A 60,948-nucleotide genomic window follows, 5' to 3' on the forward strand; every position below is an offset into this window, starting at 1 on the left:
TCGGTGAATGCTAAATGAGGGGCTTTTCCGTAGGTGGCGCTCTTGAGCCATTTTGCCACGCCCTTTTCAAAATACTCCAGAATACGTAATTTTACGCCGCCTTCGAATTTACTGCAAACTCCTACAACTTTTTGAGCACATTAAAGCCCTCAAAAAGCCAATTCATTTAAGCTAAGAAAAATAATAATAATAATAATAATAATAATCATTTCAATTTCAATAGGGCCTCCCACCGATTTCGGTGCTCGGGCCCTAATAATCATTTCAATTTCAATAGGGCCTCCCACCGATTTCGGTGCTCGGGCCCTAATAACTAGGGCTACGTTGTAGCACTAACGGGCCCGAGCACAGGCAATTTCAAGTCTGTTGCGGTCGGGGAAGAGAGAACGTTCGATGACCAAGCGCTCGTCTCCACATTGCCTGCGTTTGCCCTGTGCGGCAAGGAAGATCGCTCCACTTCTTCTGGCCAGCCGCTGGTGCTGAACTAGAGGTAAGTAACCTTGAAACTATCCAACATAACCTATTGCTTTATCTATCATCATATGCTTACATGCCTCAAGTTTTTTGTAATATGTAATTGTTATAAAAGTTACCGTTTATTTATCACGTCTAATGAACAGATTGAAGCAAGATAACTCGACAGTCTTGTTTTGGTTTTGACATTATTTTTTTTAATGAGTTACTATCAATACGCTACACGTTTACGTTTCATGTGATAGTAACTGTTTCACCAATATTCTGATACAGGATGGTATATCCGCCATTACTATTTTCACATTGTTTATTTAGTCTGTCATGGAGTTGTAGAGTGAATTAGACAGTAGTGATAACATTATAATGTCCACACATCAGTGTTGTAAACACTTCTCCAATTAATTATATAATTATGTTTTCACACTGAGGGAAGTGGAGAGACTTGATGTGGACTGTTATCAACAGCTCTGTGGGAGATCATCACCTTGAATATTACAGATGAGGTAGAAAGACATTTTATCTATGTGTACAATGTTGTATTTCTTTGTCACGTTTTATCAAAAGCGATTTAAAGTATGTGCATTTAACCATTAGGATACAAACCCAGACCCTAGTACATCGGTTCTAGCTGAAATAAGTAGTGCTTCATAAACAACACAAAACATTCATAACAGTACGCTTCTGCTCCTCATTAATGCAGCTCCTGATGTCCCCAGCAGCAACATGGTGGAGATCTGCAGCTTCATGCTGGTCAACTGGAAGACAACTGATTAAGATTAAAAGATTAAGATTAAAATCCATTTATTCATCCCAAACACATGCACAGACATGCAAAGGCACACTCATGCAGGTAGGGAAATTTAATCGCTGCTTTTTACCCATCTGGTGCAGGACACACAGAGCAGTGAGCGACCATGTACGGCGCTCGGGGGAGCAGATGTTGGGGGAGTGAGGTGCCTTGCTCATGGGCACTAGAGAGGGTAGGGAGACTCTTGGATTTTTGGACAGATCAATCCAGGTTCGACTTTTGTTGTCTCTCCATGGAGTCGAACCAAAGACGAACCAGAGACCTTCTCTGCCCATAGTCCAAGTTTCTGCCACTCGACCACCGCCTCTCCTCATGCATCATCAAACTAGTAATCTACACATCATTCCATGCGTTGCTCCCTTAACTACAGATGGCCTGCGAATGTCATGGAGTTTTACAGTGAATTAGACAGTTTAGGTATGATTTTAATCTCCACACATCAGTGTTGTAAACACTTCTCAAATTAATTATAGAATTATGTTTTCACACTGAGAGAAGTGGAAAGACTTGATTTGGACTGTTATCAATAGGTCTGTGGGAGATTATCACCTTGAATAGTACTGATGAGGTAGAAAGACATTTTATGTATTTGTACAATGTTGTATTTCTTTCAGCACTTTTATCAGAAGGGACTTAAAATATGTACATTTCACCATGAGGATATAAACCAAGACCACAGTACAACAGTTCTATCAGAAATCTGTTGTGCTTTATACACAACACAAAACATTCTTTAACAGTGCGTTTTTTCTCTTCATAGATGAAGAACTGCAGCACCTGATGTCCTCAGCAGCAACATGGTGGAGATCTGATTTGATACACTTTAGATAAGAACCCAGTGTTTTATATTTCTGCTTTGCCATAAGAGACAGAACATGGTCATCACAGCTGTGTCCTTCAGGCTCGTCTGTCCCTAATAAAATGATAGGAAACATGAAAGTGATCGTCATTATTGTAGAGGAAGAGTTACATATGAACAAAGTGTGTAATCTTATTTTCTGTGGATATTCAACTGTGTATTTGAATATGCTTTTGGATTAAAACGTGCACTACCATGACAATGAATGTACAGTATGGAGTTATTTCACATTCAAAGTATTGCATATATTATTTAATACACAATGTATTATGTGCAGTACTTTGCCATGGTTGTTTGTAATTAATGAAAAGAGGTCTGTACCTGAAGTCGGTGTTCAATGTGGTTGAATTCCAGTTGTCTCATGCTGGACATGCTAGAGAAAATTTCAACATAAATATACAAATGTGTAAAGTCATACATGTGCCAGGTTAAGTCCTTAACACACTTTAAATGGTAAAAAAGGAAGTGTATTACTTCAAAGTTAAACAGATCATAATCATTTCAGCTTAGGAAATAGTTAGTGTACATCAGCATCAAATTCTCTATTACACTGTCTGTTCTAATAAAGATACAAGGCTATAATTTATTTATATTTAACAGAACAATTCAGTGAAATCTGCCTGAGATTACAATGTAAACAGTGCAGGCAGCAGAACGTTTAGCTTTCTCTGTAAGACATCATAACAATACTCTGAATAAAGAGCTTTGGAAGTTGAATTCCCCTTTAAACATCTGCTCTTAAAATACAGATGTGACTTTAAATACGCACGTTTCAATTGATCACTGTAAGTCTGTTTCAGTAGAATAACTAACTGTGTAACATTGTCAAGTCAAATGCCTTGGCGAGTGAAACCATTTTATAGCAATAGATATCCTGATGGAGCTAATTCACCGGACACACACAGTCTCCTGTCTCAGATTTAACCTCATAAACTAACGCATGCCACTGCTGGGCGGACCTACTCATGTCGGTTCATATCGGTGTGTGTCGGTAATAGTGCCGTTCGCATTAAACAGGAGTTAATGCCCCAGATCGGAGTTCGTATTTAGCCTCCATGCTAACGGACGTTAGCTCGAATGCATGGTACTAAAACACCCTGCGAATCACTTCTACACATCTAAATAAAATACTGAGCTTGACTTACCACAGAAACGGGAGCGCAGACGTCTTTAACGTGTCCGTCAGCAGAACAAGCAAAACATCAAACTGTGTTATTCATCCGATACTGAGTGGGAGGTTTCGAAAGTCTCGAGTTGTGTTCAATGACACAGGAAAAAGTAAGGAGAAGGGAGGGCGCAGCTCACTGTGACGTCACGTAAATTTCAAACCACTATATCGCTTATTATAGCGATATAGAGGTAGTTACGAAAAAGTTCACCCCCTCAGAGTTTTAATGAAGGAAGAACATAGCGATTGAGACTAAAACCAAAGTTTGAATAATGCTGTAAACAGGTTTAATTCTACTCTAAAATTGGGCATTTTAACATGGGATTCAATGGGACTCTCTCCGACGAGCTGATGAACTTTCAAGCCATGCCATTAATAAACCGCATGATAAAAAGTCACAATAATCTTATGGCTACATTATCAATGTCTTGAGACCCATTAAACAAAGTTTGACATGGTTTTGCATATTGGATGAGCAGGAATACATCAGAGTGTCAGCTATACATTTCCTGCTGCCACCAGGGGGCGCTGTCATTTTAAGTCACGATTTCTGTATAGATGTCTTCATATCGCAACTATTGTCTTATGTGTCTAGTTTGGACTTGATTAGACAAAATATGTCCAAGATACAGAAGCTCGTGTTTTAGTGCGTTTCACCGAAGTCTCATCAAACTTTAGCGCCACGCCACAATCACACGGTTTGACGAAAAGTCGATCTTTCAATAACTTTAGATCTTCATTTTGTTGTGATGACAGTCGTCTAAATATTAAGTTGATTTGATAAAAGCTGTACGACTAGTATATAAAAACATAAAACGTGACAAAAACAAGACTTTTCCTGCTGTCACCAGGGGGCGCTGTCACTTTAAGTCACGATTTCTGTATAGATGTCTTCATATCTCTACTCTTGTCTTATGTGTGTAGTTTGGACTCGATAGGACAAAATAAGTCTGAGATATAGAAGCCCGTGTTTTGATGGCGTTTAATCAAACTTTAACGCCACACCACGGTCAGACGGTTTTGCTAAAACGTAATCCTTCAATAACTTTAGATCTCCAATTTGTTGTGATGACGATCGTCTAAATTTGAAGTTGATCTGATGAAAGCTGTACGACAAGTACATCAAAGAAAAAATATGGAATATGACCAAAATGGCCACTAAAGTCAAACTGGCGGGCTTCCTGTTGCGTTATTCATAATGCACTGATGGACTTTTTTGTGCATCTAGTCATGATACACAATAATCTTTGTTTTTTTTGAGGATCGGTGAATGCTAAATGAGGGGCTTTTCCGTAGGTGGCGCTCTTGAGCCATTTTGCCACGCCCTTTTCAAAATACTCCAGAATACGTAAACTTGCACACATTTGTAATTTACTGTACACTTTAGAAACTTTTTGAGCACGTTAAAGCCCTCAAAAAGCCAATTCACTGAGCGAAGAAAAATAATAATAATAACTAGGGCTACGTTGTAGCACTAACGGGCCCGAGCACAGGCAATTTCAAGTCTGTTGCGGTCGGGGAAGAGAGAACGTTCGATGACCAAGCGCTCGTCTCCACATTGCCTGCGTTTGCCCTGTGCGGCAAGGAAGATCGCTCCACTTCTTCTGGCCAGCCGCTGGTGCTGAACTAGAGGTAAGTAACCTTGAAACTATCCAACATAACCTATTGCTTTATCTATCATCATATGCTTACATGCCTCAAGTTTTTTGTAATATGTAATTGTTATAAAAGTTACCGTTTATTTATCACGTCTAATGAACAGATTGAAGCAAGATAACTCGACAGTCTTGTTTTGGTTGTGACATTATTTTTTTTAATGAGTTACTATCAATACGCTACACGTGTACGTTTCATGTGATAGTAACTGTTTCACCAATATTCTGATACAGGATGGTATATCCGCCATTACTATTTTCACATCGTTTATTTAGTCTGTCATGGAGTTGTAGAGTGAATTAGACAGTAGTGATAACATTATAATGTCCACACATCAGTGTTGTAAACACTTCTCCAATTAATTATATAATTATGTTTTCACACTGAGGGAAGTGGAGAGACTTGATGTGGACTGTTATCAACAGCTCTGTGGGAGATCATCACCTTGAATATTACAGATGAGGTAGAAAGACATTTTATCTATGTGTACAATGTTGTATTTCTTTGTCACGTTTTATCAAAAGCGATTTAAAGTATGTGCATTTAACCATTAGGATACAAACCCAGACCCTAGTACATCGGTTCTAGCTGAAATAAGTAGTGCTTCATAAACAACACAAAACATTCATAACAGTACGCTTCTGCTCCTCATTAATGCAGCTCCTGATGTCCCCAGCAGCAACATGGTGGAGATCTGCAGCTTCATGCTGGTCAACTGGAAGACAACTGATTAAGATTAAAAGATTAAGATTAAAATCCATTTATTCATCCCAAACACATGCACAGACATGCAAAGGCACACTCATGCAGGTAGGGAAATTTCATCGCTGCTTTTTACCCATCTGGTGCAGGACACACAGAGCAGTGAGCGACCATGTACGGCGCTCGGGGGAGCAGATGTTGGGGGAGTGAGGTGCCTTGCTCATGGGCACTAGAGAGGGTAGGGAGACTCTTGGATTTTTGGACAGAGCAATCCAGGTTCGACTTTTGTTGTCTCTCCATGGAGGCGAACCAAAGACGAACCAGAGACCTTCTCTGCCCATAGTCCAAGTTTCTGCCACGCGACCACCGCCTCTCCTCATGCATCATCAAACTAGTAATCTACACATCACTCCATGCGTTGCTCCCTTAACTACAGATGGCCTGCGAATGTCATGGAGTTTTACAGTGAATTAGACAGTTTAGGTATGATTTTAATCTCCACACATCAGTGTTGTAAACAGTTCTCAAATTAATTATAGAATTATGTTTTCACACTGAGAGAAGTGGAAAGACTTGATTTGGACTGTTATCAATAGGTCTGTGGGAGATTATCACCTTGAATAGTACTGATGAGGTAGAAAGACAATTTATGTATTTGTACAATGTTGTATTTCTTTCAGCACTTTTATCAGAAGGGACTTAAAATATGTACATTTCACCATGAGGATATAAACCAAGACCACAGTACAACAGTTCTATCTGAAATCTGTTGTGCTTTATACACAACACAAAACATTCTTTAACAGTGCGTTTTTTCTCTTCATAGATGAAGAACTGCAGCACCTGATGTCCTCAGCAGCAACATGGTGGAGATCTGATTTGATACACTTTAGATAAGAACCCAGTGTTTTATATTTCTGCTTTGCCATAAGAGACAGAACATGGTCATCACAGCTGTGTCCTTCAGGCTCGTCTGTCCCTAATAAAATGATAGGAAACATGAAAGTGATCGTCATTATTGTAGAGGAAGAGTTACATATGAACAAAGTGTGTAATCTTATTTTCTGTGGATATTCAACTGTGTATTTGAATATGCTTTTGGATTAAAACGTGCACTACCATGACAATGAATGTTTTTAATGGAGCTATTTCACATTAAAAGTATTGCATTATAATTTAATACATTATGTATTATGTGCAATACTTTGATTGTTTTTAAGTAATGAAATCAGGTCTGTACCTGGAGTCAGTGTTCAGTCTGGTTGGATTCAAGTTGTGTGTCAAGTTGGACCTTCTAGAGGAACATGAAACCAATACACAGATATGTAAAGTCATACATGGGCCAGGTTAAGTAATTAACAGACTTTTAAATGGTAAAAATAAAATATTAGTTCAAAGTTAATCAGAGCATAATCATTTCAGATTAGGAAATAGGTAGTGCATATAAGCCCACAACTCTGTATGACACTGTCTGTTCTAGTAAAGTTACAAGGCTATGACTTACTCATATTTAACAAAAGAATTCAGTGAAGTCTGTCTGAGATTAACGATTTAAATACTGAAGGTGGGAGACACGGTTATTTTTCACTGTAACACGTGACAGGACATCAACACCGTGACTCTGAATAAAGAGCCTTAAAAGACGTAGTGCTCCTTTGAACAGCTGCTCTTACAATGTGTAGCAAGTGCTAAATCTCCATTAGTATAATAGTAACAAAAATCACCCTTTACATAATTGAACATATATTTTCCATGTGAACCCCTTTAACACAGTTCAATTCAGGAGCAAAATATAATTTATACAGTATTTATTAGAGCTAGTATTAGTAAACAGATCAAACAAATGCAGTACAACACATCACACATCCACAGTGTCTCTTTTGCTTATCATCACAGTCAGTCAGAAGTGTCCGTTTAACTTACGTAGCAGTTGAGAGATGCTTCGTTGGCGCTAGCAGGAGCTAGCTCATAGCCAGTGCTGCTGTTGAGAGCGGCAGAGTTCACACAGGAAAAGACACGACGGACGGGGGAAAAAAGCTTTGAGTGCGTCCCACACTCTAACCTGCTGAGCTAACAACGTCCACAGTGACTCCGCCGCCGTCCTCTCATCCAGACTCGCCAACCGTTCTCCGGTTCTTCGTGATACACAGCTCCGCAGCTTGTGACGACGTCACTTCTTTCAGAGTCTCATGAGGCGTTCACTTGCAGCTGTGTTAAATGCAGCTTCGTTTGTCATGGCGAGTTGAAGAAGTCTGCTGCAAAGCTATGAATAATCCGCATGATGAAAACTCACAGCAATGTTATGCCTACATTATCAATATATTGAGACCCATGTGACACAGTTTGACATGGTTTAGCAAAGTGAATGAGGAGAAATACATCCAAGTGTGAGACGTAACAAACCGAAAGCGGTCTCATGCTGCGTTCAGGGTAACTCTGTTAAAATGGGTTTCATTGGTCATGGTGAGCTGATGAACTTTGATGCCACGCCATTAACAATCTGCATGATGAAAAGTCACAATAATGTTATGCCTACATTATCAATATCTTGAGACCAATTTGACACAGTTTGACATGGTTTAGTAAAGTGGCTGGAGGGAAATACATCAAAGAGTAAGATGACCAAAACAAGACATTTCCTGATGCCACCAGGGGGCGCTTTCCTTTTAAGTCATGATTTCTAGGTAGATGTCTTCCGGTCGCGACTCTTGTCTTATATGTGTAGTTTGGAGTCGATTGGACAAAATATGTCTAAGTTACAGAAGCTCGCTTATATTGGCGTTTAGTCGAACTTTGAGACCTCACCACGGGCACACGGTATGATGAAAAGTTTAAATTCTGATAACTTTAGATCTTCATCTTGTTTTGTAGAGTCTCGTCTAATTTTTAAGTTGATCTGATGAAAGCTGTCTGAGTAGTACATAAAAACATAACACGTACCAAAACAAGACATTTCGTGTTACCACCAGGGGGCGCTGTGATTGTAAGTCACAATTTCTGCACCCATGTCTTCTGGTGGCGACTCTGGTCGAATGTGTCTAGTTTGGACTCAATTGGACAAAATATGTCTGAAATATGGAAGCTTGTGTTTTGATGGCGTTTCATCAAACTTTAACGCCACACCACGGTCAGACGGTTTTGCTAAAACGTAATCCTTCAATAACTTTAGATCTCCAATTTGTTGTGATGACGATCGTCTAAATTTGAAGTTGATCTGATGAAAGCTGTACGACAAGTACATCAAAGAAAAAATATGGAATATGACCAAAATGGCCACTAAAGTCAAACTGGCGGGCTTCCTGTTGCGTTATTCATAATGCACTGATGGACTTTTTTGTGCATCTAGTCATGATACACAATAATCTTTGTTTTTTTTGAGGATCGGTGAATGCTAAATGAGGGGCTTTTCCGTAGGTGGCGCTCTTGAGCCATTTTGCCACGCCCTTTTCAAAATACTCCAGAATACGTAATTTTACGCCGCCTTCGAATTTACTGCAAACTCCTACAACTTTTTGAGCACATTAAAGCCCTCAAAAAGCCAATTCATTTAAGCTAAGAAAAATAATAATAATAATAATAATAATCATTTCAATTTCAATAGGGCCTCCCACCGATTTCGGTGCTCGGGCCCTAATAATCTTTTCAATTTCAATAGGTCCTCTCACCGATTTCGGTGCTCGGGCCCTAATAATCATTTCAATTTCAATAGGGCCTCCCACCGATTTCGGTGCTCGGGCCCTAACTAGGGCTACGTTGTAGCACTAACGGGCCCGAGCACAGGCAATTTCAAGTCTGTTGCGGTCGGGGAAGAGAGAACGTTCGATGACCAAGCGCTCGTCTCCACATTGCCTGCGTTTGCCCTGTGCGGCAAGGAAGATCGCTCCACTTCTTCTGGCCAGCCGCTGGTGCTGAACTAGAGGTAAGTAACCTTGAAACTATCCAACATAACCTATTGCTTTATCTATCATCATATGCTTACATGCCTCAAGTTTTTTGTAATATGTAATTGTTATAAAAGTTACCGTTTATTTATCACGTCTAATGAACAGATTGAAGCAAGATAACTCGACAGTCTTGTTTTGGTTTTGACATTATTTTTTTTAATGAGTTACTATCAATACGCTACACGTTTACGTTTCATGTGATAGTAACTGTTTCACCAATATTCTGATACAGGATGGTATATCCGCCATTACTATTTTCACATTGTTTATTTAGTCTGTCATGGAGTCGTAGATTTAATTAGACAGTAGTGATAACATTATAATGTCCACACATCAGTGTTGTAAACACTTCTCCAATTAATTATATAATTATGTTTTCACACTGAGGGAAGTGGAGAGACTTGATGTGGACTGTTATCAACAGCTCTGTGGGAGATCATCACCTTGAATATTACAGATGAGGTAGAAAGACATTTTATCTATGTGTACAATGTTGTATTTCTTTGTCACGTTTTATCAAAAGCGATTTAAAGTATGTGCATTTAACCATTAGGATACAAACCCAGACCCTAGTACATCGGTTCTAGCTGAAATAAGTAGTGCTTCATAAACAACACAAAACATTCATAACAGTACGCTTCTGCTCCTCATTAATGCAGCTCCTGATGTCCCCAGCAGCAACATGGTGGAGATCTGCAGCTTCATGCTGGTCAACTGGAAGACAACTGATTAAGATTAAAAGATTAAGATTAAAATCCATTTATTCATCCCAAACACATGCACAGACATGCAAAGGCACACTCATGCAGGTAGGGAAATTTAATCGCTGCTTTTTACCCATCTGGTGCAGGACACACAGAGCAGTGAGCGACCATGTACGGCGCTCGGGGGAGCAGATGTTGGGGGAGTGAGGTGCCTTGCTCATGGGCACTAGAGAGGGTAGGGAGACTCTTGGATTTTTGGACAGATCAATCCAGGTTCGACTTTTGTTGTCTCTCCATGGAGTCGAACCAAAGACGAACCAGAGACCTTCTCTGCCCATAGTCCAAGTTTCTGCCACTCGACCACCGCCTCTCCTCATGCATCATCAAACTAGTAATCTACACATCATTCCATGCGTTGCTCCCTTAACTACAGATGGCCTGCGAATGTCATGGAGTTTTACAGTGAATTAGACAGTTTAGGTATGATTTTAATCTCCACACATCAGTGTTGTAAACAGTTCTCAAATTAATTATAGAATTATGTTTTCACACTGAGAGAAGTGGAAAGACTTGATTTGGACTGTTATCAATAGGTCTGTGGGAGATTATCACCTTGAATAGTACTGATGAGGTAGAAAGACATTTTATGTATTTGTACAATGTTGTATTTCTTTCAGCACTTTTATCAGAAGGGACTTAAAATATGTACATTTCACCATGAGGATATAAACCAAGACCACAGTACAACAGTTCTATCAGAAATCTGTTGTGCTTTATACACAACACAAAACATTCTTTAACAGTGCGTTTTTTCTCTTCATAGATGAAGAACTGCAGCACCTGATGTCCTCAGCAGCAACATGGTGGAGATCTGATTTGATACACTTTAGATAAGAACCCAGTGTTTTATATTTCTGCTTTGCCATAAGAGACAGAACATGGTCATCACAGCTGTGTCCTTCAGGCTCGTCTGTCCCTAATAAAATGATAGGAAACATGAAAGTGATCGTCATTATTGTAGAGGAAGAGTTACATATGAACAAAGTGTGTAATCTTATTTTCTGTGGATATTCAACTGTGTATTTGAATATGCTTTTGGATTAAAACGTGCACTACCATGACAATGAATGTACAGTATGGAGTTATTTCACATTCAAAGTATTGCATATATTATTTAATACACAATGTATTATGTGCAGTACTTTGCCATGGTTGTTTGTAATTAATGAAAAGAGGTCTGTACCTGAAGTCGGTGTTCAATGTGGTTGAATTCCAGTTGTCTCATGCTGGACATGCTAGAGAAAATTTCAACATAAATATACAAATGTGTAAAGTCATACATGTGCCAGGTTAAGTCCTTAACACACTTTAAATGGTAAAAAAGGAAGTGTATTACTTCAGAGTTAAACAGATCATAATCATTTCAGCTTAGGAAATAGTTAGTGTACATCAGCATCAAATTCTCTATTACACTGTCTGTTCTAATAAAGATACAAGGCTATAATTTATTTATATTTAACAGAACAATTCAGTGAAATCTGCCTGAGATTACAATGTAAACAGTGCAGGCAGCAGAACGTTTAGCTTTCTCTGTAAGACATCATAACAATACTCTGAATAAAGAGCTTTGGAAGTTGAATTCCCCTTTAAACATCTGCTCTTAAAATACAGATGTGACTTTAAATACGCACGTTTCAATTGATCACTGTAAGTCTGTTTCAGTAGAATAACTAACTGTGTAACATTGTCAAGTCAAATGCCTTGGCGAGTGAAACCATTTTATAGCAATAGATATCCTGATGGAGCTAATTCACCGGACACACACAGTCTCCTGTCTCAGATTTAACCTCATAAACTAACGCATGCCACTGCTGGGCGGACCTACTCATGTCGGTTCATATCGGTGTGTGTCGGTAATAGTGCCGTTCGCATTAAACAGGAGTTAATGCCCCAGATCGGAGTTCGTATTTAGCCTCCATGCTAACGGACGTTAGCTCGAATGCATGGTACTAAAACACCCTGCGAATCACTTCTACACATCTAAATAAAATACTGAGCTTGACTTACCACAGAAACGGGAGCGCAGACGTCTTTAACGTGTCCGTCAGCAGAACAAGCAAAACATCAAACTGTGTTATTCATCCGATACTGAGTGGGAGGTTTCGAAAGTCTCGAGTTGTGTTCAATGACACAGGAAAAAGTAAGGAGAAGGGAGGGCGCAGCTCACTGTGACGTCACGTAAATTTCAAACCACTATATCGCTTATTATAGCGATATAGAGGTAGTTACGAAAAAGTTCACCCCCTCAGAGTTTTAATGAAGGAAGAACATAGCGATTGAGACTAAAACCAAAGTTTGAATAATGCTGTAAACAGGTTTAATTCTACTCTAAAATTGGGCATTTTAACATGGGATTCAATGGGACTCTCTCCGACGAGCTGATGAACTTTCAAGCCATGCCATTAATAAACCGCATGATAAAAAGTCACAATAATCTTATGGCTACATTATCAATGTCTTGAGACCCATTAAACAAAGTTTGACATGGTTTTGCATATTGGATGAGCAGGAATACATCAGAGTGTCAGCTATACATTTCCTGCTGCCACCAGGGGGCGCTGTCATTTTAAGTCACGATTTCTGTATAGATGTCTTCATATCGCAACTATTGTCTTATGTGTCTAGTTTGGACTTGATTAGACAAAATATGTCCAAGATACAGAAGCTCGTGTTTTAGTGCGTTTCACCGAAGTCTCATCAAACTTTAGCGCCACGCCACAATCACACGGTTTGACGAAAAGTCGATCTTTCAATAACTTTAGATCTTCATTTTGTTGTGATGACAGTCGTCTAAATATTAAGTTGATTTGATAAAAGCTGTACGACTAGTATATAAAAACATAAAACGTGACAAAAACAAGACTTTTCCTGCTGTCACCAGGGGGCGCTGTCACTTTAAGTCACGATTTCTGTATAGATGTCTTCATATCTCTACTCTTGTCTTATGTGTGTAGTTTGGACTCGATAGGACAAAATAAGTCTGAGATATAGAAGCCCGTGTTTTGATGGCGTTTAATCAAACTTTAACGCCACACCACGGTCAGACGGTTTTGCTAAAACGTAATCCTTCAATAACTTTAGATCTCCAATTTGTTGTGATGACGATCGTCTAAATTTGAAGTTGATCTGATGAAAGCTGTACGACAAGTACATCAAAGAAAAAATATGGAATATGACCAAAATGGCCACTAAAGTCAAACTGGCGGGCTTCCTGTTGCGTTATTCATAATGCACTGATGGACTTTTTTGTGCATCTAGTCATGATACACAATAATCTTTGTTTTTTTTGAGGATCGGTGAATGCTAAATGAGGGGCTTTTCCGTAGGTGGCGCTCTTTAGCCATTTTGCCACGCCCTTTTCAAAATACTCCAGAATACGTAATTTTACGCCGCCTTCGAATTTACTGCAAACTCCTACAACTTTTTGAGCACATTAAAGCCCTCAAAAAGCCAATTCATTTAAGCTAAGAAAAATAATAATAATAACTAGGGCTACGTTGTAGCACTAACGGGCCCGAGCACAGGCAATTTCAAGTCTGTTGCGGTCGGGGAAGAGAGAACGTTCGATGACCAAGCGCTCGTCTCCACATTGCCTGCGTTTGCCCTGTGCGGCAAGGAAGATCGCTCCACTTCTTCTGGCCAGCCGCTGGTGCTGAACTAGAGGTAAGTAACCTTGAAAGTATCCAACATAACCTATTGCTTTATCTATCATCATATGCTTACATGCCTCAAGTTTTTTGTAATATGTAATTGTTATAAAAGTTACCGTTTATTTATCACGTCTAATGAACAGATTGAAGCAAGATAACTCGACAGTCTTGTTTTGGTTGTGACATTATTTTTTTTAATGAGTTACTATCAATACGCTACACGTGTACGTTTCATGTGATAGTAACTGTTTCACCAATATTCTGATACAGGATGGTATATCCGCCATTACTATTTTCACATCGTTTATTTAGTCTGTCATGGAGTTGTAGAGTGAATTAGACAGTAGTGATAACATTATAATGTCCACACATCAGTGTTGTAAACACTTCTCCAATTAATTATATAATTATGTTTTCACACTGAGGGAAGTGGAGAGACTTGATGTGGACTGTTATCAACAGCTCTGTGGGAGATCATCACCTTGAATATTACAGATGAGGTAGAAAGACATTTTATCTATGTGTACAATGTTGTATTTCTTTGTCACGTTTTATCAAAAGCGATTTAAAGTATGTGCATTTAACCATTAGGATACAAACCCAGACCCTAGTACATCGGTTCTAGCTGAAATAAGTAGTGCTTCATAAACAACACAAAACATTCATAACAGTACGCTTCTGCTCCTCATTAATGCAGCTCCTGATGTCCCCAGCAGCAACATGGTGGAGATCTGCAGCTTCATGCTGGTCAACTGGAAGACAACTGATTAAGATTAAAAGATTAAGATTAAAATCCATGTATTCATCCAAAACACATGCACAGACATGCAAAGGCACACTCATGCAGGTAGGGACATTTAATCGCTGCTTTTTACCCATCTGGTGCAGGACACACAGAGCAGTGAGCGACCAAGTACGGCGCTCGGGGAGCAGATGTTGGGGGAGTGAGGTGCCTTGCTCATGGGCACTAGAGAGGGTAGGGAGACTCTTGGATTTTTGGACAGATCAATCCAGGTTCGACTTTTGTTGTCTCTCCATGGAGTCGAACCAAAGACGAACCAGAGACCTTCTCTGCCCATAGTCCAAGTTTCTGCCACTCGACCACCGCCTCTCCTCATGCATCATCAAACTAGTAATCTACACATCACTCCATGCGTTGCTCCCTTAACTACAGATGGCCTGCGAATGTCATGGAGGTTTACAGTGAATTAGACAGTTTAGGTATGATTTTAATCTCCACACATCAGTGTTGTAAACAGTTCTCAAATTAATTATAGAATTATGTTTTCACACTGAGAGAAGTGGAAAGACTTGATTTGGACTGTTATCAATAGGTCTGTGGGAGATTATCACCTTGAATAGTACTGATGAGGTAGAAAGACATTTTATGTATTTGTACAATGTTGTATTTCTTTCAGCACTTTTATCAGAAGGGACTTAAAATATGTACATTTCACCATGAGGATATAAACCAAGACCACAGTACAACAGTTCTATCTGAAATCTGTTGTGCTTTATACACAACACAAAACATTCTTTAACAGTGCGTTTTTTCTCTTCATAGATGAAGAACTGCAGCACCTGATGTCCTCAGCAGCAACATGGTGGAGATCTGATTTGATACACTTTAGATAAGAACCCAGTGTTTTATATTTCTGCTTTGCCATAAGAGACAGAACATGGTCATCACAGCTGTGTACTTCAGGCTCGTCTGTCCCTAATAAAATGATAGGAAACATGAAAGTGATCGTCATTATTGTAGAGGAAGAGTTACATATGAACAAAGTGTGTAATCTTATTTTCTGTGGATATTCAACTGTGTATTTGAATATGCTTTTGGATTAAAACGTGCACTACCATGACAATGAATGTTTTTAATGGAGCTATTTCACATTAAAAGTATTGCATTATAATTTAATACATTATGTATTATGTGCAATACTTTGATTGTTTTTAAGTAATGAAATCAGGTCTGTACCTGGAGTCAGTGTTCAGTCTGGTTGGATTCAAGTTGTGTGTCAAGTTGGACCTTCTAGAGGAACATGAAACCAATACACAGATATGTAAAGTCATACATGGGCCAGGTTAAGTAATTAACAGACTTTTAAATGGTAAAAATAAAATATTAGTTCAAAGTTAATCAGAGCATAATCATTTCAGATTAGGAAATAGGTAGTGCATATAAGCCCAAAACTCTGTATGACATTGTCTGTTCTAGTAAAGTTACAAGGCTATGACTTACTAATATTTAACAAAAGAATTCAGTGAAGTCTGTCTGAGATTAACGATTTAAATACTGAAGGTGGGAGACACGGTTATTTTTCACTGTAACACGTGACAGGACATCAACACCGTGACTCTGAATAAAGAGCCTTAAAAGACGTAGTGCTCCTTTGAACAGCTGCTCTTACAATGTGTAGCAAGTGCTAAATCTCCATTAGTATAATAGTAACAAAAATCACCCTTTACATAATTGAACATATATTTTCCATGTGAACCCCTTTAACACAGTTCAATTCAGGAGCAAAATATAATTTATACAGTATTTATTAGAGCTAGTATTAGTAAACAGATCAAACAAATGCAGTACAACACATCACACATCCACAGTGTCTCTTTTGCTTATCATCACAGTCAGTCAGAAGTGTCCGTTTAACTTACGTAGCAGTTGAGAGATGCTTCGTTGGAGCTAGCAGGAGCTAGCTCAAAGCCAGTGCTGCTGTTGAGAGCAGCAGAGTTCACACAGGAAAAGACACGACGGACGGGGGAAAAAAGCTTTGAGTGCGTCCCACACTCTAACCTGCTGAGCGAACAACGTCCACAGTGACTCCGCCGCCGTCCTCTCATCCAGACTCGCCAACCGTTCTCCGGTTCTTCGTGATACACAGCTCCGCAGCTTGTGACGACGAAACTTTTTTCAGAGTCTCATGAGGCGTTCACTTGCAGCTGTGTTAAATGCAGCTTCGTTTGTCATGGCGAGTTGAAGAAGTCTGCTGCAAAGCTATGAATAATCCGCATGATGAAAACTCACAGCAATGTTATGCCTACATTATCAATATATTGAGACCCATGTGACACAGTTTGACATGGTTTAGCAAAGTGAATGAGGAGAAATACATCCAAGTGTGAGACGTAACAAACCGAAAGCGGTCTCATGCTGCGTTCAGGGTAACTCTGTTAAAATGGGTTTCATTGGTCATGGTGAGCTGATGAACTTTGATGCCACGCCATTAACAATCTGCATGATGAAAAGTCACAATAATGTTATGCCTACATTATCAATATCTTGAGACCAATTTGACACAGTTTGACATGGTTTAGTAAAGTGGCTGGAGGGAAATACATCAAAGAGTAAGATGACCAAAACAAGACATTTCCTGATGCCACCAGGGGGCGCTTTCCTTTTAAGTCATGATTTCTAGGTAGATGTCTTCCGGTCGCGACTCTTGTCTTATATGTGTAGTTTGGAGTCGATTGGACAAAATATGTCTAAGTTACAGAAGCTCGCTTATGTTGGCGTTTAGTCGAACTTTGAGACCTCACCACGGTCACACGGTATGATGAAAAGTTTAAATTCTGATAACTTTAGATCTTCATCTTGTTTTGTAGAGTCTCATCTAATTTTTAAGTTGATCTGATGAAAGCTGTCTGAGTAGTACATAAAAACATAACACGTACCAAAACAAGACATTTCGTGTTACCACCAGGGGGCGCTGTGATTGTAAGTCACAATTTCTGCACCGATGTCTTCTGGTGGCGACTCTTGTCGTATGTGTCTAGTTTGGACTCAATTGGACAAAATATGTCTGAAATATGGAAGCTTGTGTTTTGATGGCGTTTCATCAAACTTTAACGCCACACCACGGTCAGACGGTTTTGCTAAAACGTAATCCTTCAATAACTTTAGATCTCCAATTTGTTGTGATGACGATCGTCTAAATTTGAAGTTGATCTGATGAAAGCTGTACGACAAGTACATCAAAGAAAAAATATGGAATATGACCAAAATGGCCACTAAAGTCAAACTGGCGGGCTTCCTGTTGCGTTATTCATAATGCACTGATGGACTTTTTTGTGCATCTAGTCATGATACACAATAATCTTTGTTTTTTTTGAGGATCGGTGAATGCTAAATGAGGGGCTTTTCCGTAGGTGGCGCTCTTGAGCCATTTTGCCACGCCCTTTTCAAAATACTCCAGAATACGTAATTTTACGCCGCCTTCGAATTTACTGCAAACTCCTACAACTTTTTGAGCACATTAAAGCCCTCAAAAAGCCAATTCATTTAAGCTAAGAAAAATAATAATAATAATAATAATAATCATTTCAATTTCAATAGGGCCTCCCACCGATTTCGGTGCTCGGGCCCTAACTAGGGCTACGTTGTAGCACTAACGGGCCCGAGCACAGGCAATTTCAAGTCTGTTGCGGTCGGGGAAGAGAGAACGTTCGATGACCAAGCGCTCGTCTCCACATTGCCTGCGTTTGCCCTGTGCGGCAAGGAAGATCGCTCCACTTCTTCTGGCCAGCCGCTGGTGCTGAACTAGAGGTAAGTAACCTTGAAACTATCCAACATAACCTATTGCTTTATCTATCATCATATGCTTACATGCCTCAAGTTTTTTGTAATATGTAATTGTTATAAAAGTTACCGTTTATTTATCACGTCTAATGAACAGATTGAAGCAAGATAACTCGACAGTCTTGTTTTGGTTGTGACATTATTTTTTTTAATGAGTTACTATCAATACGCTACACGTGTACGTTTCATGTGATAGTAACTGTTTCACCAATATTCTGATACAGGATGGTATATCCGCCATTACTATTTTCACATTGTTTATTTAGTCTGTCATGGAGTTGTAGAGTGAATTAGACAGTAGTGATAACATTATAATGTCCACACATCAGTGTTGTAAACACTTCTCCAATTAATTATATAATTATGTTTTCACACTGAGGGAAGTGGAGAGACTTGATGTGGACTGTTATCAACAGCTCTGTGGGAGATCATCACCTTGAATATTACAGATGAGGTAGAAAGACATTTTATCTATGTGTACAATGTTGTATTTCTTTGTCACGTTTTATCAAAAGCGATTTAAAGTATGTGCATTTAACCATTAGGATACAAACCCAGACCCTAGTACATCGGTTCTAGCTGAAATAAGTAGTGCTTCATAAACAACACAAAACATTCATAACAGTACGCTTCTGCTCCTCATTAATGCAGCTCCTGATGTCCCCAGCAGCAACATGGTGGAGATCTGCAGCTTCATGCTGGTCAACTGGAAGACAACTGATTAAGATTAAAAGATTAAGATTAAAATCCATTTATTCATCCCAAACACATGCACAGACATGCAAAGGCACACTCATGCAGGTAGGGAAATTTAATCGCTGCTTTTTACCCATCTGGTGCAGGACACACAGAGCAGTGAGCGACCATGTACGGCGCTCGGGGGAGCAGATGTTGGGGGAGTGAGGTGCCTTGCTCATGGGCACTAGAGAGGGTAGGGAGACTCTTGGATTTTTGGACAGATCAATCCAGGTTCGACTTTTGTTGTCTCTCCATGGAGTCGAACCAAAGACGAACCAGAGACCTTCTCTGCCCATAGTCCAAGTTTCTGCCACTCGACCACCGCCTCTCCTCATGCATCATCAAACTAGTAATCTACACATCACTCCATGCGTTGCTCCCTTAACTACAGATGGCCTGCGAATGTCATGGAGTTTTACAGTGAATTAGACAGTTTAGGTATGATTTTAATCTCCACACATCAGTGTTGTAAACAGTTCTCAAATTAATTATAGAATTATGTTTTCACACTGAGAGAAGTGGAAAGACTTGATTTGGACTGTTATCAATAGGTCTGTGGGAGATTATCACCTTGAATAGTACTGATGAGGTAGAAAGACATTTTATGTATTTGTACAATGTTGTATTTCTTTCAGCACTTTTATCAGAAGGGACTTAAAATATGTACATTTCACCATGAGGATATAAACCAAGACCACAGTACAACAGTTCTATCTGAAATCTGTTGTGCTTTATACACAACACAAAACATTCTTTAACAGTGCGTTTTTTCTCTTCATAGATGAAGAACTGCAGCACCTGATGTCCTCAGCAGCAACATGGTGGAGATCTGATTTGATACACTTTAGATAAGAACCCAGTGTTTTATATTTCTGCTTTGCCATAAGAGACAGAACATGGTCATCACAGCTGTGTCCTTCAGGCTCGTCTGTCCCTAATAAAATGATAGGAAACATGAAAGTGATCGTCATTATTGTAGAGGAAGAGTTACATATGAACAAAGTGTGTAATCTTATTTTCTGTGGATATTCAACTGTGTATTTGAATATGCTTTTGGATTAAAACGTGCACTACCATGACAATGAATGTTTTTAATGGAGCTATTTCACATTAAAAGTATTGCATTATAATTTAATACATTATGTATTATGTGCAATACTTTGATTGTTTTTAAGTAATGAAATCAGGTCTGTACCTGGAGTCAGTGTTCAGTCTGGTTGGATTCAAGTTGTGTGTCAAGTTGGACCTTCTAGAGGAACATGAAACCAATACACAGATATGTAAAGTCATACATGGGCCAGGTTAAGTAATTAACAGACTTTTAAATGGTAAAAATAAAATATTAGTTCAAAGTTAATCAGAGCATAATCATTTCAGATTAGGAAATAGGTAGTGCATATAAGCCCACAACTCTGTATGACACTGTCTGTTCTAGTAAAGGTACAAGGCTATGACTTACTCATATTTAACAAAAGAATTCAGTGAAGTCTGTCTGAGATTAACGATTTAAATACTGAAGGTGGGAGACACGGTTATTTTTCACTGTAACACGTGACAGGACATCAACACCGTGACTCTGAATAAAGAGCCTTAAAAGACGTAGTGCTCCTTTGAACAGCTGCTCTTACAATGTGTAGCAAGTGCTAAATCTCCATTAGTATAATAGTAACAAAAATCACCCTTTACATAATTGAACATATATTTTCCATGTGAACCCCTTTAACACAGTTCAATTCAGGAGCAAAATATAATTTATACAGTATTTATTAGAGCTAGTATTAGTAAACAGATCAAACAAATGCAGTACAACACATCACACATCCACAGTGTCTCTTTTGCTTATCATCACAGTCAGTCAGAAGTGTCCGTTTAACTTACGTAGCAGTTGAGAGATGCTTCGTTGGAGCTAGCAGGAGCTAGCTCATAGCCAGTGCTGCTGTTGAGAGCGGCAGAGTTCACACAGGAAAAGACACAACGGGAGAGGGGAAAAAAGCTTTGAGTCCCACACTCTAACCTGCTGAGCGAACAACGTCCACAGTGACTCCGCCGCCGTCCTCTCATCCAGACTCGCCAACCGTTCTCCGGTTCTTCGTGATACACAGCTCCGCAGCTTGTGACGACGTAACTCATGAGGCGTTCACTTGCAGCTGTGTTAAATGCAGCTTCGTTTGTCATGGCGAGTTGAAGAAGTCTGCTGCAAAGCTATGAATAATCCGCATGATGAAAACTCACAGCAATGTTATGCCTACATTATCAATATATTGAGACCCATGTGACACAGTTTGACATGGTTTAGCAAAGTGAATGAGGAGAAATACATCCAAGTGTGAGACGTAACAAACCGAAAGCGGTCTCATGCTGCGTTCATGGTAACTCTGTTAAAATGGGTTTCATTGGTCATGGTGAGCTGATGAACTTTGATGCCACGCCATTAACAATCTGCATGATGAAAAGTCACAATAATGTTATGCCTACATTATCAATATCTTGAGACCAATTTGACACAGTTTGACATGGTTTAGTAAAGTGGCTGGAGGGAAATACATCAAAGAGTAAGATGACCAAAACAAGACATTTCCTGATGCCACCAGGGGGCGCTTTCCTTTTAAGTCATGATTTCTAGGTAGATGTCTTCCGGTCGCGACTCTTGTCTTATATGTGTAGTTTGGAGTCGATTGGACAAAATATGTCTAAGTTACAGAAGCTCGCTTATATTGGCGTTTAGTCGAACTTTGAGACCTCACCACGGTCACACGGTATGATGAAAAGTTTAAATTCTGATAACTTTAGATCTTCATCTTGTTTTGTAGAGTCTCATCTAATTTTTAAGTTGATCTGATGAAAGCTGTCTGAGTAGTACATAAAAACATAACACGTACCAAAACAAGACATTTCGTGTTACCACCAGGGGGCGCTGTGATTGTAAGTCACAATTTCTGCACCCATGTCTTCTGGTGGCGACTCTTGTCGAATGTGTCTAGTTTGGACTCAATTGGACAAAATATGTCTGAAATATGGAAGCTTGTGTTTTGATGGCGTTTCATCAAACTTTAACGCCACACCACGGTCAGACGGTTTTGCTAAAACGTAATCCTTCAATAACTTTAGATCTCCAATTTGTTGTGATGACGATCGTCTAAATTTGAAGTTGATCTGATGAAAGCTGTACGACAAGTACATCAAAGAAAAAATATGGAATATGACCAAAATGGCCACTAAAGTCAAACTGGCGGGCTTCCTGTTGCGTTATTCATAATGCACTGATGGACTTTTTTGTGCATCTAGTCATGATACACAATAATCTTTGTTTTTTTTGAGGATCGGTGAATGCTAAATGAGGGGCTTTTCCGTAGGTGGCGCTCTTGAGCCATTTTGCCACGCCCTTTTCAAAATACTCCAGAATACGTAATTTTACGCCGCCTTCGAATTTACTGCAAACTCCTACAACTTTTTGAGCACATTAAAGCCCTCAAAAAGCCAATTCATTTAAGCTAAGAAAAATAATAATAATAACTAGGGCTACGTTGTAGCACTAACGGGCCCGAGCACAGGCAATTTCAAGTCTGTTGCGGTCGGGGAAGAGAGAACGTTCGATGACCAAGCGCTCGTCTCCACATTGCCTGCGTTTGCCCTGTGCGGCAAGGAAGATCGCTCCACTTCTTCTGGCCAGCCGCTGGTGCTGAACTAGAGGTAAGTAACCTTCAAACTATCCAACATAACCTATTGCTTTATCTATCATCATATGCTTACATGCCTCAAGTTTTTTGTAATATGTAATTGTTATAAAAGTTACCGTTTATTTATCACGTCTAATGAACAGATTGAAGCAAGATAACTCGACAGTCTTGTTTTGGTTGTGACATTATTTTTTTTAATGAGTTACTATCAATACGCTACACGTGTACGTTTCATGTGATAGTAACTGTTTCACCAATATTCTGATACAGGATGGTATATCCGCCATTACTATTTTCACATTGTTTATTTAGTCTGTCATGGAGTTGTAGAGTGAATTAGACAGTAGTGATAACATTATAATGTCCACACATCAGTGTTGTAAACACTTCTCCAATTAATTATATAATTATGTTTTCACACTGAGGGAAGTGGAGAGACTTGATGTGGACTGTTATCAACAGCTCTGTGGGAGATCATCACCTTGAATATTACAGATGAGGTAGAAAGACATTTTATCTATGTGTACAATGTTGTATTTCTTTGTCACGTTTTATCAAAAGCGATTTAAAGTATGTGCATTTAACCATTAGGATACAAACCCAGACCCTAGTACATCGGTTCTAGCTGAAATAAGTAGTGCTTCATAAACAACACAAAACATTCATAACAGTACGCTTCTGCTCCTCATTAATGCAGCTCCTGATGTCCCCAGCAGCAACATGGTGGAGATCTGCAGCTTCATGCTGGTCAACTGGAAGACAACTGATTAAGATTAAAAGATTAAGATTAAAATCCATTTATTCATCCCAAACACATGCACAGACATGCAAAGGCACACTCATGCAGGTAGGGAAATTTAATCGCTGCTTTTTACCCATCTGGTGCAGGACACACAGAGCAGTGAGCGACCATGTACGGCGCTCGGGGGAGCAGATGTTGGGGGAGTGAGGTGCCTTGCTCATGGGCACTAGAGAGGGTAGGGAGACTCTTGGATTTTTGGACAGATCAATCCAGGTTCGACTTTTGTTGTCTCTCCATGGAGTCGAACCAAAGACGAACCAGAGACCTTCTCTGCCCATAGTCCAAGTTTCTGCCACTCGACCACCGCCTCTCCTCATGCATCATCAAACTAGTAATCTACACATCACTCCATGCGTTGCTCCCTTAACTACAGATGGCCTGCGAATGTCATGGAGTTTTACAGTGAATTAGACAGTTTAGGTATGATTTTAATCTCCACACATCAGTGTTGTAAACAGTTCTCAAATTAATTATAGAATTATGTTTTCACACTGAGAGAAGTGGAAAGACTTGATTTGGACTGTTATCAATAGGTCTGTGGGAGATTATCACCTTGAATAGTACTGATGAGGTAGAAAGACATTTTATGTATTTGTACAATGTTGTATTTCTTTCAGCACTTTTATCAGAAGGGACTTAAAATATGTACATTTCACCATGAGGATATAAACCAAGACCACAGTACAACAGTTCTATCTGAAATCTGTTGTGCTTTATACACAACACAAAACATTCTTTAACAGTGCGTTTTTTCTCTTCATAGATGAAGAACTGCAGCACCTGATGTCCTCAGCAGCAACATGGTGGAGATCTGATTTGATACACTTTAGATAAGAACCCAGTGTTTTATATTTCTGCTTTGCCATAAGAGACAGAACATGGTCATCACAGCTGTGTCCTTCAGGCTCGTCTGTCCCTAATAAAATGATAGGAAACATGAAAGTGATCGTCATTATTGTAGAGGAAGAGTTACATATGAACAAAGTGTGTAATCTTATTTTCTGTGGATATTCAACTGTGTATTTGAATATGCTTTTGGATTAAAACGTGCACTACCATGACAATGAATGTTTTTAATGGAGCTATTTCACATTAAAAGTATTGCATTATAATTTAATACATTATGTATTATGTGCAATACTTTGATTGTTTTTAAGTAATGAAATCAGGTCTGTACCTGGAGTCAGTGTTCAGTCTGGTTGGATTCAAGTTGTGTGTCAAGTTGGACCTTCTAGAGGAACATGAAACCAATACACAGATATGTAAAGTCATACATGGGCCAGGTTAAGTAATTAACAGACTTTTAAATGGTAAAAATAAAATATTAGTTCAAAGTTAATCAGAGCATAATCATTTCAGATTAGGAAATAGGTAGTGCATATAAGCCCACAACTCTGTATGACACTGTCTGTTCTAGTAAAGGTACAAGGCTATGACTTACTCATATTTAACAAAAGAATTCAGTGAAGTCAGTCTGAGATTAACGATTTAAATACTGAAGGTGGGAGACACGGTTATTTTTCACTGTAACACGTGACAGGACATCAACACCGTGACTCTGAATAAAGAGCCTTAAAAGACGTAGTGCTCCTTTGAACAGCTGCTCTTACAATGTGTAGCAAGTGCTAAATCTCCATTAGTATAATAGTAACAAAAATCACCCTTTACATAATTGAACATATATTTTCCATGTGAACCCCTTTAACACAGTTCAATTCAGGAGCAAAATATAATTTATACAGTATTTATTAGAGCTAGTATTAGTAAACAGATCAAACAAATGCAGTACAACACATCACACATCCACAGTGTCTCTTTTGCTTATCATCACAGTCAGTCAGAAGTGTCCGTTTAACTTACGTAGCAGTTGAGAGATGCTTCGTTGAAGCTAGCAGGAGCTAGCTCATAGCCAGTGCTGCTGTTGAGAGCGGCAGAGTTCACACAGGAAAAGACACAACGGGAGAGGGGACAAAAACCTTTGAGTCCCACACTCTAACCTGCTGAGCGAACAACGTCCACAGTGACTCCGCCGCCGTCCTCTCATCCAGACTCGCCAACCGTTCTCCGGTTCTTCGTGATACACAGCTCCGCAGCTTGTGACGACGTAACTTCTTTCAGAGTCTCATGAGGCGTTCACTTGCAGCTGTGTTAAATGCAGCTTCGTTTGTCATGGCGAGTTGAAGAAGTCTGCTGCAAAGCTATGAATAATCCGCATGATGAAAACTCACAGCAATGTTATGCCTACATTATCAATATATTGAGACCCATGTGACACAGTTTGACATGGTTTAGCAAAGTGAATGAGGAGAAATTCATCCAAGTGTGAGACGTAACAAACCGAAAGCGGTCTCATGCTGCGTTCAGGGTAACTCTGTTAAAATGGGATTCATTGGTCATGGTGAGCTGATGAACTTTGATGCCACGCCATTAACAATCTGCATGATGAAAAGTCACAATAATGTTATGCCTACATTATCAATATCTTGAGACCAATTTGACACAGTTTGACATGGTTTAGTAAAGTGGCTGGAGGGAAATACATCAAAGAGTAAGATGACCAAAACAAGACATTTCCTGATGCCACCAGGGGGCGCTTTCCTTTTAAGTCATGATTTCTAGGTAGATGTCTTCCGGTCGCGACTCTTGTCTTATATGTGTAGTTTGGAGTCGATTGGACAAAATATGTCTAAGTTACAGAAGCTCGCTTATATTGGCGTTTAGTCGAACTTTAAGACCTCACCACGGTCACACGGTATGATGAAAAGTTTAAATTCTGATAACTTTAGATCTTCATCTTGTTTTGTAGAGTCTCATCTAATTTTTAAGTTGATCTGATGAAAGCTGTCTGAGTAGTACATAAAAACATAACACGTACCAAAACAAGACATTTCGCGTTACCACCAGGGGGCGCTGTGATTGTAAGTCACAATTTCTGCACCCATGTCTTCTGGTGGCGACTCTTGTCGAATGTGTCTAGTTTGGACTCAATTGGACAAAATATGTATGAAATATGGAAGCTTGTGTTTTGATGGCGTTTCATCAAACTTTAACGCCACACCACGGTCAGACGGTTTTGCTAAAACGTAATCCTTCAATAACTTTAGATCTCCAATTTGTTGTGATGACGATCGTCTAAATTTGAAGTTGATCTGATGAAAGCTGTACGACAAGTACATCAAAGAAAAAATATGGAATATGACCAAAATGGCCACTAAAGTCAAACTGGCGGGCTTCCTGTTGCGTTATTCATAATGCACTGATGGACTTTTTTGTGCATCTAGTCATGATACACAATAATCTTTGTTTTTTTTGAGGATCGGTGAATGCTAAATGAGGGGCTTTTCCGTAGGTGGCGCTCTTGAGCCATTTTGCCACGCCCTTTTCAAAATACTCCAGAATACGTAATTTTACGCCGCCTTCGAATTTACTGCAAACTCCTACAACTTTTTGAGCACATTAAAGCCCTCAAAAAGCCAATTCATTTAAGCTAAGAAAAATAATAATAATAATAATAATAATCATTTCAATTTCAATAGGGCCTCCCACCGATTTCGGTGCTCGGGCCCTAATAATAATAATCATTTCAATTTCAATAGGGCCTCCCACCGATTTCGGTGCTCGGGCCCTAATAATAATAATAATCATTTCAATTTCAATAGGGCCTCCCACCGATTTCGGTGCTCGGGCCCTAATAATAATAATAATCATTTCAATTTCAATAGGGCCTCCCACCGATTTCGGTGCTCGGGCCCTAATAATAATAATCATTTCAATTTCAATAGGGCCTCCCACCGATTTCGGTGCTCGGGCCCTAATAATAATAAAAATCCTTACAGATTCAATAGGGCCTCTCACCATTCGGTGCTCGGGCCCTAATAATAAAAATCCTTACAGATTCAATAGGGCCTCTCACCATTCGGTGCTCGGGCCCTAATAATAATAATAAAAATCCTTACAGATTCAATAGGGCCTCTCACCATTCGGTGCTCGGGCCCTAATTATTTCTTTCTTCATCTGAGTTGCTTGGACACACACAATCCAGCCATAAGCCTCAATTTGCTAGTGTGTTCTGACAACACCAAGGAGGTACGTACCTCAATTTTTGCCTAATTTTACCCTGATGTTAGATTAATTTTTTTTATGTCAAAATATTGGTTGGAGATATATGTTATGAGTCCCAAAATAGATACCACAGCAGCAAAGTATATCTGTAGAATACAGCAGGAATGCAGCAGCAATAACGACACGGAGCCTTCAGTTCCTCATCCAGACTGCATCTTATTCAAAGTAAACACAAGTACACAGAGTGTAACTTCATTTTAAAGTGGATAAAACATACATTCAATTATTATGGTGTCTCTTTCCTCCAACATTTTAATATACATTATCACTCATAAAGAAATATAAACATTTACAATATAGACCTATTGAACATTAGCTTATAACTGGTCTTTATAAGGCACAATACCAATACATGAATTACAGAGTCTGTGTGCTGTAAAAACACGGAGCATTCACTCCCTCATCTGGCCAAAGAGACAGGACGAGGTGAAACTGCTCCGGTGCCAAACGTTCCACCTGAGCGCTGCTGTCATTTACTGATTTCTCTAATGAAACTACTTAAATTACTGTTAAAGTTATTAAATACAATATTTTGGGCCATATCAAATATAGAAGGGGGCGCAATTATTTTTTTGGGGGATTTTTTTTTGCTCGGCGCAGTTTTTGGCGCCCCCCTCTGAGTGGCGCCCTAGGCAACCGCCTATGTCGCCTGTAGGAAAGACCGGCCCTGGTGTCGTGCATACACTAAAGGTGAAATGCCCCATTAAAGATAAAAATATATATGATAGATATAAAGTTAGGGAAAGCCTGTCCAACCATGAGACACTTTATCCTCTCTGAAAGGTAAAAATGAGAAACCAGAACCTTTATTGTAACAGTGCTGAATAAAGTGATCCAACAGCAAGGATTTCATTAGCTTGATGTAAATGCCATTGTTAGGGATCTCAAAAGTTGTTTGATATCTTCTTTATTTTATATATATTGGCCATCATTAGATCAGGCACATCCAGAAGTTCTGTGGAGATTAGTCCTTGTTCTTCCGAAGTATTCCTTATAGAATGAATCCACAAGTGTTTTGATGTTACTTTGTGGTAGAGCGGTCGTCCCCCAACCAGAACGTCATCAGATCGACTCCCAGTCCTCTCCATCTGCATGCCGAAGTGTCCTTGGGCAAGATGCTGAAACCCTGAATTTCCCCTGATAGAATAAAAAAGTGCTACTACTAGATGTGCTGTATGAGTGTGGGTGTGAATGGGTGAATGGAAAACTGTTATGTAAAGAGCTGAGTGCAGATCAAGACGAAAAGCTCTATATGAATACAAACATTCACTATCTTGTTATTCTGCTGTTAATGAAAGCTGTGGTGGATGACTCTGTTAACTGCGCGTGTCTTGACATTGACCCCACTCTTATTTACAGTAAGATTAATATGAATGTCATCCCACTGTTGTGTACCTTCGTTCATTGGAAACTAACTGAACTTAAATGTTATTGTTGAGATCAGTAAACACAGAAACACGGCTTGAACAAATTGTAAGAGATTCTTTAAACAAGAAGACAATCAACATCAAGCAGTATACCTCCTTTCCTAAACTTCAAAAAATCATCTTTGAGTGAATTTGCTTTCACAAATACAAGGGGTGACGGATCAGCCTGAATGTTGATTTCAGTCTCTCTGGAAGAATTTGACTTTGGATTAATCGTCACAAATCACTTTGTCACCACCTCCCACATGATTACTGTTAAAACATTAAACATGTAAGTGCCTGCCAATCTCTGTTCTGTTCTGGCATCTGATCCCTTTACATTTAATGATGAGCTCATTTACAGGGACATAAAAATGTATGAAGCAACACAATATAAATTAAAGTTATCACTCACATTACAACAAGTGAGCAGTGTTTTAAACAATCGTCACTATTGATTCCTATTGATCAATACTGCCAAATTGACCCCCAAACTGTCCTTACAGTTGATGGTTTTGTCCCAATGTCCTTTGCAATGACATGAGGTAAACATGATATTCTATAAAATATTACGACTAAAAAGCATGTTCAACTCATCGTTTCATTCCAATGTCGGTCATCTGAACATTTTTCTCAATGACATTGAAATGAAGACATTCTCAACAATTTCAGCATTGCTAATTGAAACCAATGGGATAACCTTGGAGCCACAAAATGCTACAAAATGCTAAAACATAACAACAAGTTGTAGTCAGGAGTTGTTTCTTCTAAAGAGGTGCCTGGTGAAGAAATATAACATATTGCTGCCGTCTCTTTCAGAGGAAAGAACATCTCTCAGCAGGACGACCTCACAGTCGTCATCTGACAGTGTGGACATCTGGAGGCATTACGGAGTCCCAGGAAGACAGGTTGCGGAGCGCCCTCTGTGCCCTGAGACGACGCACTGAGCCCAGGCTGTGTCGAAAGAAGACTCCCTAGTCCTTCACACAGTCCTCCAGAATGTCAAGCGTATTCTCTCCTGACAGTGTGAGCGGGTTTGTACTGTTTGTCCTCTGCCACACATCTTTGTCCATGTCCCAGCTTGAAGCCAGGCCCTCCTTTGTTAAACGCTTCCTTACCTCTGTGTTCCCACTGTCCAACCATGTTTTCTCCAGTGTCCTTTTAAACAGGTCGGATTGTTGGTGCTACGAGTAGATGGTAATGACCTCACTACCTCCTCCACGAACCAACAGGACGCGATCTAAACCTTCCATCAGAACCTCCAGAAACTCCATATCTGAGAGACACATCATGGTTAAGGACATCACGCACACTATTATACTTTTACTCCACTACAATACTTCTTAATTTTAGCTTTTTCAGTATTAGAGATATATCAATAATACAAGGTAAAAGGGTTAAGAAGGCTATTGCCATCATTTTAGAAATACTGAGGTCATGGGTACAAGCAAATACAGTCTAATAAATTGGATTTTCTTATTTACTAAGTAAATTAACAGTTGAGCAACATGGTATTATACTAACATTAAGACATTTAATGCTATTTCTAGATATACATTTTTTCATTGATTGGCCTGAAAGTAATGAGAATTTAAACATCCTAAGTCTAAAATGTAGAATAAAGCTCAAGCCAAAGGCTTGGACTAACGCTGGGTTAACTCAATCTAAACTTAATAAATAAATATAACTCTAAAAATCACTAATTCAATTCCTTGTTAAATTCTTTACCAACTTAACCGTAAAATGTTGATCGTTTATTTACAAAGCTAGGTCACCTGTTAACCTGTTACCAGTCTTTAATCTAATTTGAGCTCATGTTGGTGCTAGGTTCATATTTATTGTAGACATGAGTGCCAATCCTACCATTTATCCGTTGTTGAGAAAGCAAATACACATATTTCACCAAATTTTCCTTAACATTACTACATTACTTTAACATGCCATGATTGGCAGTCAGAATGAGAGACCAAATGACCAGCTGGCTGACAAAGGATACAGTTCTCGTCCCCTTTCATGTTCTTCGGTGGGCCTGGCATGTTGAGCAAAACCAGCTGTGAATTTTGGGATTTCTTGACAACCGCCTCATTGAGCTTCACCGCAGTGTGCATCCTCCGCACATTGGACTGGTTGCTGCGTTAAACCAGAGACATTAGTAACAGCACTGACTGAAGTGATAAGTGGCCCACTACGTCAAGCAAAGTCAGTTTTTGGTTAAATATCTTAAATCTAAAGTCTGCAGGGTTAACACTATCAGCAACCGTAGATCATGTGGTTAAATATAAATGAGTAAACACATGCAGCACTGACACTGAACCGTGGAGCAATTTTCACATACCGATTATTATAAAAAAAGATGGATGACATGACAGCTCCCAAAAGTGAAGCCAACAAAAACTGGATTGTTGTGGCTTTGATTTTATGTAATGGATTGCCCCCTGGTGGCTGGTTGCAGCATAGGTGATACACTCAACACATTTGAAAGTCAGGGGACACTTCAAATAAATGTTTTACCAAAAGCTGGCTATGAGAAACAGTGCAAGGTGGTAGCACCTGTATCTGGAATATTGTTGCTTCCTTTGTGTACAGTGAGAGATGCATAATCCATCTACCGTATATTTAAAATACAACGAGCACACCAGCAGAAATAATTCTCACAAACCTAAATATGCACATGCACAGAGTGAGTTCATGCACAGGCAATCAAAATGTGAAAAATAGAGGGACTTACAGGTGCTCCCACTCACTAGAAGAAAGGAAGAACAACAAAAACATTAATGATAAGATAAAGGCTGTTCCTCTTTCAGATTGTCAGCAACTTATATCATTATATTGTCTCGAGAACTTCACTGACTTTTGTTGAGATTGTTTGTCTCACATCAACCAGTATCAATAAATTACATTACAAATGTAGGTAAATACTAACATTACAACAGACTTTTAAGGGAAAAGCATTTCCATTACATAATAGGATATGACCATTTACACTAGGTGCAGTACTCAAATAAAAAAAAAATGTGTATAATTATAGCTACTAAGAGAACTTTCAATTATCGTTGTAAAAACAGTTGTACAAATAATAATTACGAATATCCATTTAAACAAATAAATTATATTGTGTGAGTTAACTCGTCATATTGGACAAGTCAGGTCAGGGAAGCGTGTCTTAAGCTCAGCTGGATCTACTTACGGTTTCATATTAAACAAGTCTTTGACCGCCATGTTTTCTCTCTGTCTGTTCCTCTCGTTGACCAGTTTTTCTTTGGTCCAGGTCATGTGAACACGATCTGGTGTGGCGCCTGCAGCTTTGTCGGTCATTGCAGAGTGAGAGGCCGTGTTGCGGTCGTGGATCAGCTGGGCCTAATAAAGGACAGGTCAGATGGTGTTTTCAGCGTTAGTCTCATCATAAATAAAGCAACACAGAACTTCTTGACCGAAGCTCAGGTTTTCACAACTTTAAAAGAGATGTAAATCATAACTTTACATAAAAACATGAACAGAAACAAAAGAATCATAGATGTTAACAGAGCAGTCAGGTGAGAGGCAGTTTAATGGTGAAGAATGCAAATGAAGGTGTGAAACGAATGGACACACGTCTGTTGTTATGACATCTGCCCCAACAGTCAAAACAACAATCAGTGAAGGATCTGTCTTCCTCTAATCGCAGCTTTATGTCCCGGTGGTTCTGCACAGGCAGCGTGTTCAGTACAGTGGATGGAGGAGAATTGCAGGTGTCTTTAAAAGGATGGTGATGGAGAGATGGGATGCCATGATTAATGGATGGACCAATGGCACCATGGTTGGCTACTACAGGCTGTTTGGTTGCCGTTGCTACCTCATCCTCTGGAATACACACAGTGTTGAGGGGTGGGGCGCCAACACGAGACGATGTCTTCCTTTTTATGGAGCCGCGTGACACATCTGTGATGCTCTGAATCTGAGCCCGCCGCCCAATCACAGGCCAGGTTTGGGGAAGAGTTCAAGTTCAACAAGAGCAGAACAGGTCATGGGGATTTATGCTTCACCTTCCTCTCTATCTCAATTACTATTGTGCTCTTTGCAGTTTGAGCTGCTCAGTCAAATTTAAAACATTTGATTCACTAAAGATAAGGAACTCCCTGCCTCAAAAAAATTTGACTGAATTTGACTTTATATAATTCACACACCATCTTATGTAAAAAAAATTCTCATAATAGTTTCCATACTTTATTTTTGTAAAAGCAACTCATTTTATTTTATAGTGTATAATATCTACATTGTGTTCAAAAAGTTTTTTAAGTATTTAGCATATAGTGACAATATGCTTAAGTTGTTTTTAGTAACACTTTAATTTGAATGTCTGTTTGTACATTAATCATCATGTATGTCAAATAGTTTTTTTCATTCTATAGCATATCACATCGGTACATTATAATTTTATACCTTATTGTATAATGAGTGAAAAGCCGTATAATGAAGCCTGTAGGTTTTTCTTTCTGGTGTGCTCTGTGTCTTTTCTACAGTGTGAAATGTGCATCGCTGTACCTCTCTCTCCCTCTCAGTGCGAGACAGCTGCATCTGCTTGAGCATCTGAGATCTCTGCTCCATCACCAGCGTCTTCTCGTAGGTGAAGGCTGAGATATCGCTCTCATGCTGCGGGGACACAGAGAAGGTTTGCTTATTCCTTATCCAGAGTTAAATAACAAAATTATATCATATGATTGATTTGGTGTGATTGTCCATCTTGTCTAGAGCACTTAAAAGACATCAGTTAGCACTTGCTTTAGTAGCCTGCATGAGAGTGTAACTGCAGCCTCACTTACCATTTCCACCACCTCTACCACTGCGTCCAGTCGCAGATGATAGACAAACATCTGGAGATCTTTCTTCATCTGGATGGAGTTGTCGTCCATCTGTGCTACCGTAAAGATCCTCATTTTGCTCTTCCTCCATACCTGCAGATTATAATCCATACTAAATCAATACAGTCTACCTACACCTATTGAATCATCTATATAATCTATGTTTCTGCTGTTAATACTCTCTTATTTTTTTGCACACATAAAAACCACAATCAATGAATAGTGCACAGGACTTTTAGACAACGCACAGACAAACGTACCTTGTGTTGACTCAGTAAAAATGGCAGCAGCATGAGCAGTCCACCATCATGTACGATCCACCACACGTCGACGGTTCCCTGCTTCAGACGCTCCTGGTTACTAGGGAAGTGGTCGATGTTCTTAGCGACCAGCAGAGCTTGATGTGCTGCTGTCGTCTCTCTTACGGTTTCTGGAGGAGGAGAGATGGGTGGGAGTTATGTTATTGTAACTTTTAATGAAGGCATTAATCAGAGTACAGTTTTTGAAATATTGGACAAATTCCTTGCAAAGTTAAGAGAAATGTGGGGGAAATATTTCGAATTAATAAGTTACCAGAACTGTTATGCCTACTTATTTAAATGCCTTTTATTGGTACTAGAGAGTTTTGTGATTTATTTGACCTTGTTCCACAGAAGCGAAGCTGCAGGGTTGAGACAAATGAACATGAAGAGATCTCATCTTGTTACTCGTTTGCTTTGACACACTCCTCTGTATTTTACCTATAAAATTCCTCCTCGCAGAGGAGTCCCGGGCCTGTTTCCAGCCCACTGGCCAGGCCATCAGGACGGCATTGTGTTTCATTCCTCCCAGTCCTGCTGACTGGATGAGGAGGGAGAAACCATCTCGCAGGTTGGACGAAACCACCACATGGGAAAAACCCTTTGTTCGCTCTGCAGCCATGGCGGCTTTTAAGTTCTGCAGGAAGTAAATGAAACGAGCAAGGCAGGAGATTGAGAAAGGGCAAGAGAAGTGAGAGTTTAGTTGATGAAAACCAAACAAAATGAGAACCTGTTACGTAAAACACACATTATAGTTTTTTCCCATGCAGTGCTTGCGATTACTGGGTTATGCAAGACATTATCCAGTGGGGCTAATTTTTTAATATGTGTCATGGCTGTTGTCTATTTTCAAGTTCAACTCGATGAGGAATGCAACTTCTCAGACAGTCCAACATCAGACACAAACGAGAGTCATCATTCACACCATTATTTTATCAATGCATATTTCGCTTATACTACATAAACATTGCCCCTAAATTTCACAATCATGAAAAATCTAATCATAAGGGTGGTAACTGGTTGATTAAGCGCCTTGCGTTTGTCTGAAAGAGTCAACCGGTGGGAGCTTAAGAACTGAAAGGTCAACTTCAACTTCACACCAGAGAGGACAAAGGCAGCACAGATGACTAAAACAAATGAAAACACCTGTTCTCCCAACTTGGCCTGGTTGCCCCGCGTCATGTAAGTTCCCTCCAGGACTGAGCAGACGATGGTCAGTCCCTTCCCAGCTTTGAGCTGCGTGGTGAAGGACAGGAGCCGGGGGTGTTTGACCGCCATGTCTGAGTCCAGCTTACACAACACCAACAGCTGAGGCCTGAAGACCAGAACAAAGTGAAACTTATTGTATGAATCCAAACCTCCTACACATGTAGTAGATTGTACAGCTGAACATTTTGGAAAATATAATGTGAATTTGATCAATAATTTAAAATCTATTTAAATGAATGACTTTTCATATATCCACTGTTTCATAACTATCCTAACCCGTGGAGCTATTGCTATTTTATACTTAAATCTATTGAGGCTACTACTTGTGTATAATAAAAAATCAGCAATCCCAAACCAAAGGTTATGACTGGAGCCTTGAAATGTTATCAATTATGCGTGCAATAGACAACTTCACAATTACAAAAAGTCACAACACACACACACACCAATCAGTACCAAGTAAAATGAAGAACATGTCAAATTAATGTGTTTTATACAAACACACACAAACAATACCCTCGCTCACCTCCAGTTTTTGGTGTGCAGTGGCACTTCCTCCAGTCGGATGAGAGCGTAGCGTGCTGCATTTAAGGACAGGCCTCGGATACCATCTCCCCACTCCTTCACCGCCCTACAAGGAAAAGGTCAACATGAAGAAACTTAGATTATTTTTCCCAATGTTTAGTAACAGAAGACTTACGGTTTAACAAGCTACCATCTGGACCAAGATTTTTGACATTAAATCCATCTGCATCAGATCTCTACATGGAAATGTTCCTGTTAAATTAACTTTCAAAGCATTTATTTTGAATAGTTCAGAAATAATAAAAAAGTGGCTGCACCTCTGACATAAAAAAAGACTGGAAACACTTTTGTTGTGTTCGATAAATCAAGGCGGTGGTAATTCTGTGCTTGAATCCTACCAGTAATGGAGAGTTAACAGCACTTTTGACTTGGTACCTTAACCTGAAATGTTAAGACTCACCCTCTGTACTCAATGTACTTGTAGATACATCCCGCTATCACAATGGCCACCAGGGCATAGTACCAGGAGGAGAGGAACATAAGGGAGAGACACAGGATCATCCCTAAGAAGGACAGGGTCCTACAAGATACACACAAACACACACATGCACATGTGTACAGGAACCAGACACTTGTTGAGTGACCAAAACATGTAAGTATGGACACAGTCAAAGTTTGAAGCTGTTCTCACCAGTGATAGAACTTGAATCGAGGTCTCCAGTTGGGTGTGCGGAGCAACGTCTGTACAGCACAGGCCAGGTTGACGAACAGATAACACATGAGGAAGAACCTGAGAAGATGAGTGGACACATCAATTAGAAAGATTTTAAAAAATGACCACATGAATAGCATTTATAGGTAGAAAACTGGCCAGAGAAAAAATGGCATTAAGTCCATAAAAAATGTATATTTGTATATGATGTTCGAAGTGTATCATATTTTGTATCTTGAGTAATATACATGGAGAGGATGGGGGCCACAGCATCCAGAGAAGCGATGAGGATTCCTATCTCACAGATCCCCACTGTCAGCAACAGAGCCCAGGTCGGCTCGCCGTTGGCCTTCCCATGACCAAAGACCTGAGGAGGACAGGGATACAGAGACAGACGGTCTGTAAAGAGCTAAATGTAATGGCAGAAACATATTAATAAAAAAATAAACATTTATCATCATTGGTACACATCAGCTTCTGTATTTGCACGATACTGTCTGTATTTTTTATGGCTTGAATCTCACTGTAACACAGCATATTCAGTACAAACCTTTTGTAGATGATAACTGATTAATTATATTAGTAAATTAAGATATCTGAAAAGTACTCTTAAAACAATGCAAGGACATTCTTTCAAGAAATTCTTATTCTAAATCTGAGTTTTTTTTTGTGGTTGTTTTCTTACCAAGATTCGTAAGACTCTAAATTGCACAAACTTTTCATGTATCAATTTAAATCGCCCATTTGTGCCTGATGAAGGCATCTGTTTGTGAGGACGTGAGGTGAGATTTCTTTTAAGAATAAATCAATGTCTATAAAATTGAATAATTGGGCTTCAAGTCCTGCGGTCTGAAAATCAGCAAAGAAATGTGCAGAGTCATTGTCAGTGTCCACTGATTGTAAAAGCACACAGATCTGTGCCATATGAAGAATCTCTGCAGCACTGACCTGCAAGAATGGGATGATGCCGTCCCGAGCGATGGCCTGCAACAGCCGGGGGGCGCCAGTGAGGCTCTGAAGTCCTGCTCCACAGCAGGAGAAAAAGGAGCCAATCACAATCACCCAGGGTGAAGGCCAGGCCAGAATACCAATCACTGGGTTCTTCTTTACAGAGTAACCAAACCTGAAACATCCACACACATGCACACTGTTATGTATTTAAGTTAATTATAGTTAACCCTTATTGAAAACGTAAAACATTGAATACGGAAATGTATACCTGGTTCAGTTGATTATCTCAGTACAACCAACTACAATAATCTGTACCACTTGTTTTTCTGCTGGGTTACAATGAGTGGGTCAAAGTCAATTCAAAACTCACTTACTTGTCTCTCAGTACCACTCCTTCAATACAGGCTCCAAACAAGACCACACAGGAGATGTCTGAGTGTGGCATTAAGATGGAAATACTTGTATTTGCTTTTCAATAATAGCCTGAGGCCTGTTTCACAAATTCAGAACCTTGGTGTGGATGTGGGTTCCAAAACAGCTGACCTGGGTTTGTTCATCTTAGACATTATTATTCTGAACTAAGCGTAGGCCTCGTGAATGAGTGCGAAAAAAGCCATCATCGATGGAGCTCTGACTCTGCAATTCACCATGGTAACGGGAAATTAAAGCACAGAGCCTCCGTTTTAACCCGAATACATCTTCCTACTAATACCACAAATATCTGCCTATCTCACAAACCATACTTTCAACTACACTTAGTTTTTCTTAGGTTTAGTTTTTTCAGTCCCGCTCACTCATTAATATATGACTATGGTGAGCCAATCCCATAAAAGTGACTTATCACACCGTGAGAAATGATTTTTCATAGATCAGTCTTAACTATCTAGAGTCTCACATTTAAAAAATCAAACTGCAAAGATTGCTGTGCAGTTCACACTACACAACTTGCTGTCTTGTGAGTTCATTCTACATGACACTTCACAATGTTTCACCTGAAGAAACAACTCCATCTCCAAACTAATCACTGCGAGTACCTTCACACTGTCTTGTAGGGGCTGACAAACACTAAACCCACTTTCTGAAACAGGGCCCATATCTGTGACACTACAGGGCAAATGAATACAATCCAGAATCATCCAAGCAGAATCATACATACACACACAAACTTTTATCTTCTATGTTTGTGAGGACACTCATTGACATAATACATTCCCTAGCTCCGTATCCTAACCTTAACCATTCAATCTAAATGCATAACCCTAGCATAAGCCTAATTGTAACCCTGACCCTAAAACCAAGTTTTGAGAAAAATCTATCAAACCGTCGTCACTTTCCAAATATGTATTGTCCCTGTAGAGCCTATGTTTAAGATGGGCCTCACATAGATATCAGGACAGGAACACACGCACCCACACACCATGGAAGATACTAGACAAGAGGATACAGATGAAAGAGGTGGTGAGAATCGCCATTATTGTTCCTATTGGGATCGACCTCTGGGCATCTCTGAGATCACCAGACCTATTAGAACCAGCCATTATACCTAAAGTAAAACACAAACAGACAGTTAAAATTGCAACCATGACGGGTCAATTCAGACCACATGTTAGGTCTTTGACAGGGAGGAGTGCTGTATAGAAGGATCTACCTGTGACAGAGGGGAAGTATATCCCCACCAGCAGAGTGAAGTAAGTGGAGAAGTCGTTGAAGATATAATGCTTGGAGATGTCGTTAGATGAATCCTGGGCCGGTACTGAAGGCTGGGTTTTCTTCTCTGCGTACATACCAGCTGGACCATAGTTCCCCCACAGGTTGTCTGACATAGGGATAAGAGCAGAAAGAGATGGGGGAACATTTAAGATTCGAAGCTAAGGAGAATCTGGCAACTACTTTTCAGTAATAGGAAATACCAGTGGATTCGGGCTCAGACTCCGTCCAAGTCTTCCACCTCACCTTTGATGACTCCGCTCAGAAGCCCAGGTATGGCCTGTATTTCTGTCAGGTTGTTCAACATGAAGTATTCGTCACAGGTGGCATTGGGGTATTCGCTGTCACAGAAGAGCGGCCAGAGCTTGGTGTTCACAGTCATGTTTTTCACAAGCTCTGTCTTTGCACACGTTTCAAAGTGTTCGTTCTTCAATGAGCGGTTCCCCAGCAAACACACACTGTAGAGACAGAGACAGAGAGAGACAGAGATAGTGTATTTAAATGGGAGCTTTTGTCTATGCTGTGGTTTCCTTTGAAGGTTTTTTTTTATTAACCAGACAACTTTTAAGATTAATGTGCTGCTTTTAACTCCTCATGTGCAGCGTTTGACATAAACCAAGTCAGAACTGTTAAGATTTGATTAGATACATTTATTATAAGCTACTGTGAAAGCTTTTATGCCCGGCCCACACTGTTTGCATGGGAGTGTGCTGCATGCATTTCCCCAAATTAAAGTAGCCTATGTACTCCAATAAATGGCAGGTATGAAGATGTGCTTTCTGTCCTACAACAAGAATAAAAACCTTGTTAAAAAGAAGGATTAGATTCAGTCAATAGAAACACTGGAGGGCTTTTACTTTCAAACAGGTAGTGGAAGCGTCGCAAACATTTATATGTGGCTGTTTTCAGACATGCCATGCAAAGGATCTTCAAATATTGGGTGCAGGCTTTCTCCGGAATTTCACACATGCACAACACAATGTGAGGTTCTCTGCACAGACGCATCAGATACTCTGCAGGATTCAGCTGAGGGGGGGAGTGCAGTGGACAGAGGCAAGACGCAACATATCAATTCTGTTGCGGAGAGAGATCTAGAAGAGCAGCATGGCTCTCACAAAGGGGACGTGCCTGAGACGTGTGTCACACATCCCAGTGGGGCCCCAGCGTTAAGATAGTAGGAGCTGTTACCTAGTTAAAATTGGTATTATGGGTGCAGCAGTTGGGTTGGTGGGATACCCTGACAAGCATGGAAACTAGTTCAAATGTCTTGACTTGTCCCTAAATGTTATCTTTAATCTAAATCAACTGTAAAGAGTGAATGTGATAAATTTAGCTGTTTAATCATAATTATAAAACTTGTTCGGAATAGACATGTTGCTGATTTACTGATAATCAAAAATTACTTCAATGCTGTATTTTTGCAGGATTGGACGAAAACTTCTGAACTGATTTTCTTGAAACGTGATGGAAGGGTGGAGTATTGGTTAAAGAAGAACCTATTTATAATTTTTGTAAAAATATGTATCACTGTCTTTTATCACTTTCTTGTCAAATATTGCTTAGAGAGCTGATAAACTGTGCAACCTGATAGTTTTGTATCAGCATTTTGGATGTAGAGGGCTAGTTATTGAAATTACAAACTAGGTCAGTTGCCATTTTATTTCACAATTTTGCCCTAAAGAAGACTCCTCATTATGCCAGTTTTGTAGGTTTAGAATGCAGAACACAAAGCCAGCATAGTGGCGCCGGAGTGTGGAACCTTAATAGCACGCCACGTGTAGAAATCAGAAGTGCAACAAGTAACACAACAGCATCTGTACCGCCATGTCAGGCTCTCCCTTTAAAAACAGACACTGATTCTGCTGGATAAAGGCCAAACAACACTGCCCTAGTGTTTGTATCTTTGATCTCTGGGCAGCAAGTAGGAATAAATGTGCCCTAACCTTTGGCAATGGATGTGTTTGATTTGGCATTTTGTTGATAAGAAAATGTAAAAAAAAAATGTGACCATGAAAAAGTGTTATTTTACTTTAATGTAACTCACCTAAACTCAGGTGGTTCGATGAGCGTCTTGATGACTCCTGCATAAGTGGCCATGATGGAGAGAATCACACACGCCAAAAACACCAGAGCCAGTTTGTTCACATACCTGCAGAGGGGAACACATATGAGTTTGTGTCCTGGCATTTGTGTGTATGTGTGGTGTGTGTGTATGTGTAAACTTACTTCACTCCTACAAACACAACCAGTGCCATTAGGAGCAAGCAGCATGTGCCGTACACACGCATGTTATTGAGCATTGCTGCGTCTTCCCCTTCTTTAAATACTGTTGCTGTTGGAATGATGTACGTCTGGCAGTGGGGAGAAAGGAGGGAGAGAGTAAATAATATAAATCTGTGCATCAGGGGTAACAGCTAATATCCTCTTGTATCGCAAGTGGTGGAAACATACCAGCAGAATCTCTATGGTGCCCAGTATGTACATGGATCCAGCGAAGGTGGTGCCCAGATAGAAACAGAGTCCCACTGCTCCTCCAAACTCAGGACCCAAAGATCTGGAGATCATGTAGTACGAGCCACCAGCTTAAGAGAAAAATAATCACCAGTTAGATTGTTACCAAAGTCATTCTTCAATTTTAAACTTTAACTTATTTCTTTAATTGATTTAACCTTCTTTAAAGCTCAGTTTGTTATTTCCCCCTGAGATTTATCTATGAATTCAAGTGGAGGGACACTGTTCTACACAACACTGGAACTACAGACAATTTCTGGGATCTTATATAGATATAATTAATTAGTTTGTACTTTCAGTGCGTATTGCATTAGAACATTACACACATTCCTCGATTCATTATGGCAGAATTATATATATATTTATATATCTTAATCATTTTTGAAAATATCCTAGGAAATCACAGAAATGTAAACAAAGCATTTCAACATTTTCTTTCATTTTGTCCACCACAGAAAGGATGATTGTAAACAAAATAATAGTACAGGGTAACTATAGTTATTAATACAATTTTGCTGGCTTTGATTTGTCATAATACAATCACCATAATCCACCAACGTAAATGGTGTTGAGGTTGTTAATCAGTCTGAATAACATTTCCAGATCTTTAAAATTCTAGCGTTTCAAATTAAGATGTGATTGTCTCTGTCTAAACTGCAGATGTAATTCCAAATCATTGCATTTACATATTTAAAGTGGAAATTAAAAGTAGAATCACAAATGCAACATTTCCTTTCATGTACCTGGGACAACTCCATTGGTTGCTATGGCACTCATTGATATTGCTGTGAGCAATGTCTGCAAGGAGAGAAGGAGGATAAATGTTGAGAACAAGAACCAAACAAGATGAAAAGCGGTGGCTGTGTTGGATTATTGCAAGTGCAAAATTAATACTATATCTATAACCTGTGTTATTGGATTTTGCTTATCAAGGGTAATGTTATCACCCATCACTGTGTAGGGCTGGGTATATTCAGTTTTTATCATATAATGAAATCTTTGAATCAATCATTAAACTTGTTAATACAAGATACCAAAGATTTAGTTCCTTTTTATTATCGAACAAAAGAGCCACAACTTTGTTGTATTGTTAAACTGTAAACAGCTTAAAACCAATGCATGAACATGTAGAAAAGACAAATGCTAGAAGAGAACCTGTGACCCAAGCATGTCATTGTAAGCGAATGCTATATGTAATTGTTTTGTACATGAAAGAAATACAAGTACAGTCACAAATCATCAACCCATGGCAATCCGCTCAGTCATTCCTATTCAGTCATTCCCAAGTGCAGAAAGTCCTCTTTTTAAACCAGGGGGGGAAACAATTTGCAATTCCAGTCCGCGAGGCAATCTTAAGTACAAAAAAGAAACTCAAATATTAAAGAATTAATCTTGGGACAGTCAAGATTTTATTCAACGATAAAAGAAAAAACATAAAATAGACCACGTCCTTCAAAGTGGTCCCTTCTAATGGTATATCTGCTGGCTCACAGTCAGGGTAAACATGGCTTCTTGCTGCCATGTTTTGTGTCCTGCTGTACCAATTGAGTGAGGGGTCTCTGCAAATCAACACCAAATCATTCCGGGTGATTGCCTTAATCCTGTGGTGAAACATTTCTATCCTGATGGGAGTGGTCTCTACCCAGACGCAAGGCCCAACACCCTAGGGGGTCACTGAATGATTTTATTTTATGCTGTGACCTTCAAAGTCCCAATTGTACACCTGAGGGGGATTTTCCACTGACATAATAGATGTGATAGCGATGCGCTCTCTACCGACATCATCACCAAATAAAGAAAATATCTTTCGAACGGGCTGCGATCAGCCCCCCTGAGTTCAGAGTCTTATAGAATCAATGTCACGGTGCAGTTTAGCTGGTCTGATAATGGCTCCACACCTTACTGAGACACTTTAGGTTGGGCTTTCCTTGAATTTGTCACCCATCTGTATATTGTGAGAGGGTGTTGTGTGCAGATTGCTCACATCACATCACATGAGTGCTGAGCATTTAAGTCCGAACTTTTCAAACAGTCAGCTCTCTGTTTAGCCATCTGGAGCTACTGACGTATGATCAGGGTGGTAATATAAGTCAATACTTTTTTGCTAGTTTTAGGGACTCTCCCCTGAGCTCAGGCATGGAGATTAATGATGTTAATCACCACCGACCACAGCTTCAGAGGGGGGAGCACTGAGTGGCCTCCGGTTTTCTTTTCTTTTTATGTCGTAAATCGCAGACTCAACCTTAGACATGTCATTGTTCCATTCAAGCAGTTATAGGATGATACAGAATAGCCAAGAGGGACTCGTTTTTTTTGTCATTCAACAAACATTCCTCTTTCGCATTATCATTAATTTCTACAGCTCTTTTTAGACAACATTTATTTCTAATTATCAGGAAGTCAGGATCTTTAGTTGTTGGATTTGTTTTAAATGACTCACACAGATGCAGCACATGGAGACGATGGCGAAGGAGCCCAGGATTCCCGCTGTCCCAACGATCCAGGTTAGACGCAGAAAGAGAATGACACCCAGGATGTTCTGCATGCAGGGCAGGTAAACTCCGATGAAGGTTCCCATTTGGGGGACCTGAGGGTGAATAAACACACACATATGCACATAAATGGGAGGGAAAAGGGGTGGAAACGGCAGGGGGTAAGAGGAAGAGAGGTTTTCAATGACAGCCCAAAATATCATCAACTACACTATCCTCTGTGTCCTAACTCATCCCATCATAAACCATTATGAGGATTTTTATGCATGTTGACCTGAACTATGACATTTTAGCTATGAGCCCATACTGAATAGGTAAGATCAAAGCATGAATAAATTAATTTGGGCTGAAGGAAGATGACACTCCTTAATGTTCCCTGTTAGATCCAAAACAAGCATGGTATGGCTACAGTGTGCACTGAACCACAAGGTAGATGGTAAGGACAACAACAACTCAGTCAGCCCAATAAAGAATGTTATTAAAACATATTACTTCAAATAGTTCACACCTGTAAATACTGGCCTTTAGGGGATTGCAAACTTGTTTAGCGCAAAGGTGTAACCCAAAGTTTACATGGGGCTTTGGCAGTGGCAGCTGATCAAATACAAAAAAATCCTTGTCGAGGGCAGAGGATGTTACGCCCTTAGTGTCAAATTGGGGTTTGTGAATATGGGCTATACATATATATTATTAATTGATTGATTGATTGATTGATCCTTTCAGTAAATTCTCCATTTGTGTTGCAGTGCCTCTGCTGAAACTCCGTGAGGAAAACACACCCACTTGATTTAACTCGGACTGTTCTGGACTCATTGACTTAATGAGAATGGGTGTTCCCCGTCACTTAAACAGAATTTTCAAGGAGCAAACACTTCCACAGCAAGTGGAAACAATTTATGATGATATATTTTCCTAATCACGTATCCATGATATTTATTACATAGAGGCCTAAGTTATATTCATATATTTATTATTATCTAAAACATAGGGAGCGATATAGACACAGGCTGAACTTTTTTAATTGTACTAATAGCACCACAAATTAGCTTTTCAAATCAATACATTTTTACAAGCTCTTGTGTTTATTTTGGAGGGCTCTTATTTAGCAAGTTGGCTTGAGTTATGTAATTTAATGTCACGTTTTCATGACCTGTTCAGTCAGAACTTCAAATTGTGGGTTGTCATACATTGTGTTACCGTACAGACTGAAATACATGTCAGTGGATTTGCATGCTGCAGCAGAACACCCCTCACCTCACCCTCCCGTTCCAAGCATGGAAAAGTATCTGTGGAAGCCTCCAGTTGTCATAAAACTCAAAAAAATTGGTTTGTCAAGTTTAGACTTTTGTAAAAAAACAACAACAACAGCCTTCCTATAGAGAGGACCCTCTCCTGATGATAAAGTAATTTAATATAAAGGCCCCACTCTAGGGTAAAGAAAACAACAATTCATTCAATTTAGATGATCACACATCCGTGAAAACATCACTAAGATTCTTTGATACTGAGTTACTGCTGATAGATCCCTAACACCTTAATCGTCCACACTGAACCTTTGACTAATCAAGACTAGTAACAATTATTTAGTATTTTCAATTTGATTTATTTTAGTGATTTTATAATTAAAAGTGAAATTAATCAAAAATTGCTTACATGACACTTGAGACAAACTGTATGTCAGGAGATTCCAACTGTCCTGTCTACAACTTTTAATTTCACTCCTGGGGTAAATATTAATATACAGTAAATAATTTGACCATAAGTGATTTGAGACAAGGGATTTTCTCACAATATTGGTAGAGGATGTCATGTACTTACATTAAATGAGAACATGTTACTTTCCCCTGAATATCTTAAGACTCTTTTTGAAAAAAAAAGGCACCACAAATACACCCACAATGTCATCTTTACATCGCTCAGGTAAAATATTAACTAAAAGGAAAGTATCAGTATTATTGCATCACATTACATAAAGCGTCCCAATTGTAAAACCAGAGTGTACGTACCATTTTTTCTATATACAAAAACCTCCGCTGCACTCCACTGATGTGGATCTCCAAATCTCCCACATCTTCTCCCTTTTTGCTACTCTCTTCTCTCTCCACTTTCCTCAGCGTTACTCCCCCTCACTCTCACTGAACTGCCTGTCTGTGCTCTTTTCAGTCTCAAGATATCACTGTGCACTCTTAAAGAAAAAAAAAAAAGCAGAGCTATCGTTCCGGGGGGGCGGTATTAGTGAAACATCATCAATGCTTCTACACAGAGCCACAGTCCAAGCTCCTACTGTCTTTTACCCATAGACTCTGGTTGTTCACTCCCAAAAAAATGACTGTGAAGGGAATTGTTTGTTGTAGCAGCAGCATGTTCTCAGTGACATTTAAAGCCTGACTCAGTTTCCACCACCAGGACAGTCTGTGGCTAACATCAGAGTAGTTCAAATGTTCTAGGGGTGGTTGGATTTAAGTGTCCTTCAGTCCGAGAGAGATGGATTCCATTATGCTCTGCATTATATAATAGGGCTTCACAATGAACGGCATCAGGTGCTTTATTGGAAACTCATATTTGCCATATAGCTGCTGGAAGTATGTAAGTTACCAAGCTACTGCCCTGCCAGTTCAGCATTTTGTGGTGCACAGGGGTCATCAATATGGACAATTGATTTTTCTTAAGTGGGAGACTATGGCTGAGCATAAAATCGTTCACTTATCACTATATAGACCAGAATATTGTGAATTTGCCAATCATGCATTTTGGGCATTGTACTTGTGGAGTTGACAGTGAGTCAAATGGCAAAAAGGCAAGAGGAGAGAGGGCAGCATGTCTCAGAATTCTCTCTCTGGTGCTTAGTCTCCTTATTGTTTTTACAAATATTTAAGGACATGTTTATATTCACAGGCATTTTCACAGACTGGATTTAAAACAGTCTTATTTAGTGTACACCGCTTTTCAATGGCATAAACAAACCTGCGAGTTGTGGCAGTAAAATATGCATAAGAGCAGAGCAGTACAAACAAGTTACATTTAAACATGGTCTTCAATGTATTTTTTCCCTAATCATATTATTACTAGAGTGTAAAAAATTGTTTTATTTACTATGGGATTTTGCACTGGCCAACATTGTTGTTGTTGTTGTTGAACTTTATAATATTGCAACAATGATGTTACTACTGGCGCATAAGCTACAAATAGCAAGTTAGCTTAGCTTAACATAAAGACTTGATAAGGCGAAATCGACACTAATGATATATAAAAGCTTTCTAGTAATTACTTGAACATTATATACTCTGCAAATGTAGCGCACTGACATTGATCTTCTTATTTCCTGCTGATTTTATAAAATCAGTGTGTTCAGTTACAATAATTCACTTTAAAGACTTGTTTAAAGAAATATAATTTTGTATTATTTTACAAGGTTAAAAATATTACTCATCAGCATGCCTCCTCATTGTAAAGGGGGGAGGTGCGGTACTTATCTTAAGAAACAGAGAAACACTGTATAGACTGTATGTGTATGCTGAAACAAACTTACTATTGAACAGTGGGATGTTGTTATTGAAATGTTGTAAAAATGAAGATGGTTGTGTTTTTAACTGTTCATTTTTGGGTGTGTAACACATATGATTCCAGACTGTAATAAAGAAATTGAAGTCAACCGAAGAACCAAAGTCCTTCATACACATTAACACAAATACACTAATTTCTCACTGTGCGTCAGTGTCACACTTTCTGACCCTGTCAACCTGCCTGAGATCCCCTGCGCCAGGAACCACCTCCACTCTCCGCCTCCACCTGGCGCTCAAACTCTCTCCTCCTCCAGGATCTCACACACGTCTCAGTGTCTGGATCTCTGAGTCTTAGGGGACGTTCGCTGGCCAAACTAAATCCTTGTCTTTCAATCTAGCCAACCACTGAGCATGAGAAGGCAAACTGGTGAAGGAGACGGCCTCTGCTACATACATCTCTCAGGTTCACAGCTGCACTTTGAATTTGAGCAAAGGAACTGTGAGCTTAAGAGAATATAACAAGTCTAATAGTTGAGATTTCAGTTTTCCTTTTTTCCATGCCAGGCCATCTATTTACACCACGATCAACAGATGATCTTGTGACTTTGTTCAAAGGTTGTTAAAAACTACAGTTATCAAGGTACTTTCAAAGAAATAATATTTATAAATGTCATCTGTGAGAAATGTTGCTGTTATATTGGCGCCACAGAGAACAACGTGTCATTAATTCGTTTTTTAGAGTTCGGTTTAGCTGCTAATGTGTTCTGCATTTGTTCGGTGAGTCGTTTTTTTTAATCGGCTGCCCACGCTGCTTTCTGAAAGATCCACAGTTGTGTCACATGACGCTCAAGTGATGTAATATGGAATTATTTTAAAAGGTCATAATGTCTTGTCTCTCACTTTGTGTCTCAAAGTATTTGAAAAGTATCCGCTTCAATCAGCTTGGTCACAGTTTACAAGTTTAGAGCTTAGCTGCAAAACAACAGTAAAACATTCATTGGAACATTGCACTGTGAAAATTATGAAATTAGTTTGTAGTAGGTAAATCAATACGAAGAATTTTATAAGGTTAATCTAGTGGAGGTTTGAAAAAACTTTATGGCTGGTTTGAAAGTTGTGAGTTTGTGTATGGTATCTTGTCCAATTCTACTTTAACTGTATTAAAAGCTTGCAAAATTTCCAAAAATCTAAATAATTCCTGCTACGACACATTCCTGAGATTATTAATACATTTTATTTTCAAATGTGGTTTAACTATTTAATTTGTAAAGAATCAGTTGGGCAAAAGCAGCTTAAAGGATGGGGATCAGAATTGCTTATCTATGGTGAGTTGTCAGATGTCAGATGGTAGTGGTGCTGATGCTACTCGCAGCTGGCTCTCCAGGTTAAGGTCGTTCAGAATTAAGCGGAACAAAGTCTTTGCAAAAATCCAAATTGGAAAGAACGGCTCACAGCAGTAAGGTGGCACAAACAAAGATGAAAACTTCAGTGCATGTCTCCTCATAACGGAAAAACCTCACAGCATGCCCACACTGTTTATAAAACTTCAGCAGAGGGTGGTTGTTGTACCTAAGGTTTGAGCTAGTCGCTATTTTGCAGCTAAATGACTATGTGTTTTAGGTTGTCGTGCACTTCAGCTGGTTCCACATTAAACGGCTTGACACAGTTCCTTTTGTTTACTTTTCATGTCCTGAAACCTCTCGCCAAATGCCTGAAGGAGTTTTGCAAGCTCACCAGCGTATTCATTTGTCATAGCAGGCTTTTGTTCTTGGAGAGTAGGGAAATGCACAGTGTTTGCACAAAATGCACAATTTCATTTTGGCTGGTTCTAGTTGCTCCACAGCAACAACAAGGCTCCTTCACAGATTCTGCCCCTGAATGACGTCTCAGCTTCGGAGTTATCAGCTCGCTCGCCACAAAACCTGCCTATGTAGCGTTCTCTCGGTCAGAATGTGGTCTTGTTCGGGCTGCATGACGCTTGAAATTAGCCTCTTTCATCACTGCCACCGCGTCTACACAAACTAGGCTCACTGACATGTCTTTTACCATGGTAAAACCATTTACCATTTTCCTTCCATAAGAAACATAATAATTTGTCCCGTTTCTCTAACACTTGTGACATTATGCATCTGCTTCACTTGTCTTGACATACGCCAGCTGGAAGAGACTATCCATAGGAATATGTTCCTCAACAATTTTGAGTTGTTCATTGTGAAAAAAATGCTGTAATGAGAATTTCTTTGTATTTCTGAGTTGTTTTTTGTATTTATGAATTGACTCACATGTTGGCTCGAAATGGCCGGAGGTTCCCCACCCCTGGGTATTGCTATGTTAAGAGGAAACGAGACCTAATATATTTAAATATTTTTTGAGTGAGTGTGAGGGGCCTCGCTATAGTCTATCTGACAAATGAACAGCTGTACAAACACGTAAAACCTGCAGGAATTATTTTTAAATCACACCAAGCTCTTAACACTCAAAGCTAACAAACCCTACAAAAGATAACTTAGGCTTTACACTGCATTTGTATAATCATCGTAAAACATTCAACTGGTTCACAAAATAATTCATTTTTACCACGACAGTGACCCTCCTGACCCCATCCTCGTTCTCTGCCTCCTCATGCTCTCGAACACCCTGGGTCAGGTTGGTGTAGATGGCCAGCTTGCTGAGCAGAGACGACACCATCGGGTTGCTGTCCATTTCCTCCTGCAAAGAAGCAAAGAAAAATGGAAAAAAAACTTTTCAATTCCTACTTCTTAAGTTTCTTATGTTACCAGAATTGGTTTTGTGTTCTCTACTAAAAAGGTATATCACTGTTTGGTGATTTACATATCCTCCCTAGAACAAAAACCTTTGTATACCTTTGTAAACCTTTTAATAAATACATTATATACAACATGAATTTACTTTTAATATATATCAGTCTAGTGGATAATTTTGCATTCATGCATCAAATGTTAAATATTTATGTACAATTTACAGTTGGTGAAACTTGTATTATTTTCTTACCTCAAACAGGGCCATGTTCTTGCCGTCATAATAGGTTTCTCCATCGTTGTCTGAACTGATGAATGGACTGGATTCTCTCTGGTTGTCATCTCCTAGGAAAATACACAAAAGAAATGTCCACACTGTAAGACACATTTATTACTGAGAAGAGTAACATGAAGAGAACATGCAGCAGGATCACTAGATTCTGTTCTTGTGTTGTATGCTAACAGCTGTAGCAGCACTAGGTGTACTGTATTGGTGCTATAGTACTAGCCCTAGAGACTAAAGACTTTCTAACTCCTACGACACTATTCTGTACTTTTATCAAACTCGTGGTTGGCAAAATAGTTTGGACGAAATAAAAACGCCATGTGGGTTGAGTCAGTGACTCACTCTAGTATTAGTTGATCACAATGACTGCAAATAAAGACGGACGAAATGACAGCTTCCCCAAAGTGTCTTGATTGCACCCTGGTGGCTGGCTACAGTGTAAGTCTTTACCCTGCACTTATGTAACAGTTTGAATGCAAATGACCACTAGCAGACACTGAACATTAAGAAGTTAGTTAGTAAGTTAATGTGGAGCTAACTTGTTAGCTTCGTCAGACATGAATTGAAATTTGACCATCATTAAGAAAGAAATGTTGGCGTAAATACAATAAGACTTTTGAGTTAATGTTTGATTATTGTAAATTACATTGAAAACAGTAGTTTCGATATTGGATTTCAAGAAGGTGTAAAAATTTATCGGAATAATATTGGCAACAATATCAGAACAGTATGATTGGACTTTCGTTTGCTTAGTAACAGGTATTGTCAGACACCCGACACTTGAAATTCCTATGGGTTCTGTCAAATGAGATGCGACTACCTTCATCCAACACCTGACAGTCAGGGGATTTGCACTCGTAATCTAAATTATATTTTGTTGAGCTACTTCTTGTAATACTTTTGCATTAGAGGGTCCAACACTTTCTCTACAGCAGTGATTCTCAAATTGGGGTACGCGTACCCCTGGGGGTACTTGAAGGTACTCCAGGGGGTACTTGAGATTTTTTTTAAATATATTTAAAATTAGCATCCATTCAAAAATCCTTGAAAAATTGTTATTTAACAAATATTCAATAAAATATAAGTGTAAGTTCATGAACTAAATTTTATATTCAGTAGGCTTTTCAATTTAATTATCCTAAAAAAACAGAGTCTCCCCCATACCGATGGTTTGACCCAACCTGGCACACGCCACCTGTCATCACCTGTCATCACCTGCCTTGAAAACTTCAAAAATGGAGTCGAGTTGAAGTGCAGCAGCAATGCTGCTGAAACACGGAGGTACAAGTACCAAAGATGGCGAAACCAGAGCAGAGAGCCTTCTCTAAACAACACCGTGAGAGCTAGTGCCTCTTCGGAGGGGCGCTAAAATGGAAAAGTTTTCCCTTGTGAAGTTAATGATTCATAACAATAAGTCCGCGTCTCTACCGGTACCCTTTCAAAATAAAAGCATGTAATACAAAAGCGGAAATTAAATTGTATGACCCTAAAGCGAGCAAATATGTCACAATAAAATAACAGAAAGACACTTCAATAATATTAACAATAACATAGATTGGGTTATTTACACTTTATGTTTTTTCTGTGGGGAGAGATTAGCCAGCAGTGGCATTAAGCCACCACATCTTCAGCGGTATCTCCAGACAAAACATGAAAGTCATGTTGGTAAGCCACCTGAGTTTTTTAAGAGGAAACTTTCTGAATTCAGGTCATCTCAAGACACGATGCGAAAAGCCTCCCCAAAGCAAACGGAAACAAGCTACCTGTCAGTATTCTTTTCAATCCTTAAAGAAGATATTTTAAGATGATGAATATTTAAAACTAAGTTAATGATTTATTTTTTGGGAAGAAGTGTTTAGCTATAATTAAGTTCATGAGTTCAGTTTGAGAACATATCTTTATTATGATCCCAAAAGAGGTCACTTTAAGTTGATAATTATTTTGAGGTGCACAAATCTTTATTTATATTGAGATAATAATAAAAGTCTTTAGTTATTTTATATCTTTTTATTTCGTAATAGTTCAAGAGAGACCACTACAAATGAGCAATGTTATGGACATTGATGGAGTTTTAAATTTGAATGTGTCTAGTTACAAGGCTTAATAAATCACATTACATCTTTCTTTCAACCAAAAATACTTTGCGCTGGTTAGGGGGTACTCGGCAGAATTTTTTCTTCGAAGGGGGTACTTCACTGAAAAAAGATTGAGAACCACTGCTCTACAGAATAAGGGACAAGAGTTTCTGTTTTTGGCAGACAAAGTAAGCTTCTGCCCACAGTTCAGACTTGCACTAAGACCAGCTCTTGTGCGATCTTACAAAGACAAGCATCATAGAGTAACATGAAGACATGCCTTTTCAAACGGCTGCTCAGCTTGGTCTGTCTTGCCCCCGGTTGTCATGCAGTGGTCTCATCCTATTAGATATGGTATATTATCACACTAGATCACACTGTTGTCGGCTCAACTTTATTGCCTTGAAGAACGCAAGGCCTCACAGTGGTTCAGCGATCAGTGAAGAGCATTTCATAAGAAAAACAGTGTACTGTGGATGCGCATGACATGGAGAAGATAATAACAAAATGTGGCATGCAGTGATGAGCAGGAAAGATTATTCCAGGCAGATTGCCTGTGCTTTAAAAAAAACGCAAAGGATCTTTGTGGAAACCCTGACACCCGGTGTGCAGGGGTTAAGGTCAGTGTTAGATCTGTAATCAGTGTGTAATTGTGGACATACTGCAGTCACTATGCATCCATCCTAAGCTGCTGATTCAATTGTTCTGGGAGCATGAATGACGTAAGAGGCAGAACACTGGAAATACCCTAACCCTCCGTTTCATAGATTTATTATTTTTGACTATTTACCCATATTGTCTCAACACATTATCTCAAAGATAGCTTGTGACACAGCGTGATTCAAGTACACTTAGTCAGAAAGAACAAGTTCAGTTTGATCAGTATCAGAGAAATGGTACAATAAGATGTGATCCCTGATCTGTACAAACTCCTGTTTTCTTTTTCCTTTTTTTTTGGACCTATCAAGCTGCAGTACGTCACACTTAATTTTTTACTCTGAGATTTTTTTTCTCAGTTTCAAACCAATACATCTGACTGTTTCCTGACCTATACCCAAAGAGCACACTGCTGAAACAGTAGAAATAAACATGGGTACCATCAACAGAGCAATATTAAACAGTAGCTCGGTTCTAATTCAAATGTAACATAAATTTCAAACAAATTTCAAGAGGATCTTAAAGAAGATTAGGATAGGCAAATTTTCCAGTCAGGTGCCTGTAACACATTGAAGTGTTGCTGTGCAATAAGGATAGCAAGCAAGCTGCCAGAAGAGGCCAACAAAAGTTGTGAAGTTGGTTTTTGTTTGGAAAAAGTGTGAAATATAGAAAAAGCTATACAAAAAAGACAAATTAACACATAGCTCAAATATTACAGGAACACTCAGTAACTGTCCTGCAACAGTCGCAGTTGACAGATTTACCATATGCTTGCACAGAATCCAAATTTCTAAAAAGCCTCCTGTGCAGTTATCACAATATCCAGCAGAGGTCTATATATCATCATGTATAACAGCACAGAGTCTTTGAGGTTCAGTTCATCAAGTACAACACTGTAAGAAACATTTAGCGTGGAGTTAAATGAGTTATGTATGTGACTGAACACTATGATGAATTTGGTTTATTGTATATAACCAGTCACAGTTCCCTCCTGTATTAACAATCCAGAGTGATGCTTTTCTGTAAAATCCTTGCTGACTGGTGAACAGCACTGTAGGTGTGTTCCGTCTTGAGAAATATGAGTCATCAATGATTCTTTGTCTCTACTGTGCCTCTTGGCTAAACACGGAGGACCAGTTGAGTTGGTAAACATGGTAACTGTATTGATAAAGGACTCTTCACGCTTTTTGTGGGTATTGAAGTAAAATAAAAATGACTGATGCCATTTTGAGGTAATAGTAGGATGTGGAATGTCAAGACTACTTGACTACTCAGTAGATTTAAAGAGACCTGCGTCATGTAGGGGGTTCAATAGATATAATAAAAGTAAGGCAAAGGCCACAGAGTCAATGCACTCTGTAGCGAATCCTTCACCCTAAACATGCAAACTACAATGAAACAAATGAGCATGTCAAACTGGTCTAATGTCATTGCATGAGTGACTAATTGGTTAAACAGAACTTTATTAAGCTTCCTCTCGATCACGGGAGAAGTGCTGCTACTGGCAGGCTATATTTAATGATTAACATCCTTTTCCTCTTTACAGTAGTGAATTAGCTGTTAGTGTTCCGTTTTGAATGTCAAGGGCAAAGGACGCGGTGATCTAGAAACTAAACTGAAGAACAACACATCAAGACATTTACAGGTTGTCTCATTGATCACATTAAGATAAGAAAGCTTTGCTAGACTTTAAAGGCATGTATGCTAACATAGACCCACCAGAGTACTATAGCATTGTCACGTCGTTAAAGGATAAGCTGGTTATTTTTCCACAGTGACGTCTTTATACTGGGGGGGGGGGGGGGGGGGGAACTAACTGCAGAGACCCTCAGGGTTTTTGTCGTGGGGACAAACTATCTAGGTATGAAACTATTTCTGGTTTCAATGTGTATACTGTGGGGAATTTCCCAACAATTATCTTTTACCATTAAATCTTGAATTACTGTAATTACAATGATGATTTTGTTGATACAGTCCAGCATTAACCAAAGTCAGCAGGTTGTTGAGATGCAGGTGCAGCAAGCACAGCATTTCTTGAGTATTGTAAAAATAACTGTCAAACGGAGCAGCACGCAGGTGGTGGCTATAACAGCAGGATAACTGCTAGTTATCTCTAGCCAAAGCTAACAAATGCTTATGTTTAATGCTGTTGTTCTGTGAATAATGAAAATTCCATTATCAATTTTACTGACAATATATGATGTCAATATAAAACTTGATAAAATGAATAAGGGTATCAGTACTTTTTGAATATATACAGCAGATTTTGACAATACTGTGAAAATACAGATAACAATGGAAAATGTGGTAATTGTTATTGTGATACAATATATATATGGTGGTTTAGGTTGGTGGTATTGTTGTGGTTTTGTTGCTGCTGTCACAGTCTAACACCTTGATGTTGATTCAAGAAAAAACCTTTCTTTAAATATTTAATTAGCAAACAGACCTTTTTTCAAGACTTGCTCGACCAATAAAACCTACCCTGATAAGTAATATTACAGTACAAGCGGAAAGTGGGACAGCATGAAACATGATAGACTTTACAGGTCACTGCTTTGGAAAATGATGGTTGTGAGATAGGATTGTTTATACTGATGACATCTTGTCTACTCTGCACCATCAGTATGTGCAGTCCTCAATGTGTTCTTTTTGAGCACGGTATGCTCTGTGAGTTCTGTATATACAGAAAAAATGACCCAATGGACGGTACCACTGTGAATTAATTAGTCTTTCGTTAGGGATATTATGTTTTAACAATATTAAACTAATTTGATAAATACTACTCAGCCTGTCAGTTGTATAATTCTTCTGTGACTGGAGGAGCTTTCTCTATTGTTTGTTTACAAAATCTCGTATTTCAACCAGTTGGAGTGGTGTGTAAAAAGAGGTGTGTAGGCTACTTGACAATAGGAGGGAATGTTCTAACGGTCTGTATTTATATAACATATCTTGATGACCACTCAAAGCACTTAACAACATTCACATCAATGTACAGCATCTGTGTGCAGTACTTTCTCTATCATACATCACTAACACAGTAGACACATCCGTCAGAGGCAATTTGGGTTCTTGCCAAAGGACACTTTGGCATGCAGAATGGGGAGACGGGGATTAAACTGGCGACTTTTGGTTAGTGGACAACCTGCTGTGCCTCCTGAGCCAAAGACACCCACCGAGGTTTGACAAAAGCATCTCATTGAGTTGCATTATGGGAGTTGTATGGTTTACATTGTAAATTCTCCTACTCCATGAATGAGTGGAGCCCCCTTTTTACATCTCACCACAATTCTGAATGCTGCTGTACTTAACAGGAATAGCTTTTAGAATTACTTCTGCTGAGACGGCTCTAGGAAAGGGTAGAAACAAATATTTACATTAACAAAGACTTGCTCTTCTGAGAGTATTTTACGAGCTTTACTGTTTAAACTTTTATAAATATTGGGGAAATGTTTTATTTTACCTTAATTTCCTGGAGTCAGCACTGAAGATTTATCACAGATACCAACACACTGAGAGCACAGCATTCCAGTGAAACACAAAATTAACATTGCCGAAGGGCAGTAGCATAAAATTCCAATCCTCGATGCTCACAGTACGTTTACAAGGGTCACATGGTGTTTTGAGGAACTTTGGCTTTAGTGAAAAACCCAATAACTGACTTGTATTCAGACAGGTGTACAGATGAGGGCCATAAAGATGACCTGTAGTTTCCTGTTGCTTACCTACACCTGTCACACCATAGATGAAGCTGCTGATGTGTTTTGCAACTTGATACTCAGTCTTTAGACAGAACCATGTGGTATTTACAAGGTGGACTTAACTAGGTGCATTAATGTTAGATTATATTAAATGCTAATATATGTCATTCTGTCTAAAGGTAACACTACATGCAAACCTCTGGACTATTGAATCCTCACCCATCCAGCACATAGACTAATAGATGAGATAAAAGAGAATAAGACCAGACAATACATTGTCAGATTAATAATTATCACGTGTATGCACATTTAGAATAAATTCACATCATCTTCATTGTCTTCTAAGGGAAAATACATATCTAACCCGTGAGATGAGTTGTCTCATAACTAGAAATGAGCATCTGATCTGAACAACTGATCTGCAATATTCCAGTAGGTTGTAAACTGCCTGAACACAAAGCATACAGATTTTCTGCTTGTAAATAACTTACATGGTGAGATTTGTCCTATTTTATGTATTTTCTATAGTAGACTAGAGTGGTAGGATTAATCAATTCTTTGGAAATGGTGACTTAAACCTTAAAGTCAAACTAATTCATATAGAAGTAGCCCAATTATTTTTCAACTACATATACATACTTATGTGATAGGGCTTGTGCTTTCACACATGCACTGTAAACGTGAACTCATCTAGACATTAAACAGAAGAGCCCCATGTGTGAAGGCAAATGTATGAACTGGTTGAACCGCACACTACAGGGACTTTTATCTTCCAATGCCTGAGAACAAAGTCTGTGTAACGTTTGTTTGAGCCAAAGTGTAAAAAGACTTGAGGCAGAGAATGTAATGGGCGGCTTGAAAACAGGATTGGAAGAACTGATGACCAGCAACCTCAAGACGGTGGGGAAGGTCAGTCAGGCCGTCGAGAGAGAAATTGCCAATAAGGGAACAAGCAGAAGTTTAACAAGCTACCAAACCTCTCACAGAGAAAATGAGATTACAGAGGAAAAGAGGGAACTCAAGCCAAACTAATTCTCCTTTCTCATTTGTCGTCTCTACATTTTCACTTTGCTGTTCTGTTCTTAAAACTCTGTACAAAGAACAGAAGAGCTTTGTTGATCCACCTTTATACCGGCAGTTCAAGTAATCACAAAGCAGACTCATTATGAAAAACAGGTGCCATCGATGTATACAATCCCACACGAGGCAGCATTATGTTCCATATGTTCAGTGTTAATAAGCTAAGTTGACATAATGATTCTTGACTTCTTAACAATGCAGTGGAATCTAAGTATATCAAATGCTTCTGATGTAATCTGGTATCCCCATTTTACAGTGTCTGAGCTGCCCTCTGCCTCTTCCAGCTAAAAATAAACTTTTTGATTTCCCCTCAGTTCATATCTGTAAATAAAAAGTACCCATTCTTTATGAACACGTGTCTTGGCAATTCAGTTCGTTATTCAACATAATTAAATGAGGCACTGGCTTAATCCATTCATAAGGCAGACACCTTGCAGAGAAACTAGCTCAGCAAAGTCTGTCTCAACCAAGTGGCAACCTTTGGTCTCAACTTTTTACTGGTGCTTAACCTAAACAATAATTACCTATTTTAACCCATTGAATGTATTCATTGTCTTGATTTCGGTATGAATATTATAGTTCAACGGACAACAAACAAAACAGAGACATGCATAGATAAAGATAAAGATGGCCTGCAAATGATTAACATGAGTTTCTGAGGCAAACAAGTAAATGAAGTGGAGAGCAGAAATTCAGATGACAGATTATATCAAGTATGTTAATTTTCTAAAGGCAATGTGCAGAATGTACACTTACTTCGGGTGTTATGTATTTACTTCAAATTACAGGGTTAAATTATCTGCTTTAAAAAGTATATAATTGGAACATTACAAAAGGCATATCTTGACTTTCACATTGTAGGTTTTATACTTTTATGATAGACAGCCTACACTGCTCAGAGTTACACTGCCTTAACTTCAACAACTCCCAGTTCCTCGTCTCTGACTCCACTGCTGCTCTGCAAGTTTCAGCTGGTAAAACCATGACACGCTTAAAAACTCATTGTGTGTTTGTTCACGCAAAGTATGTGCCTGCCATAACATGCATCTTACAACTATTTGTGTCAGCGTGCTTGTGTTGTGTGTGAAATTACACAATGACACATCACACCTCCACGTTTTAACTCTTGACTTTGTCCCATTGCATGCTGGGATAGGATCAAGCTCACCTATGACTCCAAACAGGAGGAATAAAGTATTTTAGGACAACCTACCCGAGGATATAGACTTTTAAACAAGCTGAAGAATGTTGCCCTACCTTGTAAGTTGTCCTCATTATCTTCCTCCTGAAAGATCTTGTCCAGACTGACAGTGGCTGCTGCGATGTTGCTGCCAGCCACTTCATCCTCCACTGGCACTACAGTGAAATTAATGGGCATCTTGGCGTTTTACTCTCCCGTCAGATATTAAGACAAGGTCTCAAGAGGCAACTGCCCAGGGAGGCTGTTGAAAGCTGTTAAACATTTACTCCTACAGACACGAGGAAAAAGGTATCTGAATTGAGTCAAATGGAAGAAGTAGAGGATAGAGCCATACCAGGGTCCTGGTGGAATAGTTTAAGATTCAGCTTGACCACAACATGGCACTCACTTCCAGTCTGTTGTTTCCTTTTCTCTCTGTAATGTGATCCAGTACCCTCAGGGTGAAAGTGCCGCCTCCTGCACATGGGGCAGGCCAAAGTCCTCCTGTATCTCTCTCTGTCTCTCTTTCTCTCCTTGTTCCTTTCCCTCTCTTTTCCCCCCACTGACTCAAGACTATTGCCCCATGTGACCGTCTATTTACCATATGAACAGAGCTGCAGTCCACATGAAGAGCCCTGCAGCTCCTCCCCGCCCTGGCCGTCCCACTTCTCTCACTCACACCTTTGCAGTGCCAAAAGGTAGAAAAACAAACTCCGAAGTATGTGGAAAAGAATCCACATGATCAATGAAATCCACTCTGACTAAAATAACAATCAGCTGCCTCATATTTATCCAGGTTCAAGTCCTTTCTTGTATATTTTGGGCTGGGGTTATATTCTCTGATCTCCCTTCAGAACTAGTTTCTGTCTTTGGTTTGCTCCAGGTCAACAACATGGGTGTTACCTTTCCCACAATGCATTGTGCGTAGCAGTGAAGTGCTGATGTTTAGCACAGAATGGCACTTCACGCCCTCATGCGTACACGCATTGTGCCAGCAAAGGAAACACCTTGACAAACTAAGAGACTACTTTCCTTTATGTTCTGAGCACCAGTAGAGATTACAATAGACCGTCACTGGGGGGAAAGACTGAGCTTTAAATAACAATGAACA

The 60,948-nt window shown here is 39.3% G+C and overlaps 1 protein-coding gene across 3 annotated transcripts; it reads right to left on the minus strand.

The window, feature by feature from the left end:
- Positions 1-29,413: 29,413 nt before the first annotated feature.
- On the minus strand, positions 29,414-60,710 carry LOC133968304 (solute carrier family 12 member 7-like). Of its 3 annotated transcripts, XM_062404278.1 has the most exons (28): positions 60,247-60,710; positions 59,915-60,126; positions 51,112-51,203; positions 50,677-50,808; positions 44,545-44,691; positions 42,848-42,902; positions 42,045-42,175; positions 41,820-41,944; positions 41,638-41,742; positions 39,840-40,051; positions 39,535-39,702; positions 39,331-39,429; positions 38,261-38,318; positions 37,884-38,058; positions 37,184-37,302; positions 36,915-37,013; positions 36,684-36,803; positions 36,225-36,329; positions 35,636-35,804; positions 34,931-35,126; positions 34,451-34,620; positions 34,152-34,283; positions 33,874-33,981; positions 33,185-33,286; positions 32,540-32,709; positions 32,081-32,095; positions 31,349-31,482; positions 29,414-30,628 (listed from the first exon to the last, which is right to left on the minus strand). In XM_062404278.1, exons 2-28 carry the CDS (start codon positions 60,033-60,035, stop codon positions 30,537-30,539), a joined length of 3,351 nt encoding a protein of 1,116 aa, XP_062260262.1. In that variant the 5' UTR covers positions 60,036-60,126; positions 60,247-60,710; the 3' UTR covers positions 29,414-30,536. The 3 variants fall into 3 exon arrangements, with proteins under 3 accessions (XP_062260262.1, XP_062260261.1, XP_062260264.1); XM_062404277.1 differs by having other exon boundaries at positions 59,915-60,710; XM_062404280.1 differs by lacking the exon at positions 33,185-33,286 and having other exon boundaries at positions 59,915-60,710.
- Positions 60,711-60,948: the final 238 nt, after the last annotated feature.

Source organism: Platichthys flesus, chromosome 14, assembly GCF_949316205.1.
Source record: "Platichthys flesus chromosome 14, fPlaFle2.1, whole genome shotgun sequence".
NCBI lineage: Eukaryota > Metazoa > Chordata > Actinopteri > Pleuronectiformes > Pleuronectidae > Platichthys > Platichthys flesus.

Coding starts and splice junctions, on each gene's coding strand:
- LOC133968304 (XM_062404278.1), bottom strand. CDS start 60,035: ATGCCCATTAATTTCACTGTAGTGCCAGTGGAGGATGAAGTGGCTGGC. Junction 40,052..41,637: donor ATCGAACCACCTGAGTTTAG/GTGAGTTACATT, acceptor CTGTCTCTACAG/TGTGTGTTTGCTGGGGAACC. Junction 39,703..39,839: donor TCTGAGCGGAGTCATCAAAG/GTGAGGTGGAAG, acceptor TCCCTATGTCAG/ACAACCTGTGGGGGAACTAT.